The sequence below is a fragment of the Dermacentor albipictus genome, chromosome 9 (genome assembly GCF_038994185.2).
Source record: "Dermacentor albipictus isolate Rhodes 1998 colony chromosome 9, USDA_Dalb.pri_finalv2, whole genome shotgun sequence".
NCBI lineage: Eukaryota > Metazoa > Arthropoda > Arachnida > Ixodida > Ixodidae > Dermacentor > Dermacentor albipictus.
Genome location: NC_091829.1, coordinates 40,628,279 through 40,694,242, shown reverse-complemented (window position 1 = coordinate 40,694,242; position 65,964 = coordinate 40,628,279). Strand labels below are relative to the sequence as shown.

Here is a 65,964-nt window from a genome sequence, read left to right as displayed (position 1 = left end):
AAAAAAGAAATCGATGTAGCTATCATACCTTGGTAGCTGAGTAGGAGACTTCAGCAGGCACGGAAGGTGACAAACGCTGCTCCGCTGCCCTTACAACGATCGCAGAATGAAAAATGGCGTGGCGACGATGGCTAGAGCTTGGATTGGATTGGATGAGTGCAGCGTTCTGCTTTGCCAAGGTTCTAACACTTCCACGTGCATCTACGCAAACATAAATAGGTTTTTAAAATATTCTATTATTACACAGTGAAATATTTACTTATTCTGGGAATATTTGGTATCTGATTTTCGAGTTTTTAGTTTCTGCTAAGCTGTCGGCGCCAGAAAAACATAGCCTTTGAGATTACTGTCAATGCATGGCGGCTCTGACGCATTAGAGCTTTCGTAATCGCTTTCAACGCACGCAGCCACCAAAAGCGTAGCCTTTGAGATTTGTTTTTGTTACCTATAATGATATTATTGTATGCACAATTGAACACTGCAGACAACTTCCTGTTTTAAGAAGCCAGCCAAAAACAGGCGCACACAGGAAACATACGAGAAGACAGAAAAGAGGCTGGAAGAGGCCTGTCTTGTGTATGTTTCCTGTGTCCGTCTTTTTTTTTTTGCTGGTTTTTTCTTAATACAATGCACCAACTAGCCCAACGACGTTTTTTACTTTCTGTTTCAATGATAAACCTGAACCTACATAGCCTAAGTCCAAGTTACATGTTCGGAGGTCAGGACCAAAACTCTATGATCAGGAACTTTTCATAATGAGGGGTAACTTGAGTGCTTGGCTCTAGGTCGAATAAGTGGCTTCAAATGGGCGCTTATATATTCTGCTAGTCATCCACAAGCATTTTTTAAAGCAAACTACAAATTGTTTGTATGACCCACCGATAGAAAAAAAAAATCGTATTTTAATACTGCGATGTTAAAGTGGGCAGAATTTATATCAAGTTGGAAATATATTTATTTTGCTTTGAAAAAAGAATGAACTGTGTCCGATAGAGAACAAAAATAAACAAATATAATATGAGAAAACTAAAATTTCCGGCAATATATTTATGCTAGTTTATATATAACTCACTAGTGTATATCCTGGGCATGCCTATTTATGGACAGCCAGCGGACGTTCAAAATGGGATGTCCCATGGACATCCCGGTGGGATGTCCTTCGGACATCCAAACAGGATATGGACTTCTCCTGTACGTCCCACGGACGTCCATGTTGGATATCCGGATGGATGGACGTTGGGACTTATGGTGGACGTCCCACGGATATCCGTGGTTACTTGGGTTCCGTCATCAAGAGCTCGGCGCTTGTCGACACGTATAAGCCAGAGAGCAGTCTTCCGCCTTCGGAAGAGCGTCAAAAGCTTACGGACTACAGAATTTGAAAAAAAACAAAAGTTGATATTTGCGCACCCTATAGGCACGCAGCGTGACGTTCATATTTACTGCATGTAACCACCCGTTTTGCATAGCGTTACTGGCTACGTTGTTTGCAGAACCTCTGCCTCGTAAACTTTTGACGGTGGCTGTGCCTTTGAGCACCTGCATTTTTTCTTTCCTGCACGCACAAATCTTTTTAATGAATGGCTTTCCAGCCAACGCCATGCAGTATCGCAGCCTGGCTAATTTTCAGAACAGCGATCTCAGACATGATGTATGTAGTATAACTACTCAACCCGCATGTAGTACATCATTATTAGCGACACTGAGGTATCATAAATATGTATACGAATAAAGGATACTGAAATTGCCTGTGAAATTCTGCTTAAATGTCAGGACGACTTCGAAACCTGGCCTGCTCGCCTCGTGTGCCTACCTTAGCTTTCTACGAAATTCAAAGGCCAGTATACAAGGGAGAAATAGCCATTGCTTACAGCACTATTGCAAAAGAGGCAATTTGTATATAGCTCAGCGGGACCATATTAAAGCCTCGGCCGACATTCTCTACTAATTACGCACAACAAACGACATCATTAAGTTTTATTTAGAGACAGGAGAGAAAGCGACAAACGGGCTTCAGTGGGCCTTGGTACGATCATGACAAAACCACCGTACCGAGATGAAACGTAAGTGATTCTGATAAAGGAATATTTCTAACAAACCTTCACATTCCATTCCCAGGTTTCTTTAATTATTCAAACCATTTATAATAAGGGTCGAAGAAAAATTCACCGATGATTACGATGCTGCCTAGCGCGAAATTTGAGCGCAGCACTACGCGTGTTTTCATTTCGCGATATACGGAGGCAAGGAATTTAAGAGAGACATGTAGAGGAACCGGTAATCATCGAAAATTCTACTTGCGGGTCAAGCGCGTCGGCTTTTAAACACGACTTGTCGAAGGCTCCAGTGTAATTGCTGGTGCCGCTTGGCACCCAGAAATACTGCGCATAGACTCAGATCAGAAAACAACCGCGGACCATGACAATCGACACAAGTGCGAAAAAAAACCAAGCCAAGCAAACCAAACACGAGTAGAGGAAGGCACATAGAATAAAGAACCGAGAGCATGCGTAGACGATGATATATATATATATATATAAACAAGAAGAAAGGGGGTCACGTTCCCGTGACGCCTGCGGCAAAAAAGACGTTCCACGTCCGCCGCCAAGGTCTGTGAGTGGGGGCGCTGGCAAACACTCCCAGAGTTCTACTAGTACACATAAATACTCAAGAAAGTGGGTGAAGAAACGCCGCCGCGGTAGCTCAATTGGTAGAGCATCGCACGCGACATGCGAAGGTTGTGGGTTCGGTTCCCACCTGCGGCAAGTTGTTTTTTCATCCACTTTAATTTCCATTAATTTATCATTACTTTATTTCATTTATTAAGCACATGCAATTTCCCCTTGTTGTCCTTGGTGTCAGTGTTTGTTGGCTTTTCATTATATGACTATATATATATATATATATATATATATATATATATATATATATATATATATATATATATATATATATATAATATGAAACTTGCGGTCAGGCTGAGACCAGATACGAGTACGCATCTAGCCAAGACCAGTAGCGGTCGGGCAGGTCCGCATTATCCGCATGAAAGCAGATTTCCGCGTCCACGTCACCGAAGGGGCCGCTCTCATTGGTATCCCAAAGTTGTTCTTTATTCTATGGGTGTCCGCCGCAGACACAGTACTACGCAGGCAAACAGTACGGCAGAGCACTCAAGGTGAAGTGTTCAACGTTAGACCACCACTCTCGTGTTGTATTAAACGTTGAAGAAGTGAAACATGCACCGTCAACATCCCAGCTGATTATCGTCAATCAAAGCAAGTCACACAGAAAGCTTCGCTTACATCGATTCCCACAATGCATGGGAACTGCGTAATTTTTCTGGTACGTTTGAAACAGCATAAGAGTCGTACAAACATGCCTTTCCGGGGCCATATAGCTCCAGAGACAAAAAATATTGCATAATATTAACTTCATGAATCTTCGCCCTGGGAAAGGAACAAACATTCATAAAAAATAGTATCTGCGTTTGCTGCCTAAAATGGTTTATATCAGAATAGCCAAGAAAATTTCGCGAACACGTTCGCAGTTCATGAAACCAGCCAGCTATTTTATTTATTTATTTATTTATTTACTTATTTATTTATTTATTTATTTATTTATTTGCGAAAAAGTCGGGGCAGATAAAAAAAATAAAACAAGAACCACAATTAAGTGACCTGCATGTCGTAAAATGTAATCCGGAGCAAGACACCAAACTAAGTGGTGACAAAGACCTAAAAAAAAAAGGCCCCAACGGGCCTCGAACTTGCCAATCTACGCTCTTGTTATAAGCGATATTGATCTGCGGCTGTTCCAGACGGCTCCGCGCTTTTTTTTTTGTATTTGTTAGTCTCATGCAGTCCGATAAAGCAGTGGAAAACGCCCATGATGAACCGCAACGCCCAACCGGTTGTACCTATTTTATCCAGATGAATGTGCATCTAAGACTTGTTTATGATGACCTTGTTATTCAACCGGACTGGTACCACATTTTGCTGAGCGCCTATCCTTACCACCCTTCTACAGAGGAACCAACGTTTCCATACAAAGTATGAATGCCGCCTCTTCTGTGTATGCCTGTCATTCTGCCCCCATTTTATGCCTCTCTCTCTCTCTATATATATATATATATATATATATATATATTCTACCCGCGTGTAGTGCGTAGGCCCCGGAACATTTTTGAAAGCTGGCTTCTATGGTTGGCTATTCGCAAAAAAAAAACGAATATGTTTGCAGCAGCGACCGCTACAACGAATGTTTGGCCATGTCCCTAATTCCTTCTCTTCAGCTTCGATGCTACGACAGGTGTGCCTTGCAGCCCTCCGACATAAAGCTCCTAGTGAACAGCCCCTACACCAAATCCAGGGAGCTCAACCAGAGCCAGGGTGCAGAACGCCTAGAATCGGGAAGCGAAACCAGCGACGGAGAATTTCAACCCTCCTTATGTGGAAGCACGCCCCGAGCTTTTCTTTGCATAAAGGGGCGTTAACTGAAACGTGCTACGAACTAGTACCAACATTACGAATTTGACAACGCCAGGTTGTAAACAGCATAATTTAACGCCTGTGAAAGAACGAGGCCTTGTGGTCCGCCCAACGCGACATCTTTAGAATAAGCTTTCGTGAGTGAGCAGGGCCAAGTCCTAAAACTTTACTAATAGCCCAGTCACGCGGGGGCTTTGAATCGCGATTGCCTCATTTGCGCAAGCTGCGGTAGGGAGCCAATCGAAATTTAAATATTTGATGGCGTTTGAAATTGCCCTCTATGGCCGGGGGAACCAAGTGAACATTCATTCATATCTGGCGGGAGACGAGAAGCGAAACCAGGCTCCAGAACACTTTTTGTAACTTACGTCAGGCAGCAGCACCTCCTGAGCAACTACTGCTTATAAAAATATAAAAAGGCAGCCTGACGCAACTAAGCAAAACCCCTAAAGTGACAGCATCAGGCGCCAGGTCGTAAACGGCGTAATTGCACGCCTGTGACACAACAAAGCTTGCCCGTATTTCAACCATTTTAACGTAGCGACGCTGTACGGGAAGTTTTTGGGAGTAAAGAAGGCCAAGTGAACGGTAAGTACTTCTGATACGAACCGGAAAGCAAAACCAACATCGTGGCGCCATGGAAATACCACATCACGGAGGCTATATTACCATGGAAACATTATTTTCCTAAATTTACGTCAGGAGGCAGCACCTCCTCGACCGCTTCTCTTTACATAGGGCGCTTAAACTCAAACGTGCGGCTGTTTGGGTTGGCGTTGTTCGTTTCTTATTATTTCGCTTAGTTTGTGAGTTATAGAACTGAGTTATAACTGAGTTATAGAAACGCTGAGTTATAGAACTAGTGGCAACATCACAAATTTGAAAGCGCCTGGTTGTAAACAGGTTGTAAACTGTGCCAAAACGAGGCCTTCCGAACCGCCAAGCGCAGCATCTTCAGAATTTTGAAACGACAGAGGAATCGGATTCCGTGAATCATCAGAGGTAAGTCATAAAACATTGCTGCAGTGCATCTCACGGAGGAAATAAGGCGCACTTGGTCTCGAGCGCGCGGGCTGCGGGCACGTGCAAACAAAAAGTAAAGAACGTGTTCGGAGAGTCGGGGTTGGTTCACCGGGCACGGACCTTCCATGTCATGGCCTCCTGCATGCCATCAACATCGTTGCAGTATGTGCAGAGGGGGGTGTTCTGCTGATGAGCATTCACACTGTGATGAATGCTCATCTTGGTCGAGTACAAAGTATAGCGTAAATTTATGGCAGACCACGCAGCTTCCGTACAGCAAAATGTGCATCCAGCTATTGCAAGACCAAGGTGCTTATGTCACTGTTTCTCCATATGAATAGAATGGCAAATAATATGCCCACCGGCCGTGTTAATACTTCAAGAGTTGTACCATGGTGATATTTAATAGCTGTAAGGTGGTATTAATACTTACCTATGCCGTGCACCCTTGAACATAAGTAGCTGATGCAGCGCGCCTATAATATACTAAACGAAATATTTTTTAGACCATAACCGCACGATTGGCCAAGTAAGCACAACAATGTGGAAACTGAAGGGCAATCAACCTTCCGAATGAAAGCAAAAATAATCATGCGAACAAAATGCCGTTTATTGAAACACCACAAGAAAGGTACAAGATTTTATATACAATGGCAAGAGGTGTTCATTATAAAGGTATCACATGGTTTTATCACAGAAACTGTTGTTTGCTACAACACCACAATAAAGGTACAAGATTTTATGTACAATGCCAAGTTTTGGTCACTATAAAAGCATCACATGGTGTTATCACAGAAAATGCTGTTCACTCAAACACCACATGAAAAGGAACTGACGATTAGGTATTCACAGGTTATTTACATATTAACTAGCTATAGGTGCTGTCCATGACTTAGTCCACTTCCTCCACAGTGGGTCCCGTGTGGTGAGGTGTTGACCCGTGCTTTGGTCCTTGCGGTTGGTGCAGTTTGCTCATGATGGGCATGCAAGCCTGCTGAAGTTCCTTAAGACGATGCTCGTACTCTTCTTTCTCGGCCAGGTTGTTGCTGTCGATCCACGAGATGGTTTCACGACACCTGGATAGCACAGAGTCCTTCTCGGAGGATGTTAGCTTGTCCCCGGCTTCTTCGGCAGCCTGCTTGACGCCATAGATGTAAGACTCTAGGGAGTTCCTAGCAGCCACCCTCTCGCGCTGTGCATCGTCTTCCTGCTTGAACTTTTCGGCCTCAGCAAGCATGCGCTCGATATCCTCCTTGGAGAGTCGACCCTTGTCGTTGGTGATGCGGATGCTCTCCTGCTTGCCAGTGCTCTTGTCTCGGGCCGAGACCTGCAGGATGCCGTTGGCGTCCATGTCGAAAGTGACTTCTATCTGCGGAACTCCTCTAGGTGCTGGTGGAATGCCATTCAGGTTGAAAGTTCCCAACAGATGGTTGTCTTTAGTAAGAGCACGTTCACCTTCGTAAACCTGGATGGTGACCGCAGGTTGGTTGTCCGAGTACGTGGTGAACGTCTGGGACGTCTTGCAGGGAATGCGCGAGTTGCGCTCCACGATGCGGGTCATGACCCCGCCTGCTGTCTCGATTCCCAATGACAGCGGCGCCACGTCAACCAGCAGCACGTCGCGAATGGTGTCGCTCGAGTCTCCGCTCAGCACAGCTGCCTGCACCGCGGCACCGTACGCCACTGCTTCGTCCGGGTTGATCCCCATGGAGAGTTCCTTGCCTTTGAAGAAGTCCTTGAGCAGCTTCTGAACCTTGGGGATTCGAGTAGAACCGCCCACGAGCACGACGTCGTGGATCTGCGACTTGTCCATTTTAGCGTCGCGAAGGGCTCCCTCCACGGGTTCGAGTGTGCTGCGGAACAGGTCCATGCAGAGCTCCTCGAACCTGGCACGGGTGATCTTGCTGTAGAAGTCAATGCCTTCGAAGAGCGCGTCGATCTCGATGCTCGCTTCGGCAGAGCTCGACAGCGTCCTCTTGGCGCGCTCGCAGGCAGTGCGCAGTCTTCGAAGAGCTCGAGAGTTCACCCTGAGATCCTTGCGGTGCTTCCGCTTGAATTCCTGCACGAAGTGCTCCACCATCCGGTTGTCGAAATCTTCGCCTCCCAGGTGCGTGTCACCTGCCGTAGAGCGCACTTCGAACATGGAGCCCTCGTCGATGGTCAGCACGGAAACGTCGAAGGTGCCGCCACCCAGATCAAAGATGAGGACGTTCTTCTCGCCACGCAAGTTCTTATCGAGGCCATAGGCCAGCGCTGCTGCCGTGGGTTCGTTGATGATACGCAGCACGTTGAGACCAGCGATAGCACCAGCATCTTTCGTGGCCTGTCTCTGGGAATCGTTGAAGTAAGCTGGCACCGTGATGACGGCGTCGCTCACCTTTTTTCCCAGATACGCCTCGGCAGTCTCCTTCATCTTGGTCAAAACCATAGCGCTGATCTCCTCCGGGTTGAAACGCTTGCGTTCGCCTTTGAACTCGACGCTGATCTTCGGCTTGCCTCCGTCGTTTTCCACCTTGAAGGGCCAGTGCCGGATATCGTCTTGGATCTTGGGGTCGTCGTAGCGGCGCCCGATCAGCCTCTTGGCATCGAACACCGTGTTCTCGGGGTTCATGGCCGCCTGTGCCTTGGCTGCATCGCCGATCAACCGCTCCGTGTCCGTGAAGGCTACGTAGCTTGGCGTCGTGCGATTGCCCTGATCGTTGGCGATGATCTCGACGCGACCGTGTTGGAATACGCCCACGCAGGAATACGTGGTGCCCAGGTCGATGCCGATGGCTGGGACGTCTGATTGCATGCGGCTAGGCATGATGAGTGTTTTGTGACAGTTGCGTTCTGCTTCAGAACTATTGCTCTCGTGATTCAAGTCACAAGTCTGGCGGGAGCACCTTCGGCGCGCGATTTATACTGTTGGCGCGCTTTTCTAGAAACGCCCAGAAGCTTCGCGAGCCACTTCAACCAATGGGAGCAAAGTGCAGTGGTGACGTCATACTAGTCGTTCTGCGATTGGTCCACCGCACGTAGAAGCCTCGAGAAAGCTCTCGCGTCGTCTGCTACTGCTTACGAAAAAAAGTATAACCAGTTATTTGCCATTTTGAAAAAGCAACGGGTTTAACAGCTCAGTAGAACCAGACAGAACGTTTTTAGCTGTTTCATGCACAAAATTGGAATCGGGTAATATTCACTGAGATGAGTGATCCGTGATACAAGAACCTGTAGCAGACGACAGGAGCCTAGGCACCTAGGCGAATAACAAACACAACTGAATACGGCTAGTTGCCTCGAGGTTCGGTCATTAATGCCGCCGAGAATGTGCGTGGATGGCAAGTTTTATTTTCAGCGTGTTTTGTGGCGAGCAGTTCAAACCTACATATGTACACTTGAATTCCCAGCTTGCCGAAATGATCGGGACGATGCGAGAATATTCGAGAGCCTACGCGATCGTTTGGAGGTGGGAGAGAGGCCGTAAATGAGGCGGTGACAACTGACGTAGTAGTCCTCCTCTCTGCCATTCTCGAAGTTTCGCGTTCTTTCCGTTGCGTCGCCACCTCGCGTATAAATCGCGGCGTCGTCTGCTCGCCGTCAGATTGAGTTGTACGATCACAATCGAGTTGACGTACGATCGAGATCTGAACTTGCGTTCGCCTTGCTTGTACCAGTTCTTGCTTGGAATCCACTGAATATCTACGACGTTGCCGCTGCAAAGTACTACATCATGGTGCGCCTGATGCTGTACCCGCTCTTCAGCGATGTGGACGACCTGTTCTCTCCACTCGAGGTTCTGGACCAGCTAACTGGCGCGATGCGGTCCGCGGTGCGTCAGGCGGACAAGAAAACGAAGCAGACGACTTCGGATCGCAGTTCCAGCTGCCTGTGTCTCCGCGGCGCCGCGCTCCCCGGCAGCCCTCGGAAGCGTGCGCAGAGCCTCGCTGAAGACACGAGAAGCGATTCACCGTACGATTCCAAGTTCGTTTTGAACTGCAACGTTCGCGGCTACAAGCCTGAGGAAATCTCCGTCAAGGCGGTTGACGACTGCATCGAGGTGAGGGCGAAGCACGAGGAAGAGAGCGAGGACGGTTCTAGCTACGTGAAGCGCGAGTTCACCCGGCGGTTCACCCTCCCCGAAGGAGTGAAAGCCGAGACGGTCACCTGCGCCCTGCTGTCGTCCGGCGTGCTGGCCATCGAAGCGCCCAAGCCGGAGCCTCCCAAAAAGAAGCCGAGGACGATTCCCATCGTAGTTGAGTCGTCGAAGCCGATCGCGGCGGCGGCGGACCAGACTAATAAGGAGGCGGAAAAACCCAAAGAAGACACCGCCGAAGCTGCGCAGGCGTCGTGAAGAGAACATTCCTGCATTTTGTATTGTTGTCATCTTTAGGATCATGTCTTTCCGTTCGCAAAGTGCCTCGAATTGCGGCAACTTCACCATCAAGCGTAATGCAAAGTCTAATAAACGGGTATTTCATCCCAAATTGAGGTAGCGGCATATTGTTGTTTATTCCTGAGCCTGACCGTAAAGCTGTTGCTGGCGGACAGGCGTCTAATTACTGTACGCACTCAGCTGCAAACATTTGCGGAATGTGCAATTAGAGAAAAATAATCTAGCTTGTTGTAGCAAATGCATCCTCTTAATAATTTTGAACTGTCGACATATTTAAAAGTTGTCTGTCCCAGGCTGCATATTATCCTCCTTGAGCTGGCTTATCCGAAGCAGCAGAAATTACTAGCACGACAAACCGAAACACATATTCAACTTATTAACTGAGATCCAGTAATGAACTTCTTCAATAAATACTTTGCAGCAAATATTGCAATTTACTACTTGTAACCGGCGGGTTGGCAAGAAGTATCCACTTGAAATAAATTTCCAAGATGACTTTTCAAGATAGTATTTCCCAAAGCCCATTTCTATGAATAAGGAGATAGCAACCATGCAAAATAATATTATTCTTTGTCACCGTAATGTATCTATTTTAGGCACTTGTTTCACTGTCTGCCTTTAGAAACTGCATTTATATGGTGATTTGTACTTGTTTTAGTCCCATGTGATGGTCAAGCATGTGTATATAGCACAGACAGTTATATTAGTGTAATTACTACAGAGCATAATTGTAACCACAGAAAATTCCTAGGTTTGTACATTATATATCCCCTTCAGTACCAATTAATAATGTCCACTCAACATTTAGTTCCATATCATATTTGCTGTACATTCAGAATTGCAAAAATCATACAGCTTGAGAATGAATTATAAATTGTCAATACTTCGGTGAGCTTTTTCAGGTTTAAAGAAAGTGTACTTTATGTGAGAACTGTTTAAATGAATGTTGAAGACAATATAAACTATTTTGTGTCTAGTATACTTGGAAAGCACCTTAGATTTAGACACTTAAATATATCCCTGATGTAAAGAAATTGAAAACAATGAAAGAAGGGAGCTCACTACACGAAGACAAGCTGACACTGCAAGGGTAAACATCGAGCCCTCTACCTTCGAACTTATTTTACCAGAAGACTTCACATTTATTATTCAGACTTGCAGCACAAGTCCAATCAGAAGTGCTTCAAGATGTTTGCCACACATTTTAAATATACTTTTAATCATGGCTTTTGACTTTGATGCACTACCTTTGCATGCGCAATAGTGCACATAGCACTTAAAGGGTATATAAAGGAGAAAATTAGGGCTAAATGATAAAAAAATAGAAAGAAAAATGAGTGAAAAGCTTTACTGCTATGTTTTTATGCGGCCTAGTGCACATATCTAATCTAATCATCTAATCCTTTCGTCTTCGTTGTGCAGCTTTTCTTCGTCCTGCTGTGTTCCGTGGCAGGGGTGCGCACGGACCATCCTGACCACGCCAGCTTCGCGCAGGCCAACCAGACCGGCGCACGAGATATCATGGTCAAAAATATGCACCTTCAGGATGGTTTTCACGACTCACCATGGGACAGCAGGATACGTCACTCGACAGTGCCTGCGCAGCTGCACGGCCAACAAGCAGCGCCTCACCACAGCACCTATATAAAAGGCCTCCCTCGGCACAACGGCTTCATCGGGCACGGCAGCGCAGTTGCGATGGTGGCATCTAATCCTTTCGTCTTCGTTGTGCAGCTTTTCTTCGTCCTGCTGTGTTCCGTGGCAGGGGTGCGCACGGACCATCCTGACCACGCCAGCTTCGCGCAGGCCAACCAGACCGGCGCACGAGATATCATGGTCAAAAATATGCACCTTCAGGATGGTTTTCACGACTCACCATGGGACAGCAGGATACGTCACTCGACAGTGCCTGCGCAGCTGCACGGCCAACAAGCAGCGCAGTTGCGATGGTGGCATCTAATCCTTTCGTCTTCGTTGTGCAGCTTTTCTTCGTCCTGCTGTGTTCCGTGGCAGGGGTGCGCACGGACCATCCTGACCACGCCAGCTTCGCGCAGGCCAACCAGACCGGCGCACGAGATATCATGGTCAAAAATATGCACCTTCAGGATGGTTTTCGCGACTCACCATGGGACAGCAGGATACGTCACTCGACAGCGCCTGCGCAGCTGCACGGCCAACAAGCAGCGCCTCACCACAGCACCTATATAAAAGGCCTCCCTCGGCACAACGGCTTCATCGGGCACGGCAGCGCAGTTGCGATGGTGGCATCTAATCCTTTCGTCTTCGTTGTGCAGCTTTTCTTCGTCCTGCTGTGTTCCGTGGCAGGGGTGCGCACGGACCATCCTGACCACGCCAGCTTCGCGCAGGCCAACCAGACCGGCGCACGAGATATCATGGTCAAAAATATGCACCTTCAGGATGGTTTTCGCGACTCACCATGGGACAGCAGGATACGTCACTCGACAGCGCCTGCGCAGCTGCACGGCCAACAAGCAGCGCCTCACCACAGCACCTATATAAAAGGCCTCCCTCGGCACAACGGCTTCATCGGGCACGGCAGCGCAGTTGCGATGGTGGCATCTAATCCTTTCGTCTTCGTTGTGCAGCTTTTCTTCGTCCTGCTGTGTTCCGTGGCAGGGGTGCGCACGGACCATCCTGACCACGCCAGCTTCGCGCAGGCCAACCAGACCGGCGCACGAGATATCATGGTCAAAAATATGCACCTTCAGGATGGTTTTCGCGACTCACCATGGGACAGCAGGATACGTCACTCGACAGCGCCTGCGCAGCTGCACGGCCAACAAGCAGCGCCTCACCACAGCACCTATATAAAAGGCTTCCCTCGGCACAACGGCTTCGTCGGGCACGGCAGCGCAGTTGCGATGGTGGCATCTAATCCTTTCGTCTTCGTTGTGCAGCTTTTCTTCGTCCTGCTGTGTTCCGTGGCAGGGGTGCGCACGGACCATCCTGACCACGCCAGCTTCGCGCAGGCCAACCAGACCGGCGCACGAGATATCATGGTCAAAAATATGCACCTTCAGGATGGTTTTCGCGACTCACCATGGGACAGCAGGATACGTCACTCGACAGCGCCTGCGCAGCTGCACGGCCAACAAGCAGCGCCTCACCACAGCACCTATATAAAAGGCCTCCCTCGGCACAACGGCTTCATCGGGCACGGCAGCGCAGTTGCGATGGTGGCATCTAATCCTTTCGTCTTCGTTGTGCAGGTGAGACGATATGGTTTATGCTTTCGATCAAACGACCCATTTCTGCTATTGCTGCCGTGCCCACGGTCTCTCCTTTCCGCTGACTCGGTCGGTTGTATTTTGATTTGCATCGACATCACATTGTATTTGAGAGAACTGCTATTGTTGTGCGGTGATATAGAATCCAACCCGGGACCTGACATAAACCAGATTGCCAAACAACTTAAGGACATAGCCGCTGACATTAAAGATATTAAAGAGGGACGCCTTGTTCAGATGGATCAAAAGTTAGACGTATTAACAGCAATCGAGGCAAAGGTGTCATTCTTTGAATGTGAGATAACAGATATGAAGGTGCGCTTGCAAAGACTTGAAGAGAGAGCCGAAGACTTAGAAAATCGGAGCAGACGAGCAAACCTATTAGTATATGGCCTCCCTGAAACAGAGGGAGAAAGCAGTGAAAGCCTAGAAACGGCTGTGAACGACAACATAATTAAGAACACCCTTGGTCTGGAACCCGTTGGTATTGAGCGCATCCACCGTTTAGGTAGATATTCAAGAAATAAAACCAGACCAATCATATTCAGGCTTCTCGACACTAGACATAAGACTCAAATATTGCGAAAAGGCTACAAGCTCAAAGGCTCCAACCTGTCTATCGGAGAGGATTTCAGCCGCAAAATGCGGGAGACTAGAAAAAAACTCTGGGATAGTGCAAAACCCAATCGGGAAAAACACGAAAAGGTCTCTTTATCCTATGATAAGCTCTACATTAATGATCGCGTATTCGTTTGGGATCACGAAAAAAATGAAAGGGTGTCACTACAAAAAAACATAGAAAGAAATCGTCCATCAACCCGAAGTCAAACAAATTTAAGACCCTAACAAAGAAACTTGAGACCCTAACAGTGCTTAACATAAATGCGAGAAGCATAGTAAACAAGGTAGAACTCCTGGAAGGACTGTTACTTGAACACAATCCGGATATAGTGGCCATCACTGAAACCTGGCTATCCCCAGATATCTTCAATCACGAGATATCTCCACCAGGTTACTCTGTTATCCGTAAAGATAGGCTGTCTCGTGGTGGTGGCGTGGCCCTACTTCTTAAGAATGATATTCCATTCGTTCCACTCCCGGAAGTCTCCAACGCGGAGGCTGTATTTTGTAAAATATTGTACAATGATACTGGCATATTTACTGGTTGCGTCTATCGAAGCCCTACTAGTGGATCCGAAGGCGTGCTTGCTTTACAGGAGTATATGCAATTCCATGTTCGTACTAGTAGAGTGATCCTCATGGGGGACTTCAATTTACCTGATCTGAACTGGAGTACCATGCACTACACTTCAGCCACATCCGCAGCACTTACCGATTTAATGCTAAACTTCAACCTCAACCAGGTAGTCGACCAGCCAACTCGCTCACAAGGCTCTACGAATAGCATACTTGATCTCATACTCATAAGTAACCATTTCCCACTTCACGCAATTGAGATGTCAATAGTCGGTGGTATATCGGACCACGACATACCTAAATGTAAGCTCTCGCTTGAAGGCAACATAAAGAAGCTAAACCTGGAGCGTGCTGTACTTGATTTTCGCAGAGCAGCTCATGACTGTATCGTCACTCACCTGGCACACGAGTTTGATGCTTTTCTCCAAGCAGCTTCAGAACCGTGTTGTGACGTCAACACTTTGTGGCATCAATTTAAGTCAGTCGTGCTACACTGCACAACAAACTTCATCCCGATGAAGCGTTGCAAACCACAAAAGAAAAACCCATGGATATCGCGTGAGGTCCTTCAAGCGAAGCGTAAAGTAAAACGACTTAGACATACTATTAAAAGAAAAGGGCCGAATCAATCTCTGAAAGACAATCTGACCTCCGCTCTTGCTGACTTCAAAGGAAAGTTAAAAAATGCAAAACATCACTATTTCAGCACAACATTCCCCAACTTCATTACCAACACTCCACACAGGTTTTGGAAATACTTTCGCCCGTGTTTAGGTGTGTCACCCGAATGGTCTCTAGAAGAGAAAACAGCTCGAGCAAACACATTCAACAAATTTTTCTTCTCGGTTTTCACTTCAGACAATGGCTTACTTCCCTCCCTACCCTGCCCACCTAAAACCATCGATTCATTGAGCATTACGAATGCCGGTATTCTTAATCTGTTGCTTAATATCGATATCAAGAAAGCTAACGGGCCAGATGATATCCCGAACGAATTTTTAAAAACGTATGCAGAATGGTGTAGCCAATACCTTGCCATTATATACCGCAAATCACTCGAGTCCGCACAACTACCAGATGACTGGAAAAAAGCGAAGGTAATTCCAATACATAAATCCGGCGACAGCAACGAACCTTCCAACTACAGGCCAATCTCACTTATCAGCACATCTTGTAAAATATTGGAACATATTATCTTCAAACACATCACTACATTTCTCGAGCAAGAACACATATTAATACCTCAACAACACGGCTTTAGAAGTGGCCTCTCAACAGTAACACAACTAACCGAAGTGGTCCATGACCTTGCGCTCAGCCTAAACAACCGAAGCCAGACAGACATGATCCTCCTCGACTTCAGTAAAGCGTTTGATTGTGTAAGCCATGTAAAATTAGTTGCAAAACTGGAGGCTGCAATCGGAGGTGGTCAGATTACTGCATGGATAAAAAACTTCTTATCACATCGAACACAATATGTTATTATAGATAACACCCCTTCCAGGTCTGTAGCTGTCACCTCCCGTGTTCCCCAAGGGTCAGTACTGGGCCCATTGCTATTTTTGATCTTTATTAACGACATTGCTGCTAACATTGAATGTGACATTAAGCTCTTCGCGGACGATTGTATTATTTATAAAGAAATTCTCAGTTACGCAGACCACTTATTATTAAACAGAGCACTCGATTTGGTGTGCAATTGGTGTAAAGAGTGGCAAATGTCAATTAACACCACTAAATCTGTATGCATGTCCTTTACAACAAAAAAGAAGCCTTCAGAATTTTCTTACGCCCTCGGTGGCACTTGCCTGAATAAAGTAAATAACCACAAATACCTAGGTTTGACATTCTCTTCTACCCTTTCTTGGAACTTACATATTGATAATATTACCTCAGTCGCATTACGCAAGCTTTTTTTCCTTAGACGATGTTTACGCCTTGCACCGAAACACACCAGACTACTAGCCTATACAACTTTTGTTCGCCCCGTCTTAGAATACGCTAACATCATCTGGTTTCCACACACATCAACTAACATATCAAAACTAGAAAAGGTGCAAAGAAAAGCTGTGAGGTTCATTTTTAACAAATACAGTCCCTATGACTCCCCTACAAGCCTCTTAGCTGATGCAGGTCTTAAAACACTATCTGTTAGGGCCAGACACGCCCGCTTAAAATTCATCTACCAACTAATGCACGACAGTTATAAGATAGATCGAACTAAGTACGTTACTTTGTCTACATCACGCCTGTCGCGAAAAAATCACCCGTTTACACTAAACCAGTACAGTATTCGCAATGACACGTTCAAGTTTTCACTTTTCCCACGTGCGATCAGGGAATGGAATCTCCTCCACTCAGACATAGTTTCCTCTCCGTCGCTTTCATCATTCATCAACCTACTGGAGACATCAAACAGAGAAGACGCCACTTAACACACCCACATATCCTAATCTTAACCCACATATCTGTAATACTTATTTCTGTGCGTGGAATTTATGCATTTCAGACCCCAAACTCGCCGCTTCTGCGCGGTTGTCTGTTGGCTGTATAAGTTCTCTGATCTTACAAGTGTCATTCATTCGCTATTTTTTATATAAATTATAGTAATACAATATTGTTATATTGTTATACTAACTACATTGTTATATTGTTATGGCCATATTGTTATACCAACCAAAAGTATTGTACTAATGGTGATTTCTGCAGTAGTTAAGGAAGCGTTTTTCCTTTTTTTTTTCTTTTATGTACCATGTAACATGACCTGTTTGTTTCTTTCTGTAAAATTGTGCCCACCTGCTTTGGTCTGAACTGAGACTGGCAGTATTACAAATAAATAAATAAATAAATAAATATAGTAGTTTGGCAACATTTGCACAGTTTCGAAACCTATAACACAGCAGTGCATTAAAAGCCCCTCATGCAACACAGCTAGGTCAAGACCAGGGTCAAATAATGCTACCTTCTAAGACTGTACAGTTGTCCAGCTTGTCAAACAAGGTGGATGGCACTGTTGTTTACAATCAAAAAGGGCAACACTTGCAGTCTTGTGAAGCTTATCCTAGTAATCTCTCTGCGTCCATAAACATCGTGAACACGCGAGCGATTCCAATGAGAAAAAGAGTATGTGCATTCATGAAGACCGCTTTAAACAAATCAAGCAGTAGACAACGCACGAGACGCAAGAAGCGAAATGAAAGACAATGAGCTTGCAGGTAGAAATGCTGCGTAAACTGCGGGAGCAGTGCAGTGTGCAGCAAACTCATTGAACGATGGGTTATGGACAGGTTGAACTTAGGTGAGCTTAATTATTTGCACCCAAACAAGGTCCGGAATTATCCGGGTAATACATCATGTATTGAGAACCTGGAACTTTTTTTCTTTTCTTTTGTAGACATTTCTATATAGTGCGTATCAACATTCATTTGCAGTAAAGTATACTTATTCATCCAGCACTTAGAAATTGTAGCATATAACTTTGCTATTTCACCCACTGCAATGCATCAGTGTATTTGTGCTGCTAAGGCCACAGGTTTGATTCCAAGCTATCATGTCCACATTTTGATGAAGGTGGTTTGCGAGAATGCTTGTGTATGAGTGCGCAATAAATGCACAATTGTGCACGATAAATGAAGCCTCCAGGTTATCAGAACTAATATCCGGAGCGCTCCACTGTGAAATCTTGCCTAGCTTTGAGACGTTAAAACGGGGGATCAATCATTCATTGCCACTGCCTCATCTACTGTCAGTAGAGCATCTAGCACAATACTTAGAGCAACTCTTCCAGTTGTCTACAAGTGCTATATGTACACATGGAGTATACTGGCATCAATACATCAATAGATTCTGCTGAAATTGCTGCAAGCTGCATATGTATAGCTCTAATAAGCTAAGTGATACTTACTGTGACGTGAAATTGTTACAGTCTCAGAACAAGTGGCGAAGTTTTCTTTGCTTAGCCCACCAAGGTTTCACATCCTTCCATTTGTCGGTCACCATCTCGCCACATGTAGTTGTGGATTAGTATAAACATATGCTTACCAAATACGAGCCACAGCAAACCGGTCTATAAGATCACTGTTGACCTACAAAGTAGGGCCAGGGAGCACAGTTCTTTTGTGCATAACTAAGCAATAAATCATGACATAAAACATGCATATTTAATGTCACCTCATGGCTAGGTATGTCTAATGCACACAGACCTAATAATGAAATAATGCATAATATTGAACAGCTTCCTTGAATTGTTTTAATATTTGTCCTACTCCCCCTTGGGCCACTGCATCTGTTCCTGTTTCGAGCTGATTCCCTAGAATGGGTATGTGCCACTGTGATACAAAGAGTATAGATGCGTGAAATTGATGTTGATGTGTGTATTGTAAGAAAGCGGTATAACAACATATCTCTTGTTATAGCACACCAGGCATGTGCTCCCACCAAAATTTATCTGTTCATATACAGACCGCCCCTCCCACCCCCCGAAAAAATACTTATGCCACTGTGCTATGCCACTGTTCACTGTTCAAATACTATGCCACTGTTCATTACATCACCACACCGACATCTCACAGTGTACATCTATGTCCGCTGACGTTTGCATTTCAACATAAATTGTGAAAGGTGTACAGGGCATAAACATAAACATTGCATGGCATTAAAGTCATGAACTCCACAGTGCACAAACATTGAATCAAATTACAGATTGCATAAAATAAATTGACAATTGTACATGCCGCATTTAGTTGTATAGCTTTTAACTAAATGCTTCATGACCGCTTTCCTTCACATAGATTCCGTGACTGTTAGATCAGCATGATTTTTTACTCAGTCTGACGTTAGCAAACTTCTTTAAATAGGTATGGTAACACTTGGTTGTTCTACTCATGCAATGAGCAATATCAATGTATATATATGTATCTCAAGAATCATGGAATTCTCTGCAGCAGTTGACACACATCCGCTAGCTCTGTATTGACAAAGTTGGTGCATTCTGTATGTGTGGTAACGATCACCACAGAGTTTCTCGCTAGTGAGAAATTCTCTGACTACCACAGCGGCAAATTCCTGCGACACTCACCTTATTATAAAGAATGAGCTGGTGCAAGAAATACTCTCAGACTGCATAGCATGCTCTTCACAAGGTGTAGTGGAAACATATTTGATACTAGGGATTAACGGGAGGAGCAGGGGGTGTAAGGGCTACACTTATTTCTCTTCATATTGATTAAATGCCCCCCTTGTACGGAGGTGGGCCATATCAGTCTGGCCTTGCGCATTTCTTATGATCCTTTTGTGCCAAAATAATGAGTGCTATTGGTTTCATTGTGAATTTATTTCTTAATGCATGGACAACACACACACCTGTAGTACGCTTGTAGTCTTCAACACAATTGCTGTCACCGCTGTTTAGGCTCATTTCAGCAGCACCCTCATTCACGCAAATGACATGCTTTTGCAAAATTAAGACCTTATTTATATATTCAGCTGTTGTCAACACCCAAATATCATGCTTTGTAAGTCCACTACTCAATATTAATGTTTCAGCTTGCTATCGCACTATTGCTTCCTTGATGGCTGTAGTATCCCTTGTTATTGGCAGCTACCTAAAGAAGAACAGTGACAAAGAAGATTGCTACTTAGCAGAACTGCACTCTACTCATCCCTTAAGATCCATCTTTGCTTTTTAAGGTGGCTCTAAACTGTACTTTTTCAGTGTACCGGTGGTTTTATTGATGCGAAAGTGTCAAAGGCTGCTCACTGAGTGGAAAAGCTGGCATTTGGTGCCTGTAGCATCGAAACGGCACCTAAATTCCCATTGGCTGTGACACCACGGCACGAGCACACCTTGGCATAGCAGAGTGGGTGAAAGGGAACAATTGCTGCAGCAGTAGTGTGCCAGGTGTTGAATGAAGGGAAAGGGCATTGCCGTGACGCCAAATCACTCTCACTCTCGAAAGCCTGTGTTATCTGCATGTTCCTACATCCGTGAAAGCTTTCAGCTGCATTCAACTTCCGCCTCGGTAAGGCCAAATCAAAACGCGCCAAGCATATCAATGCGCTCTCTTGTCCGTGAGTTCATAACTTGAAGGATCGCTCAGTGGCACATGCAATTGGACATTAATGCTTTCGTAGTCAGAACTCATAAGAAGTGCTCATCATTAACAGAATTTTCAAAAAAATCACCCTTGCCAGGTAGCCCAATACTACTTCTTGAACTAGATTACTTTCTGAGGCTGACAATATTTGCATGAGAAATTAACATAAATATTTGAATAATTAACATGATTGTGCTAATTAACTGTTATACTAGGTACGTCGCACCACATATTGCAATTTACAAATTGTAGCCAGTGACTTCTAAAGTCTTATCCACTTAGAACAAATTCTGAGGAAGATACCAGATTCGAGATATGCATGCATTTGCAAAGTTTGCAACGAAATGCATTGGCGTCCGAATAACTTTTGAGGTTCACTGCATAAAACGGTGCTTGGATAAAACAGTAAATGGAACAACGGTGCATTTTTACCCCAAGTTCGACTGCACCTTTTTGAAAACTTGTGCTTGTTTCACAATTCGTTCCCAAGTAGATGTGCCTTGTGAAATTGCTGGCTTCAATTCGTGAATTGTGCAATGTGCACAAAGGTAATTAGTTTAAAATTGATTAGTGAAATTTTGTTAAATAGTCAGTTATGCATCTGATTTCCAGTGTATATATGTAGTGCTGGCCTCTTTGAGTAATCTAGCACAATAAGTAGATTTCTGCTATATGCCAAAGGCGATTTATAAAAATTCTGTCAATGTTAAAATAAAACACTTAGTGTATATAGTTATCCCTCCACCTATATTTACTTATGTCCTCCTATTTCCTTTAGATCTCCTTTATTGTAACCATGGAGTTTCTCACTGTATTACCTAGAGAGAAATCTGGTGCTGCTGCCCTGTGGTATGCATGGGAATGCCGGTATATTGTGACTTCGAATTAGCATCGTTCTCGGAGAAACCAAGACAATTTGAATACTTGCCTGACAAGCACCATTCCCTCTGTCACAATGATTCATTCTGTACTAAAAGAGCACTTAAAAAGCTGTTTAGCTTTATTATTACACAAAAGCATGTTCTGTTTGATTATGAGAACTTGGTATCAGTGGGCCGCTATTGTTGGAGGACAGACAAGATTTGCACTCAATTTGGAACAGTTTGTCATCTGTTCTTGCTTTTCTTCGCTTGGTTATGCATTGTAGGTGAGTAAACTTCATTGGAAGATGTAATATATGTGAATGAAAACGTTTTATGAAGATTTTACTCTAGGAATGCATTATTTGTGTAGCCATATCCACATTTTAGATGAAGCCGCTTACAACAATGGCCAACGCAAGCCTTGCAGACACATATACCATCATTCCCATGACAGCACAGCGCCCCTTTGGGAACTCCCGTAGATTGTGGCGCTAGATTTCCCTCTAGGTGTTCTAGTGGGAAACTCAATGATTGTAACTTTCCTCTCCCCTTTATATAATTTCTTACCTTTTATCTTTTTCATGGCCATGGGACAGTTCAAGTGCCCACTGATCATTGCTTGCCCCTCAAGACATCACCAGCCCCTTCTCTTGAAATATAAGTTTCAAAAGATACTTTGAAATATTGCCTGTCCCGTAGCTCAGTATTATGACTGAGTGGCTTGCAGTAACCATAGATGGAATATTATAGTTTGCATGTTCGTTCTTCCCAAAACTTATGTTTTTCAGTGACAGATCATAAGCACATGACAATCACATACAGCTTGCAACAATATTGCCAGAATTAATGTAAGCCAGCATGCTATGTGGATAAGCAGTAGCACCTCATTATAATGAGGCCATATCTGAGACAAAAGTACCTTCATTATAAGCATAAGATCCGTTACGTGCTTATATTGGAGACAAATACTTTAGATTTTCTTCCGTTATACCCATGTTCATTATACTCAGGTTTGATTGTATGTGGATCAAGAAAATTGCTGAAAACAGTACAGGATTTTATCGGATTCTGCACTGAACCAAGTAGTTAATTAGTATGTGACGTTGACTCACAAATTTTAACATTCCAAAGCAATAGGGGAGCTATGTCACAATATAGGAGAGTGCTTTGAATTAATTTTGACCACCTGAACATTCTTTATTATGCACTAAAAGTTTTACGCACAAGCTCTTTCACACCCCACCTCCATCAGAATGCAGCCATGGTTGCTTGGAATAAAAACTGTGACCTCTTTTCAGAATAACCCATAACTACTGTGCCATCACAGTTGCTGTATTAACAATGCTATATATTCATTTTCTGAGTGACAAATGAGTGACCATTCTTGTTAGGGCAAAAGACTATCCATCTACACTAGGTATGCGTACAGATAAAGAAAACCTCAAGCTTTAAAGACGGGAAACAGGTACGCCTCTAAAGGGGTGCGAGAGTGGGTGGCCAAGCCCTCAGTATTACCTCCTGTGCACCCCCATGGCCTCGGCGTCCCCGTCCAGCATCTAATGTGATAGGGTGCCATTGTGCCCACCCCCAGTGAAGAGAGAAACTCATGCATGTTCTGACCATCCTACAGATATAATGTACCTGGCACCTACCCTGGCAGGAAGGATTTCTCTAAGAATTCCGGTGCCTGTTTGGATGCAAGCAAACACATATCGAGAGATTCAAGCTAACCTTTTAAGCACTGTTCAGTGAGTTTGCTGTGTACTGCACTGAGCTCAACGTTTACACAGTATTCTATAACCACAGGTTTTTCTTTGACCTGGCCTGCCACAACCCAAAGATACCTTTGTGATGGGCTTCAGGAATGTGCATCTTTTTCTCACATTTTATTTATTTATTTATTTATTGGTACCTCAAATACCCCATTTCGGGTTTTACATGAGGGCTGGGCATATTTAGATCATATTTTCAATGAATGCCTTGAACGATGAATGACTGGAGTAGTGCACCGCTTCAGCAGGTAGATGATTCCAGTCTTTCGCTGTTTGAGTGAAGAAAGAGTTAAGATGGGTGGTGGTGCGAGCTGGGGGGGGATAAACAGCCTTTGAATGGCTATGACGGGATGAAGTGCGATGCGCAGGTGTGATCTCGGTCTGGTGAAGCAGTGAGTGATAAAATTTGTAAAAGAGGCACATTCTTGCTGTTTTACGGTGGTGCTCAAGGGTTGGAAGGTTCAGAGATGACTTAAGTTTAGTAACGCTAGTGAGGTAAGAGTATCAGAATGAATTAATCTTGCTGCGCGATTCTGTATGGCTTCTAGTGCTGTTGCCAGGTTAGATTGGTGTGGGTCCCACACTGAGCATGCGTATTCCAGTTTGGGTCAAACAATTGTTAAATATGCGAGTAGTTTTACTGAGGGTGGAACAAGACATAGATTACGGTGCAGGTAGCATAGTACACGATTGGCATCATTGCTAATGCTGCAAATGTGCGAAGACCAACCGAGGTTATTGTACAAATTAATACCTAAGTACTTATAAGAAGTCACAGCACATATTTCCTAACTGGTGAAAACGTAATTAGCTGAAATAAATGATTGGCGATGATGGAAAGTAAGTAGCAACGTTTTTGTGACGTTGAGGGACATTAGCCAATTATTACACCAAGCTTCAATGACATTAAGGTCGGACTGGAGAGTACGAGAATCAGCGTCGTTAGTAATAGTATGATAGATTACACAATCATCAGCAAATAAACGAATTTTGGAAGAACAACCTATCGGTAAGTAGTTAATGTATATTAAGAAGAGTAGTGGCCCCAGGACTGTGCCTTGTGGCACGCATGTGTAATGGTTACGTCTAAGGGTACAGAGAGATGATTGCATGTGCCTCTATACTATATATCGAAGAATTAATTATGTCCCAGCCAAATTACCTAGCTCAAATATATACTGCAAACACCTTTACAATGTAAACCACTACAACGAATTTACTTGTACAACAAAAGAAGCTAGGTGGCCCCTACAACAGATTTGTTCCTTTACCAAAAAAAAAAAACATGTACCAACACCAACACTTTTCTCCGCAGACAACTGAGTTGCGTTCTGCATTAGCACTAGCAATGTACTTGACAAGCATCCCGATGACAGTAAGTGTTTTGGTCCTGCTGCACTGCTCCGGGGATCGCTAAACTGGCACGCTGCTTGTTGTAACATAGAAGCGGGTACTGCGGCTGATGAACATGTTGCAGTTGATGACCACAATTGATAGTGTGTCAGAACTGAACTGACAACCAACCACATCTTCAAGGTGATCTAGGATGAAAAGGATATGAATGACCATGAAGGCAACATTGGTGAAGATCCTGTAAATGAGCCAATGAAATTTCATGGCAAGGGAAGGTGACAGCAGCATTTTAAGATGTGCAGCTTGAATTTGTGTAGTTCCCGCGTATGTGTCGCCACAGCGCATGCACTGCACTGCCGAGTGCCTCAGTGCACTAAGGTCGGTTCTGGTCATATATTCTGTGAGGTGCAAAAAAATGTGCATCTTATTTAGCTAAGTCTGTCGTGAATTCATGCTAAATAAAGATTTTCTTTTCCCTTGTTAAGCATGCTTTAGCCTGTTCAATTGCGAGCACTACGGTAGCGTGATGGTTACAACGAAGTCAGCTGTATATCAAAAGATTCTGGAGGTCCCAAACACTTCATTACGAACGCATTTGACCATATGTATTTAGTACGCTTTTCAGTACATAATTATTAACTTCTGTGCTGTGTGTAGTTATACCAATATAAGATTATGCATGCTTTATTCTTATGTACACAGGATGTCACTGAATGTAAGTTCACATAACTGAGATGTATATATACCTTGCGCATTTGCAGATCCTCGGTCACTATCCCATGTACCGCAAATGTGAACATGTGTAGGGCAGAACCCTCGCCACATATTTTCCAACCAGTTTTACCGCGCTGCCATGGATAGTCACGTCATATTAAAATCATGCACATTACTACCATAATGGACTTTGTGTGTGTATATTTATATATGTATACTCAGATTCTGCAGTCGCATATTTTTGCAGTTGAAGCCTTGCTATTTAAGTAAGGCTTCAGAGTCTGTCTGCAAGAGAGGCAACCTAATTGAAATACAGATCCATCTTCCAGGATCCTGGCTTTTGCGGCGCGCCGGGCCTGGTCGAGGGTCGCCAAATGGCTTCCCGAGTACGGCTGAGCAGCAACTTTGCGGTTTGGGGCAGAAATAAATAACGCCAGTACCTCGCTTTCGGATAAAATATATGTTTATTTTACTTTGCAATATATGCCTGATGGTGAAGTTGCGGTATGTGGAGGCGAACGGAAAGACATGATCCTAAAGATGACAACAATACAAAATGCAGGATTGTTCTTTTCACGACGCCTGCGCAGCTTCAGAGGATCCTTCTTCGGGTTTTTCCGTCTCCTTGTTAGTCTCGTCCGCCGCCGCCGCGATCGGCTTCGACGACTCGACTACGATGGGAATCGTCCTCGGCTTCTTCCTGGGAGGCTCCGGCTTGGGCGCTTCGATGGCCAGCACGCCGGACGACAACAGGGCGCAGGTGACCGTCTCGGCTTTCACTCCTTCTGGGAGGGTGAACCGCCGGGTGAACTCGCGCTTCACGTAGCTAGAACCGTCCTCGCTCTCTTCCTCGTGCTTCGCCCTCACCTCGATGCAGTCGTCGACCGCCTTGACAGAGATTTCCTCAGGCTTGTAGCCGCGAACGTTACAGTTCAAGACGAACTTGGAGTCGTCTGGTGAATCGCTTCTCGTGTCTTCTTCAGCGAGGCTCTGCGCACGCTTCCGAGGGCTGCCGGGGTGCGCGGCGCCACGGAGACACAGGTAGCTGGAACTGCGATCTGAAGTCGTCTGCTTCGTTTTCTTGTCCGCCTGACCAGTGGCCTGACGCACCGCGGACCGCATGGCGCCAGTTAGCTTGTCCAGAGCCCCGAGTGGAGAGAACAGGTCGTCCACATCGCTGAAGAGCGGGTACAGCATCAGGCGAACCATGATGTAGTGCTCTGCAGCGGCAACGTCGTAGAAATTCAGTAGATTCCAAGCAGGAACAGGCACAAGCAAAGCGAACGAAAGTTCAGAGCTCGACCGTACGTCAACTCGATTGTGATCGTACAACTCAATCTGAATGCGAGCAGACGACGCCGCGATTTATACCCGAGGTGGCGACGCAACGGAAAGAACGCGAAACTTCGAGAATAGCAGAGAGGAGGATACCTACGTCACATGTCGTCACCGCCTCATTTACGACCTCTCTCCCATCTCTAAACGATCGCGTAGACTCTCGAATATTCTCGCACCATCCCGATCATTTCGGCGAGCTGGGAATTGTAGTGTACAGTAGGTAGCTTTGAATTGCTTGCCACAAAACACGCTGAAAATAAAACTTGTCAATCCACGCACATTCTCGGCATCATTAATGACCGAACCTCAAGGCAACTAGCCGTATTAAGATGTGTTTGTTATTCGCCTCGGTGCCTAGACTCCTGTCGTCTGCTACACGTTCTTGTATCGCGGATCATTCGTCTCAATTCGTCTCAGTTCATTCCAATTTTGTACATGACACAGTTAAAAACGTGCTGCGAGATTCTACTAAGCCGTTAAACCCGTTTTCTTCTATAACATGGCAAATAACTGCTTTTTCTTTTTTTGTAAGCAGCAGCAGACGACGCGAGAGCTTTCTCGAGGCTTCTACGTGCGGTCGACCAATCGCAGAACGGCTGATATGACGTCACGTCGGGTGTGTGTGTGTGTGTGTGTGTGTGTGTGTGTGTGTGTGTGTGTGTGTGTGTGTGTGTGTGTGTGTGTGTGTGTGTGTGTGTGTAAGTGTGTGTGTTATGCGCCTCAGTGCCTAGGGTCCTGTCGTCTGCTACACGTTCTTGTATCGCGGATCATTCGTCTCAGTAAATATTTCCTGATTCCAATTTTGTACATGAAACAGCTAATAAAGTTCTCTCAGGGTCTACTGAGCATTTAAACTTGTTCTCTTTTTCGAAATGGCAAATAACTGCTTTTTTCTCTCCGTCTCTCTCTCCCTCTTTCTTTTTTTTTTGTAAGCACCAGCAGACGACGCGAGAGCTTTCTCGAGGCTTCTACGTGTGGTCGACCAATCACAGAACGGCTGGTATGACGTCAGGACTGCACTTTTCTCCCATTGGTTGAAGTGGCTCGCGAAGCTTCTGGGCGTTTCTAGAAAAGCGCGCCAACAGCATAAATCGCGCGCCGACGGTGCTCCCGCCAGACTTGTGACTTGAATCACGAAAGCAATAGTTCTGAAGCAGAACGCAACTGACACAAAACACTCATCATGCCTAGCCGCATGCAATCAGACGTCCCAGCCATCGGCATCGACCTGGGCACCACGTATTCCTGCGTGGGCGTCTTCCAACACGGTCGCGTCGAGATCATCGCCAACGATCAGGGCAATCGCACGACGCCAAGCTACGTAGCCTTCACGGACACGGAGCGGTTGATCGGCGATGCAGCCAAGGCACAGGCGGCCATGAACCCCGAGAACACGGTGTTCGATGCCAAGAGGCTGATCGGGCGCCGATACGACGACCCCAAGATCCAAGACGATATCCGGCACTGGCCCTTCAAGGTGGAGAACGACGGAGGCAAGCCGAAGATCAGCGTCGAGTTCAAAGGCGAGCGCAAGCGTTTCAACCCGGAGGAGATCAGCGCTATGGTTTTGACCAAGATGAAGGAGACTGCCGAGGCGTATCTGGGAAAAAAGGTGAGCGACGCCGTCATCACGGTGCCAGCTTACTTCAATGATTCCCAGAGGCAGGCCACGAAAGATGCTGGCGCCATCGCTGGTCTCAACGTGCTGCGTATTATCAACGAACCCACGGCAGCGGCACTGGCCTATGGTCTCGATAAGAACTTGCGTGGCGAGAAGAACGTCCTCATCTTTGATCTGGGTGGCGGCACCTTCGACGTTTCTGTGCTGACCATCGACGAGGGCTCCATGTTCGAAGTGCGCTCTACGGCAGGTGACACGCACCTGGGAGGCGAAGATTTCGACAACCGGATGGTGGAGCACTTCGTGCAGGAATTCAAGCGGAAGCACCGCAAGGATCTCAGGGTGAACCCTCGAGCTCTTCGAAGACTGCGCACCGCCTGCGAGCGCGCCAAGAGGACGCTGTCGAGCTCTGCCGAAGCCAGCATCGAGATCGACGCGCTCTTCGAAGGCATCGACTTCTACAGCAAGATCACCCGCGCCAGGTTCGAGGAGCTCTGCATGGACCTGTTCCGCAGCACACTCGAACCCGTGGAGCGAGCGCTTCGCGACGCCAAGATGGACAAGTCGCAGATTCACGACGTCGTGCTCGTGGGCGGTTCTACTCGAATCCCCAAGGTTCAGAAGCTGCTCAAGGACTTCTTCAACGGCAAGGAACTCTCCATGGCCATCAACCCGGACGAAGCAGTGGCGTACGGTGCCGCGGTGCAGGCAGCCGTGCTGAGCGGCGACTCGAGCGACACCATCCGCGACGTGCTGCTGGTTGACGTGGCGCCGCTGTCGTTGGGAATCGAGACGGCAGGCGGGGTCATGACCCGCATCGTGGAGCGCAACTCGCGCATTCCCTGCAAGACGTCCCAGACGTTCACCACCTACTCGGACAACCAACCTGCGGTCACCATCCAGGTTTACGAAGGTGAACGTGCCCTTACGAAAGACAACCATCTGTTGGGAACTTTCAACCTGAATGGCATTCCACCAGCACCTAGAGGAGTTCCGCAGATAGAAGTCACTTTCGACATGGACGCCAACGGCATCCTGCAGGTCTCGGCCCGAGACAAGAGCACTGGCAAGCAGGAGAGCATCCGCATCACTAACGACAAAGGTCGACTCTCCAAGGAGGATATCGAGCGCATGCTTGCCGAGGCCGAAAAGTTCAAGCAGGAAGACGACGCTCAGCGCGAGAGGGTGGCTGCCAGGAACTCCCTAGAGTCGTATGTCTATGGCGTCAAGCAGGCCGCAGAAGAAGCCGGAGACAAGCTTTCATCCTCCGAGAAGGACTCTGTGCTATCCAGGTGTCGTGAAACCATCTCGTGGATAGACAGCAACAGCTTGGCCGAGAAAGAAGAGTACGAGCATCGCCTCAAGGAGCTTCAACAGGCCTGCATGCCCATCATGAGTAAGCTGCACCAACCACAAGGACCAAAGCATGGGTCAACACCTCACCACGCCGGGCCCACTGTGGAGGAAGTGGACTGAGCGAAATGTAGGCTGTAAAATATCTGTAAAGTAACTGTAAAATACTCATCTTGTCATCTATTTATTGCCATGAAACATACTGTAAATAGTCGTTCATAATAAAGGGACATTTTTTAAAAAATTGTCTTCTGTGAATAATCAGGTGGTGCGACAGCTTCGCTGAATGTCTGTCGTTTCCTCACCTGTGCAATACTATTCTGTGTTATGAAATGCTGAATTTCTGCAATACGTAAACGGCAATGTTTCGCAGTGTAGGTTAATTCAAGGTAAGTATGCAGCATTCACCGTTAGTAATAACCCAATAAGAGGTTACCCTACCTACTAAACTACTTAAGAATTACTCTTAATAGTATACACAATACGTGAGATATATTGCAATGTTACGTACACTGAGTGTAATTCGTATCTTCTAATAGGTAGGCACCAGTTAACTGCCTATAATTGTTTACATAACTTTGGCCAACTTCACATGCCGGTGATTGGAGTGAAAATTTTAAGGCCTCAACAAGGCTCAGGTTTTGCTGATGACAGCAAGTTAAGCAAACTTAAGTAGTGGAAGAAAAGCCTGTTTCTGTGGCGCAGAGTGGTGAATGACCATGAGCAAAAATGGTAGATCAGGAAGTGTGTGCAGCAAAGAAGCGGCAGGGGGTTGGATTCAAAGTGGCATCTACAAGGGGGCACACTGTGGTAGAAAAATGTTACGTGAGCTTACACGTTGGTTAGGATGATGATGAAGGGAATTTCACATTTATCTTCATAGCATGAAGTTCACTGCTTCATGAAAGCTTCGCTTCAAAAATATGCACATGTCCATATAATCCAGTGCTATTTACTGGATGTTTTAAAGAAGTATTCAAGCTATTAGACTGGGAAAGCTTAGGAGTGGGGGTCAGGAATGAATATCTCGTCAACCTTTGTTTTGCTGGTGACATTGTCCTGTTTGTTCATCAACACTGGGGACGAATTACAACACCCGATTGAGGAGCTTAACCGAGAAAGTGAGTGGGGATGAAGATTAATATGCAGAAGACAAGCATAATGTTCAATAGCCTGGCAAGGGAACAAGAATTCAGGATTGCCAGTCAGCCTGTAACGTCTGTGAAGGAGTATGTTTGCCTCGGTCACTCACTCCACAGACGACCTTGATCATGAGAATGAAATTTACAGAAGAATAAAAATGAGTTGCAGTATATATTGACTGGGAGCTTAACACTGTCACTGAAAAGTGTACAATCAATGCGTCCTACCAGTTCTAACGTATCGGGCAGAAACTTGGAGGTTAATAAAGAAGCTCGAAAACAAGTTAAGGACTGCACAAAGAGCGATGGAATAAAAAATGCTAGGCATAATGTTAAGAGACAGGAAGAAAGCAGTGTGGTGCAGAGAGGAAACAGGGATAGTCAATATTCTGGTTGACTAAGAGAAAAAAATGCAGTGCACAGGTCATGTAATGCGTAGGGTGGGTAAACGATGCACCATTACAGTTACAGAATGGGTGCCAAGGGAAGGGAAGCGCAGTCAAAGATAGCAGAAAACTAGGTGGGGTGATAAAATTATGACATTTGCTGGTACAAGCTGGAATGAACTAGCACAATACGGGTAGTTGGAGATCACAGGGCGAGGCCTTTGCAATGGACATAAATATAGGTTGATGATGATTAAAGCTGCACACCTTTTTAAAGATCATTTTTTTCAGTAATCACTTTAATTTTCCGCATGACTCTATAAGGAGGATGCACATTCATAAAGACTTGCTCTTCATCCTCTGGATTAACGCATTGTCTTATGAAGTGGCTAGAAAGAACTTTCCAATTTGGAGTGAAACTTGTGGCCATATTCAGCTGGTCATTTGGAAGCATCCTGGCAGAGTCACTAAAGTGATGCAAGACAAGCTTAAAGCTCCTTTACACAAATAAATGGGTTGAATTGTGGCAGTGAGGTTTCATTATCGCTATCAGAGCCCACTTCCACTCACACTAAAGAGTAACTGATGCAGGCACGTACCCACGTGGGGGCCTGACTCCCTCCCCTGGAATTAAGCGGCATACCTTTCCCCCAATATTTGCCCACGCCACCACTCCTCACACACATTCCTTAGTTGTTTGTAATTTATTGCTTGACACAAAATGTTATTCAAGTGATGCTCAACCAAGCGATTAATTTAACTGTTCTAACATCTTAACTCATGTGTCCCTTCCTGCTTTTCATTTCTTATTGAACAGGCTTGAAAGCACTGAATCGCCAAAGAAAACCAAAGGAAAGAATGCTTGCTCACATTATGGTAAGAGTGTCTGCACCTCTATTTCAATAAGCGGACCATGCAGCGATTAATAGGAGTGATTAATCGAAGCAAGGGCTAGGCAATGAGAGCGCACACATTTGTTCTTGCGCGAGCAACTTCGAAATATTGAGTTCTAATGAACTTGCAATGTTGCAATTACCCACCGTCATGGCTTTCATGAACATAAAGTGTGCTTTTCATGCTGCAATAAAACATGTGGTCAACATTCAGAGCATCACTCATTTAGATTTAAGTTTTGTGAGATAGGAAGTACGGCAAACAGTATAAAATAAAAAATTTAACTAAATAATGGGATTAGGAGGCTAAGGTGAAATACTAAATCAGTTTAGACTGATAAAGTATCGTTTCGGAACTAGATTTTCTTTAATATTGTTAATATTTGTTGGCAATTATTAGAAAATACAATGAAAGTCGAAGTGCTGTTGTCTTTAATTTATTTCACTATGAAATCTCCACGGCAGTAAATCAGTGCGGTGTAACGTATTTCAACATATTTTCTCATATTTGCGCTAATGTGGCTCAGTAGAAGCTCTAGAAGTTTGCCAGGTTCATCTTTGGCTCCTTTTAGAGTACGATGTAGTTTACCTTTACAAATAAAAGGATTAACCGCGTCCGAGCGGGTACCCCGACATACACGACGTCACAGCGAGCTGGTGCGCGAACTTCAAGGAAGTGTCGTCACCTATCACTCGTATTTTAATCTTTCCTGGCTTATGAAACCCATGTTACAGTAACTGGCTTTTTGATACTGTAGAAAGGTACTTTACTAATGCAGCTGAAGTGATGTTTCTTCTCAGTGTTTCTTTACAGAACCAGATGATCACGCACACTACGAGAGACGCCGTAGCGAGGGGGCTAGGGATGAACTTTGGCTACATGTGGTTCTGTACCGCGCATCTACATCTACGTACATAAAGGTTCTTGCACTCTGCCCCCATTGGAACGTGGCTGCAGCAGCTGGGAAGTTAGCCTGCGACCTCCAATTCAGCAGCAGAACTGAGCCACTGTGATGTACATACAGCATGAAATGAATGTACTGTATACACAAACAGATCTTATGCTCTCGCGAGTGATGCTTCAGTTCGTGGCGTCTGTGCAGCGAGTGAGGGAAATTGTAATGAATAAGACAATGAGCAAGACGTGGTAAACTCCACACACTCTTGCATACAACTTTGCCAGTTTTGTTCTATGGCAAGTTCTGAGAAGGTAATATTTGAGTGGCTTAAAATCCTAGGGAGATTTGTGGCAAGTTTACCTTCCTGACATGCATAAAGTGCTTTTGACACTTTTGTTAGAATATCTACTTGGGGAAGAATGCTTGATTTCACTCAAGATAACCAGATGCCTTGCTTGAACATGCTTGCTGCACATTGATCGGTTAAAGCTTATGGAAGTGTATGTGTGGAAAGGAGTGGTACGCCACCCTGCCCCATACCACTGTTACTTTTATGTCACGTATTGCTCGAGTGCACTGACCAGATTGTCACTGCAGTGAGAAATCAGTTTGCACATTATGTAACACAACTTCAACACAAATAAAAGTAATTAAGAATATCAGTTCAGTCTGTACAGAGGTAAAACATACAGCCTGTACATAGCTCAAGGCACAGAACTGGCTCTGCAGCAAGTTGACGCTGTAGGGCCTGAGAAATTATGTGAAATCTTGCAGTGAACACCTACACTCATAACGAATAATTTTACATGTATAAGCCTTCAATTCTGAATGTTTTACCATAAAAAACCCACTAAGAAATTTCTTTAGAGCATGATATTTTTACCAATTTCAAACATGCAATGTGTACATAGTTTCCATTGGGTGTATTCACCTGCAACGAAAAAAAAAATTCCTCTGCAGCAACTGCAACCTATTCTGAAAAAAGAAAGGCCTTCATTCACTACACATGCTAGCTTCACTGTCAGTGTGTATATCATAATGAAATGAACGTATGGAACCCAATAAAGCCACATAAGCACCTAAATTCAACTGCACAACTTCAAGAGGGTGGATGAGTGGCTTGTTTTCGGTAAGCAAAGGGAAGGGTCAGCATGTTGTACGACTTGCCTTTAGCAATACTGACACAGATCTAGTATACAAGTATAGTTCAGGATTTATGGATAAAGGGTAACTCTAGCTGTATCATTAGGTATTTATGTTTTAACTTGCTTAGTCTAATTTCTGGCTTTGAATAATTTCTGTGCTTCATTAGATGGAAGGCTCAAACGTGCAATGAAACACATGTGAAACATCTGTACAATGAATTCTTAGCAAGCTGTAATAAAAGAACCAGTGTCGAAGAGCAGGTGCACAAGTGAACGAAAAGAAGCTGGGACACCGTACTCAACAGAAGTTTAATGAGTAAGACAGCACAAATATACATACATGAACACTTTGGAGATCAATCTTATGATGCATGAAGCAACAATCATAACCAGAATCAGCTATGTTCACTTTCCAGATGCAACCATTCATACATGAACGCCATATCTCACAATTATGGAATGCGTCGGTGACCACATTGGTAAGCAGTCACTCAATCGACCTAGCAAAGCTGTTCCATCAAACAGTGGTGAACAGTCCACAGATCTGACTGTGCTGTTAGAAATGTGAGTATGCATTACATTTAAAAGACCATTTAAACTTCAGACCACTCCAAGACACAAAGAGTAAGCCATTCCTGCAGTAGTTGTTTTATATGTGCCATTACACTCACACAGATTTGCTGTGATGCTGCACAATGACCGATGCGCGTTCCCTTGATTGCAAATGTGCTGATTGAGCAATTGCAACCAACTGCTACATTATGATATGAAGCCTAGAGAAGATAAAGCTAAGGGAAATGTAGGATAAATTAAATGAGATTTTTAATAATATATAGAATTAATAAGCAAAAAGGAAATGAAGGTCGGCTAAGAGATGCCTTGCTCTAGGTAGGAGCCTCACACTCATTCTCTGCATTACGAGTGGGATGCTTTACCATTTGGCCACCACGCTGCCTATCCTTAAGTCAATTTTCTTGGGTATTTGTGCATAAACAAAACTAGCCATTGAAGTGTGATCAGTGATATTCATGGCCATGGCAGTAGAAGGGATTCATCCTTAAAAATACAGGAATTACATGTGTAAATTTCATTGCAGGCAACTGGCCAATAACCTTCACATGTTACCTGAATGCAACAACGCTGCCAGAGTCAATAATGGAGTGAACGAGAAGAAGAGGAGCCGAGGCACTCAATTTTTATTAGTCACAACCTAGAAAAGCCTACAGATGATGTAGACTTTGTCTGTTCCCTTCACATGGTTGCGACTAAGATCAACATCCTTAGTTCCCTTTTTTCTCTTCGGCTGCTCAAACGACTCACCAGGGCAGAGGTTACTAGGTCCTTTGCTAGATGTGGCCATATGCTGCTCATCTCATGGGAAAAGTCCTTCTTTTATTGTTATTTGTGAGCCAGTTTCCGAAGACAACCTACTCACACCAATGTAAAGGAGGCAAAACATGATCAATAGCTGCATTATAGGGGAACAAGCAGTCCTGTAGACAGTGATGAAGCACACAAGTTCACGCATATCTGCAAGTCCGCACTCAACTGTACAACTTCAAATGAGTTTGTGAGCATGGTTCGTTTTTAGTAAGTTAAGCTAACCCATAAGTCCCACTTACAGGCAGTGTCAGTGAACAGGCATGCAGTGGTCTGCAAGTTAGATGTATCAGTTCCACTCATGGATATCAATTAACAATAAACAAGTACAAAGCACTTTTGTTTTTACATGATTGCTCTGATGGATGCATTTGGTAAACTACTTTGCATTGCAACACTGACAACAAAATTATCTGTGTGTCATGACATTGCAATGCAGCAGTGCTTCCTTTTTATGTCCACTGAAAGTGGCTCATTACCATCCTAGTACCGTGGCAGTACCCTCAGTGCCATCTTCAATTTGTACGTAGTCTAAATGTTGTGAAAGCTCTCTACAAAAAATATGACATTGGTTGGGTTCTCAGGATAAGGTGTAGTAGTTGTACGGAGGTCTGTGTGTGACAAGTGTGTCTCTTTATACAATTTATTTCACTAAACTCAGTAGCACCTTAGTGCTGTACATGTCATCAAACTTTGAAAATGCTAGTATTGAAAAAAAAAAGAAAAAGAAGAAATGCTAAGTTTCACACGAAAATGATATTGACATGGGTCAGAACACACACCACACCAATTGTGAAGTGTTTATTTCAGTTTATTTGTCGACACATATTTATACACACACGGGTTATCATAGCAACACGACTGTTAAAGTCGGATGCTATTATCAACCCATCTCTTACAGTAAGGAAAATTAGTTGCTTGATCACCATGTACGTGTAGTAATGGCCCATTTTTCTAGTTTGTCTAGATAAAGCCTCCTTCACTTGCCTAAATACATAGAGACAGTCTTAACATGACATGGCACTTCCTTGTCTTCAATTTTCACTCTGGATTACCACATCACTGGCATGTATTTAAACTGCACTTATACATTCTTCAACAGTAATGACTGAGTGGTACAGCTCACACAAAGTTTCAATTTTCTCAAAAAGAGGTGGCAACAATATCACTATACACTTGAAATATAGCGTCACCTGGATTTGAGCTTAATGTTATGCAAGAATATTTGACCTTATCATTTCCGGTTTAATTTTAGCAAGAATGAAAACTAGCCATTGTCCAAGAGCGTGGCAGACCAGTTGCATGTGCCTCAAATCTGCACAATCTGCACATGACATGTCACCTCTTAACAGCAACAAGCTGCTTCTTATTTAAATCTTGTAAGGAAAAACAAAGAACATGGGGTGAAGCTGTTCATGACTGTGAGAATTCATGCATGTAAATATCATATCAGGAAAAAAGTAGCAGTGTCACAGTTATCTGTACAAATATGCACAGCTGCTAGTGTAAATGTGTAAACGTAATGCCTCTATATAACACACATTTGCTTATTGATCAGAGAAATTAAGTTTGGTTTTCTGTCTACCTGTTAACGTGAGAAACAGGCAGGGTAAAGAGCGATATTTAACATCAAAGTGAAGTTCAAAAGAATCACCATTGGGCCACACTTGAAATATATGAATATAACATTTTCTATCAGGGGCGATTCATCTGCGTTACGCTGCAAAGCCAAGTTGTGAGAACCCGTCTATGTACACTCTGCGCCTTATCTGACCCGTCGAGCTCAGGTTTTGATAGTTCGTTTAGTACGGTTGATATCGTACGCTTTCGATTCCGTCACTCTCGCCGCTGATGTGAAGATACTGCTCCAGGAGAGCCGGCCCAGTGATGTTATTTGGAAGGTAGAGCTCCGTAATGCGCGAGAAAGATATAATCCGGCATGACTGACTCAGCACCACAAGCGCGAGAAAGCCTGTCCGACGTACTGCGCCCGTGCAAGGGTAATCATGTAACGCCAAAGAGGAATTTACCGTTACATATATACCGCTTGCGTCTACACTAGAATAGCGCGACGTCATTGGTCCCTGCCTTTCCTTCTCCACTATTTCCTTCCCTCCTTAAAGAAACGTGATACTGGAAATTTGTCTTAACCTCGTCGGTTTGTCAAGCATATTTAGAGTAAAACAGGGCATGCCAACAAACTTATTGCAGCTGCGAGAATGCTCCTCCAAGACGAAGTAGCGACGGTGAGGCTAAGGACATCAAATTACCTGTTCTGGCAATAACCAATTATGTAAACAAAGAACCTAGCTGATAAGCGCTTACTACAAGTTACGGATCCAAGTCTACGAGACAGACACGTAACAGTGAACGGCATGAACTGTTGCTGCTTCCTCCTGTCTCCAGCTGCACCTCAGCAGAACGCGAATTCTCTTGTGCATTCGCCCATGCATTCGACGAGACGTTCAACACTTTTGGCACAAGCTTCGTGCAGACCTTGCGCATTTGCAGATTCTCTATCACTATCCCATGTACCGCAAATGTGGACATGTGTAGGACAGAACTCCCGCCACATTTCCCAACCGGTTTTACTGCGCTGCCATGGATAGTCACGTTATAATAAAATCGTGCTCATTACTATGGACTTTGTGTGTGTATGCATATATATATATATATATATATATATATATATATATATATATTCAGATTCTGCAGTCACATATTATTGCAGTTGAGGGCCTTGCTAGCTAGTAAGGCTTCTGAGTCAGTCCGCCAGAGAGAGAAACAACTTTATTGAAATAAAGATTGTGCAATTGGTCCCGTCTTCCAGGGGCCTGGCTATTGCGGCGCGCCGGGCCTGCTCGAGGGTCGCCAGATGGCTTCCCGAGTACGGCTCAGCAACAACGGTTTGGGGCAAAAATAACAATGCCAGTATCGCTTTCGTATAAAATATATGTTTATTTTGCTTTGCAATATATGCCTGATGGTGAAGTTGCGAAATGCGCAAAAATGCAGGAATGTGCTCTTCACAACGCCTGCGCAGCTTCGGTGGATCCTTATTCTTCGCGTTTTTCTGTCTCCTTATTAGTCTGGTCCGCCACCGCCGCGACCGGCTTCGACGACTCAACTACGATGGGAATTGTCCTGGGCTTCTTCCTGGGAGGCTCCGGCTTGGGCGCTTCGATGGCCAGCACACCGGACGACAACAGTGTGCAGGTGACCGTCTCGGCTTTGACACCTTCGGGGAGGGTGAACCGCCGGGTGAAGTCGCGCTTCACGTAGCTAGAACTGTCCTCGTTCTCTTCCTCGTGCTTCGCGCTCACCTCGATGGAGTCGTCGACCGCTTTGATGGCGATTTCCTCAGGCTTGTAGCCGCGAACATTGGAGTTCAAAACGAACTTAATTGGAGTCGTCCGGTGAATCGCTTCTCGTGTCTTCTTCACCGATGCTCTGAGCACGCTTCCGAGGACTGCCGGGGTGCGCGGCGCCACGGAAACGCAGGCAGCTGGAACTACGATCCGAAGTCGTGTGCTTTGTTTTCTTGTCCGCCTTACACACCGCGGACCGCATTGCGTCAGTTGGCTGGTCCAGAGCCTCGAGCCTCGGAGAGAACAGGTCGTTCACATCGCTGAAGAGCGGGTACAGCATCAGGCGCACCATGATGTAGTGCTTTGCAGCGGCAAGGTCGTAGAAATTCAGTAGATTCCAAGCAAGAACTGGCACAAGCAACGCGAACGCAAGTTCACAGCTCGATCGTACGTCAACTCGATTGTGATCGTACAACTCAATCTGACGGCGAGCAGACGACGCCGCGATTTACACGCGCGGTGGCTTCGCAACGGAAAGAGCGCGAAAGTTCGAGAATGGCAGAGAGGAGAATAAGTACGTCACTTGTCGTCATCGCCTCATTTACGGCCTCTCTACTGTCTAGCCACTGTAGCCTCTCTGCCCCCTCTAAACGATCGCGTAGGTTCTCGAATATTCTCGCATCATCCCGATCGTTTCGGCAAGCTAGGAATTCAAATGTACATACGTAGCTTTGAACTGCTTGGCAGAAAACACGCTGAAAACTTGTCATCCACGCACATTCTCGGCAGCATTAATGACCGAACCTCAAGGCAACTAGCCGTATTCACGTGTGTTTGTTATTCGCCTAGGTGCCTAGGCTCCTGTCGTCTGCTACACGTTCTTGTATCGCGGATCATTCGTCTCAGTAAATATTCCCCGATTCCAAATTTGTACATGAAACAGCTAAAAAAGTTCTGTCAGGTTCTGCTGAGCCGTTAAACCCGTTCTCTTTTTCGCAATGGCAAATAACTCGTTATTCTTTTTTTTTTTTTCCGTAAGCAGCAGCAGACGACGCGAGAGTTTTCTCGAGGCTTCTACGTGCAGTGGACCAATCGCAGAACGACTGGTATGACGTCACCGCTGTGCTTTGCTCCCATTGGTTGAAGTGGTTCGCGAAGCTTCTCGGCGTTCGTAGAAAAGCGCGCGAACCGTATAAATCGCGCGCCGACGATGCTCTCGCCAGACTTGTGACTTGATCACACGAGAGAAATAGTTCTGAAACAGAACGCAACTGACACAAAAACACACATCATGCCTAGCCGCATGCAATCAGACGTCCCAGCCATCGGCATCGACCTGGGCACCACGTATTCCTGCGTGGGCGTCTTCCAACACGGTCGCGTCGAGATCATCGCCAACGATCAGGGCAATCGCACGACGCCGAGCTACGTAGCCTTCACGGACACGGAGCGGCTGATCGGCGATGCAGCCAAGGCACAGGCGGCCATGAACCCCGAGAACACGGTGTTCGATGCCAAGAGGCTGATCGGGCGCCGATACGACGACCCCAAGATCCAAGACGATATTCGGCACTGGCCCTTCAAGGTGGAGAACGACGGAGGCAAGCCGAAGATCAGCGTCGAGTTCAAAGGCGAGCGCAAGCGTTTCAACCCGGAGGAGATCAGCGCTATGGTTTTGACCAAGATGAAAGAGACTGCCGAGGCGTATCTGGGAAAAAAGGTGAGCGACGCCGTCATCACAGTGCCAGCTTACTTCAATGATTCCCAGAGGCAGGCCACGAAAGATGCTGGCGCTATCGCTGGTCTCAACGTGCTGCGTATCATCAACGAACCCACGGCAGCAGCGCTGGCCTATGGCCTCGATAAGAACTTGCGTGGCGAGAAGAACGTCCTCATCTTCGATCTGGGTGGCGGCACCTTCGACGTTTCCGTGCTGACCATCGACGAGGGCTCCATGTTCGAAGTGCGCTCCACGGCAGGCGACACGCACCTGGGAGGCGAAGATTTCGACAACCGGATGGTGGAGCACTTCGTGCAGGAATTCAAGCGGAAGCACCGCAAGGATCTCAGGGTGAACCCTCGAGCTCTTCGAAGACTGCGCACCGCCTGCGAGCGCGCCAAGAGGACGCTGTCGAGCTCTGCCGAAGCCAGCATCGAGATCGACGCGCTCTTCGAAGGCATCGACTTCTACAGCAAGATCACCCGCGCCAGGTTCGAGGAGCTCTGCATGGACCTGTTCCGCAGCACACTCGAACCCGTGGAGCGAGCGCTTCGCGACGCCAAGATGGACAAGTCGCAGATTCACGACGTCGTGCTCGTGGGCGGTTCTACTCGAATCCCCAAGGTTCAGAAGCTGCTCAAGGACTTCTTCAACGGCAAGGAACTCTCCATGGGCATCAACCCGGACGAAGCAGTGGCGTACGGTGCCGCGGTGCAGGCAGCCGTGCTGAGCGGCGACTCGAGCGACACCATCCGCGACGTGCTGCTGGTTGACGTGGCGCCGCTGTCGTTGGGAATCGAGACGGCAGGCGGGGTCATGACCCGCATCGTGGAGCGCAACTCGCGCATTCCCTGCAAGACGTCCCAGACGTTCACCACCTACTCGGACAACCAACCTGCGGTCACCATCCAGGTTTACGAAGGTGAACGTGCCCTCACGAAAGACAACCATCTGTTGGGAACTTTCAACCTGAACGGCATTCCACCAGCACCTAGAGGAGTTCCACAGATAGAAGTCACTTTCGACATGGACGCCAACGGCATCCTGCAGGTCTCGGCCCGAGACAAGAGCACTGGCAAGCAGGAGAGCATCCGCATCACCAACGACAAGGGTCGACTCTCCAAGGAGGATATCGAGCGCATGCTTGCCGAGGCCGAAAAGTTCAAGCAGGAAGACGACGCTCAGCGCGAGAGGGTGGCTGCCAGGAACTCCCTAGAGTCGTATGTCTATGGCGTCAAGCAGGCCGCAGAAGAAGCCGGAGACAAGCTTTCATCCTCGGAAAAGGACTCGGTGCTGTCCAAGTGTTGCGAAACCATTTCGTGGATAGACAGCAACAGCTTGGCTGAAAAGGAAGAGTACGAGCATCGCCTCAAGGAGCTTCAACAGGTCTGCATGCCCATCATGAGCAAACTGCACCAACCACAGGGACCAAAGCATGGGTCAACACCTCACCAAGCTGGGCCCACTGTGGAGGAAGTAGACTGAGTCATGAACTGCACTTAGCTACTTAATATGTAAATAACATGTGAATACCTAGTCATCAGTTCCTTTTCATGTGGTGTTTGAGTAAACAGCATTATCTGTGATAAAACCATGTGATACCTTTGTAATGAACACCTCTTGCCATTGTATATAAAATCTTGTACTTTTTTGTGGTGTTTCAATAAACAGCCTTTTCTTCGCATGATTTTTGCTTTGTTTCAGAAGATTGAGGCCCTGTGCTTGTGTTTCCACAAGGTTGGGCTTATTTTGCTAATCTAGAAAATTGTTGCATAGTAAATTCTAGATGCACTGCATCGGCTACTAATGTTCGGGGCGGCAAAGGTAAGCATCAATAGCACCCACAGCTATAAAAATCACCATTATGTAACTCTATAAGTTGTATGGATTAGCACAGCAGGTGGTCATATTAATTGCCATTCTATTCGTATGGTGAAATAGACCAAAGCCTTGGTTATGCAATAGTTGGATGTGCAAGGAAATTGCGTGTTCTGCCATAAATCTGCGCTATACTTAAAACTCGGCCAAGATGAGCATTCACCACAGCATGAATTCTGCTTGTCATGTAAAAAGAGGAAAACATTTCAACTTCAGATGCTTTCCTGCGTTATGCCCATGTTTTCCAAGGCATTTTCCTTGGCAGCAAATACACAATTGCTAGAGACTTCAGTAGTTCAATTCCTGACTCCCTCTGTTGCAGAGCCAGGTCACGCCGCCTTGATTTAATTATTTGGGCAATTCTTCCATAATTGTGTGAGAATGTTCTTCAACCCTTCTTTTAAAGGGTTTGAACACTTGAAGAAATATTGGAAAGGAATGTGAAGTTTTGCTAGAAATATTCCTTTATTAGAATCACTTATGTCCCATATTGGTACGGTGGTTTTGTCATGAGCACGCCAGTGCCCACTGAAGGCCATTAATAGTTGTTGCTACCATCTGTAAACAAAACTGAATGAAGTTTGTTGGGAGAGAGTAGCACAATGGCAACTTAGCCTTTAATAAGGTTCCACTAAGCTACAAGTTGCCTCTTCCGTCATAGTGCTATAAGACATGACTATTTTGCCCTTGAATTAAGCGGAAAACTTAGGTGGGTACACCAGGTGAGTAGGCTGAATTTTGCAGTTGTCCTGACATTTAAGTGAAATTTCACAGGCAATTTCAATATCATTTATTTTTTAAGTATTTATTATACCTAAGTTGCACTAATAATCATGTATTACATTGGAGTTGAGCAGCTATACTTCATACATCATGTCTGTAATGGCTGTTCTCCAAATTAGACAGGCTGAGGTAGTGCACTGCATTGATTGAAAGGCCATGCATTAAAAAAAATGCGTGCGAAATAAAAGATGCAGATGGTCAATGGCACAGTCTCCGTCAAAAGCTTAGGCGGCCTGGTGTCCAAAAGTTACCTGGCCACTCCGTTCTTACAGGAACTCCAAGGACACATTTGTATAGAATTGCTGAACGAATGTGCTTTTATGATCGACAAGGCAAACTTCGATAGAACATTTCTATGTTGTTGCTTTTAAGATCATAAAGACAAATTTCTAAAGAACATTTCTATGGTGTTCCTTTAATGAAGCTGAAGACAAATTTCTGTAGAGCATTTTATGCAGTTGTTTTTGATACCTTAAATACAAATGTCTTTAGAACCTTACTATGGAGTTGCTTTACAGACCCTAAAGACAAATTTCTGCAGAAGATTTCTATGCAGTTGCTCTGGAGACTCTACAGGCAAATCTCTACAGGAGCTATGTTGATGGGTAACGTGCTTGCAATTTACAGAGGTTCTAGAGAACTGTGCTGTAGGCATTAAGGACTGCAGTAAATGCAGGGGCAAAAAAATTGCCGATACAACCACAAAGTACTCCATTTTAAATATTTATTGCACTTCAGACTAGATACATGCTTCATATGTTACGTACACACTGCAGACTAAAAATTTCAACACACAAACTAGCTGCCAACGTGATTCACAGGTCAAGCTGGTGGTGGTAACATAGAAAACATGAGGGAAAAAAACCAGTGGCAGGCTTGACTGGAGTTTACACCTTACAATAACAGGCTCAATGCACATTAAGTGGTTGGATAATAAAGCCCAGAAATAGATCCATATGAATGTGCACAAAATATATGTATATACTGCAATGTTATGTGCTTCACTGCAACGCAGCAGCCATGCCGGTTTTTGTCCCATGCTCTTGTGTCCAGCTGTACATGCTCCTCGCAATCGCAGCAGTCGCAGTGTCAGTGCGTGTTCTGTGCCGCTGCCACTGGCCCATTCTCTCTCCGTGCCTGCGGTGACGTGTGTGCACGCAACGGCGGTCTGCGCCGTTTCTTTGTGTGCGGTGGTTAGGGGTGTTGCAGCTAGTGTGGTATTCTCCTTTTTTGTGAACTGTGCAGAAGTGCCAGCGTGCAAAGGTGCCAAAGTATAAGACTAACGCTGCAGCAGAAGTTCTGCTTGATCCAAGAAGCGGGTAGGAACATGTGTTACAAGACAGAGTTGGCTAAAAGGTACAGCGTGCCCCTCTTGACGTTGTCCACAATATTGAAGAACAAGTCAAAGGTACTGCAGGCCTACAGCAAGACGAAGCGGTTGTGAGTACAGGCGCCCACGTACCAAGATGGGGAATCAACTTTACTTCGCTGGCTGCAGAAAGCAAACGCAGCCCACCTTCCCGTCAATGGAATGATACTGCAGGAGAAGGCCAACGACTTGGCTCTACAACCTGGGCACAAGGAGTTCAAGTGTAGCGATGGATGGTTCAGCTGTTTCAAAGAGTGCAATAATTTGACCTTCGTAGCCGTCTGTGGCGAGAGCGGCAGCGCAAACAAGAGCGTCGTCGATGGCTGGAAGAAACACATGTTGGCTCTGTTGCTTAGCGAGTACGGTGCAGACAATGTGTACAACATTGAAGAGGCAGCCCTTTTTTACAAGATGCTGCCCACAAAAACGTTCGCAGTTAAGGACACCGCAGTCAAGGGTCAAAAGCAGGGCAAGGAAAGAATTACCGTTCTGTTCGGCTCAAACATGTGCGGTAAACACAAGCTGCCACTACTCGTAGTTGGAAAGAGTGGGAGGCCTTGTGGCTTTAAAAATGCACTGCTGCCACCAAGGGATGAGCTTATCAACCGGCACAACAAGAAAGCCTGAGTCACAGGCACAATATCTGAGGATTATTACGTTCGGCACCTTGACCGCAAGTTTATGGCAAGAGGCACGAATATACTCTTCGTCGTTGATAATTGCCCGGCGCATGGTGACATCCTACACCTGAAAGCTATCAGAATGGTATTTCTTCCTCTGAACACCATGTTGATCTTGCAGCCAATGTACCAAGGCGTCACTCACCACACGAGCAAGATTTACCGCCACCATCTGCTCAAGCACATGTTCCTTTGCTACAACAACGCCAAGGAGTTCTCCATCGACCTTCTCGGGCCCACATGTCTTATTATGTACGCATGGAAGCAAGAGGAACCCACTTTGATCATGAGGTGTTCGGAACATGCTGGCTTCTCGAAGGAAAGCACCGTCAATGCTGATGCTCACTATTCATGTGCACTTGATGCAGAAGGAGCCGAGTATTGTGACCGCATCAATATCAATGCACTCTGCACAGAGGATAGCGAATCCAGTGTAGTCGGCTGCGCTGAGTATGTGAACTTTGAAAATGATCAACAAACGTGCTACTCAGACTTGGAGAGTGAAGCTACCGCTGATGCGACCATGTGCAATGACAGTGACGCCGACAACGCTAACGAGCCCTCCCAAGCACCCGTTCTCAGGGAAGTTTTTGGATCGCTGACCGTTATCCGCAGTTTTATTGAGTGCCACGGTGGAAATTCTCAAATGCTGCATGTAGTTGGCCAACTATAAAACATGACCCGTGGAGCGTCGAACTACAGGATGCGGCATACCAGCATCTCTGATTACTTTAAGTAATGCAAAGATCACCGAATAAAGGTAGCGCATTCCTGCAGTGAAATTTTTCGCCTAAGTTGCATTTTTTTTTTGTGTTCGGTCAATTCGAAAACCCGCTTATTTTGAAGATTTTTTGTAGTCCCGATAACTTCTGATTAATGAGGTTTTACTGTAGCAACGTGCACGCGGCAAAAAGCATAGGAAGGTGCAGGGCTGATTTATGCATTGACGGTGTTTTGCCAAAGGACATACCTATCCTTGTAGTTCCAGATGAAGCTCAATCTGTCGGTTTATTGGTAGCAATGACATTCACAAAGTTGCCTTACATTGTGTATGCAAGAATCGGAGGTTCTCTGTGGTTTTGGCATTGTAGTGACTCTCCATTTGCGCATCTGGAACCCTATGAAAGTTACCAAAGACTGCAGCAGAGAGCCAAGGAGGAATGCATACTCTAGAGAGATACCATAAGATGGATCACATTGTCTACGGAGCAAAGGATCACAACCCCCGTCGTGTGCAGACACGGTGGTCCAGATGTCCTGCTTTACATGACACTCGGAGAAGTCCCTGTTCCCATGTACCTAGTGGGTGGTGGAAAGGCTTTCATACAAAAGAGTCAACCCCTTGGATGAGCAACACCAGTAGAGGTACTAAAAGTTTCTGCTGGAAGCTCCATTTTTGATGACACTGAGTAGGGAAGGAAAACAATGAAAGAGGCACCTATGCCAACTGAGCAACAATCGATACAGCGCTGTGAAGTGTACGTTGGACCCTCTGTGACAAAGTAGCAGCATTCAGAGCTGGTGAATGTTTCGAAAAAATTCCACGAGTGTTTTGCAATGACTTTAGCAGAATTGGCTTGCATGACAATGCTCGAGATGGAGATTGTAGAGGCTCTGGGTAGCACCCCTGTTGCATTGCGTCCACATCAGACAAACGCAGAAGGGCAAGAAACAATCAGAAGAATTGTCAAGGAATGGAAGGACCTAGGCATAGTGAGCAAGACGAGTTCTGATTATGCCAGCCCTGTGCTCGTAGTAGATAAGAAGAATGGTGGAAAGTGCCTTGTTATTGACTAACATGCAAAACGTGAACAAGTATCCCCTTCCAAACATAGATGATCAGTTCGGAGGCCTCGCAGTAGCTACCTACTACATAGTTCTGGATTGGGCCGAAGGCTACTTGCAAGTGTCCTTGACAAAAGAAGCCAAGAATAAAACAGTGTTCATCACTCCAGACGAAATTGGTCAATTCGAACGAGTGATTTTTGGTCTTACAAATGCACCTGCAGTGTTTCAACGGCTTATGAACAGAGTGATCAGACCACTAAGGGGTGAAATCGTGAGGTGCTGTCTAGATGAAATCCTCATACCAGCAAAAGATTAAAGTTAAATGGTTGTGCAATTGTGTCAAGTCCTACGGGCATTCAGGGATGCAGGTTTGACACTGAGGCTCAGCAAATGCTCATTTGTAAATGACAGTGTGGGCTTCCCAAGGTTCCGTATGATGAGGGGACAGGTACAGCCAGGCGGGGTCAAAACAAAGGCAACATCCGAGTTTTCAACCCCAAGGAATGTGCATTAGGTAAGGCGCTTCCTTGGATTGAGTGGTTTCTTCGGGAAACTCATTCAGAAGTACACATTGGTTGCTGAACTACTCACTAGACTAACCAAGAAGGAAGCAATATTTTAATGGCAGTCAGAAAAGGGGAGCAGTTTCCAAGATCTGAGGAGGAAACTTATGTCAAAGCCAGTGCTGCAGCTTTTTGATCCTAAGGCAGAAAATGAACTGCAGACTGATGCCGGTTTGAAAGGGCTAACAGGGATGTTGCTGCAGGAAAGGGTAACAATTGGCACCTTGTGTACTGTGTAAGCAAGAAGACAATTGAAACAGAAAGCAGATACCATTCTATGAGACTGGAACTGATGGCCACTGTGTGGTGTGTGGATCGACTGCGGTTCCTACTCTTGGGTATACATTTCCCGGTAGTTACAGACTGCCAAGCACTCATCTATCTGAATGCACAGCGTACACAGAAACGACGGATTGCTTGCTGGCATGATCTCATCCAGGAATTTGACTTTACAGTAAGCCATTGACTGGGTACACAGATGGAGCATGTCGACTCGTTCAGTCGAGAACCAGTGGAGTGTCCGAATGATACTATGGATGATCTTTTGGAGAGACGCTTCAAGGTGTACCTGACCTGTAGTCCGGAAGAACAGATAGTCACCACTCAAAGAGGAGATGCAGAACTATGACAACTTATACGGATACTTGAACAGCCGGAACACAACTACTCAACAGACGACCAGAACAAAACAAAAGACTATGTAATCAAGGATGGTCGGCTTATGTGAATCGTTGACTCTGACAAGGAGACTGTAATGAAGTTTGTGCTACCAAAGTGCATGAGGAAGACAGTCGTGGTGTGATGTCATGATCTGTAGGTCATTTTTCGATGGACTGAACTTTGGCAAAGATCCGGGATACTTTCTGGTTCCCTCGATGCACAACTATGTGTGAAAGCACATCCCACAGTGCTTTGAATGCATCTTCAACAAAGTCCCCCATGGGAAAGAAGGAAGGGCTTCTCAACACCATTTCACCTGGTAAGCGCCCTTCTGAGACAGTGCACCTGGACCACATGGATCCATTCATCTCAAGCAAGAAACGGAGCCAACACCTTCTAGTAATCATCAACAATTTGACTAAGTTTGTGCGTCTCTTTCCTACTCGCGATACTTCAACAAACCACGTACAGCGCAATCGAAGAATTCATCATCGGGAGAGGTCTTCCTCAGACCATAATTACGGATCGAGGCAGTTGCTTCACTTCAAGAGCCTACAAGGAGTTCTGTGCAACGCAGGCAGTTCGACACCTTGTCATGTCACCCTCAAGCTAACGACAAGTCGAATGAGTGAGTCGTACTGTGTGTCTTGTCATCACCACAGCAATGAATGACCCAGAGCACCGCGATCGAGTTGCTAACCACAGGTATGTTGAGTGCAGCTTAAGGGGGGACGAGGCACTAAAAAAACTACTTTTTTTTAACAATTTGAATTAAATTTTCACAGTTAACTTATTTTTATAAGCAGATTTTAAAAAATGCAATTTTTTTTCTATGATATATATATTGTTTATGATATCCAAAACGGGATATTCTTTGTTTGGGGCCTAATGAGCTAATTAACATCAATTTGCATGGTAACGTACAGCACACAGAATCATTGTGAGTGTCCATAGTGTGTCATAAGCTATAAATCCTTGTTTTAGACCATATTGAAGTAAAGTTAGAAACTGGCGACGAGGATCATCTAATTTTAAAAAGCCCACACGGCACCAGAAGAGGTTAAGAAACAAATCAGCGGACGCCAATCAAGAAAAAAAAAAAGCCACGCAAGGTGGAAGCCATGCTGCCCGCCTTCCCGCCATTCGACCCGTAATCGAAACCGACGTTGCTCGCCCCTCGGTGGATGAAATGGCAAGCCCGTTTTGACAACTTTCTACTAGCAGCAAACATACAAAATGCAGCCCGCAAATGCACTATGCTGCTACACTACGCAGGAGATGCGGTGCACAACCTTTTTCTGACGCTTCCGGATCGAGGCACGGACTATGAAACGGCAGTCACGAAGCTGAATGCACATTTCGCACCAAGAAAGAACAGGGTCTACAAAAGGCATGTTTTTCGTCAAGCAAAGTAAAGCTCCGAAGAAACAGTGGACTAATTTTAAGTCAGACTCAGAAAGTTGGTTGCAACATGCGAGTTTGCGTATGAAGAACAAGAAATCGTATCGCAAACGATGGAAGGCACCAATTCAGCTAAGCTGTGCCGCAGTGCACTACGAGAGCGCGATGTCACGCTGGAGAAACTCATGGAAACAGGCCGCAGCCTCGAAACAGCAGAATTTCAAGCAATCAGCATGGAAGGCTGTGAGTGCATCGAACTTGTGCAGAAAGTCACAAAGAAGAAGCAGTGGCATCGCAATGCGTCTTCGAGCAACCAGTCAGAACACAAGCTGTCGAGCAATTGTCCACAGAACAAGCAAGCTGAGAAGTGCAGCCGTTGTGGAGGAGCGTGGCCTCACAAAGGAGGGCAATTGAGCTGTCCAGCATGGGGAGCTACTTGCCATAAGAGTCAAAAGAAAAAACCACTTCGCCAAATTCTGCAGACAAAGACAGACAAAGACCTACTGTACACTCCATTGACGTCACGGGCACCCCCGCAAGCACACAACAGGACACAAGCATGGAGGATTACGTTTTTCACGTGCAGAGTCACAGGCAAGAATTACCAGTGGTAACAGTCAAAATCAACGACACACCACTTGAGTTTTGTGTAGACTCTGGAACAGGTGTCAACGTTATCAGAGAGACGTGGCAAAAGCACCTACAGACGATGCAGCTAGAGCACACAACCACAAAGCTGGTACCATATGGAGTCACCCAAGAAATCCCAGTCATAGGAAAGTTCTCTGCAACGTTCCGTGCTATAGACCACGTCATCAAAGCAACAGTACACGTCATAAAAGGAACACATCAATCGCTTCTGAGCTACAAGACAGCTTCTGATCTCAAGCTCATCACAATACTTCAGCTGGTTACCGAACACAGTAGTGTCGACGCAAAGAAAGAGTTTCCAAAGCTGTTTGGCAAGGTCGGTCAGCCCAAGAACTTTCAAGTCAAGCTGAACATCTCACAAGACGTTCAACCAGTCATGCGACAACACCGTCGCATTCCTTTCCAGATGAGAAAAGCGCTGGAGACCGAGCTGACACGCCTGGAGGAGCTAGACATCATAGATAAAGTAACCGGACCAACACCTTGGGTGTCACCGATCGTCATTGTTCCCAAACGCCATGATCCCAACGCAGTCAGAATGTGTGTCGACATGCGAGAAGCCAACGTGGCCATTGCTAGAGAAAGAGACGTCATGCCCACAGTAGAAGATGCTATCAGCATTCTGAATGGAGCTGCCTACTTCTCAAAGTTGGACCTGAAAGAGGGCTACCATCAGCTTGAGCTTGCTGAAGAATCCAGGTTGATAACGACGTTCTCTACCCACAGTGGTCTGAGGAGATACAAAAGACTATTGTTTGGTGCCAATGCCGCCGCAGAGATTTTTCAAGACACCATAAGGCAAGTACTTCCGTATGAGGACGGAATCATCAATGTCAGTGACGACTTCCTCATCTCTGGATGCACCATAACAGAGCAAGACCGCGTATGGTGTTGAAGCACCTGGAAGATGCCGGGCTGCCTCTGAATGAAAACAAGTGTGTCCTAGGCACTAACAAGCTGAAATTCTTTGGACACGTGTTTTCATCTGCAGGAGTCAGTGTGGACCCAAAAAAGGTTAAAGCAGTACCCAGAATGACAGTACCAGAAACCCCAACCGAGGTTAGAAGTCTCCTCGGCATGGTAAACTATTGCTCTCGATTCATTCCTTGCTTAGCCCAGATGGTGGATCCATTGAGGAAGCTCACACATGCCAGTACAGAATTCTGCTGGAACGAAGAGCACCAGAAGGCCCTAGACGACATGAAGAAAGAAATATCTCGAATGTGCACCCTAGCATACTTCGACAACACAAAAGAGACCCATGTCATCACTGACGCTGGACCAGAAGGCATAGTGGGAGTGCTGGCTCAAGAAGATCCAAGCGATAAAAGCTGCAGCATTCTGGCGTACTTCAGCAGAGCATTGACACCAACGGAGAGAAGATATCCCCACATTGACCGTGAAATGTTGGCCATAGTGGCAGCTATTGAACATTTTTACATCTGCCTCACAGGAGGAAAGTTTATGGTGAAGACAGACCACCTGCCTTTGGTGTCTGTCATTTGGAAGCCCAACACAAAGCTCTCAGCAAGGCTTGAATGCTTGAGCCTGAGGTTACAGCATTACAGCTTCGAAATTGAACACATTGGAGGGAAGAACAACCCTGCAGACTACCTGTCAAGGCATGCAGCACCTGCCGACAGTGTCGTTCACAGTGAAGAAGCAAGTGCGATAGAAGATTTTTTTTTGCTCTTTCTGAGCTGCGCTACAAGCCTAAAACAGTCATGACATACCAACTAGCCCAAACTGCCACGCTTTTGCGATAGAAGAGTATGTCTCCATCGTGGAATCAGCTGTTCCAAAGGCACTGACCTTGCAAGAAATCAAGAAAACGTACGCAGAAGATGCTTAGATGCAGCTTTTGATCAAGGCTCTGCGAATGAACAACCCAAAGACTTGTAACATGTGGAAAAGTGACAGGCTGAAACCATTTGCTCAAATCAAGGACAAGCTCACAGTTGCCAAAAATGACATTGTGCTAAGAGGGACGAGACTGATAATTCCTGAACATTCGTCTAGCACACAGAGGTCACCAAGGAATGGTGAAGGCCAAACAATCGATTAGAGAGAAAGTGTGGTTTCCGGAGATTGATAAGAAAGTAGAAACAGCGATAAAAGACTGTGAAACGTGCCAGAAAACCGTGGTTGAAAACAAGACATCACCACTAATCATGACACCACTTCCAAATGGACCATAGCAGTCTGTGGCAGCAGACTTTGCCGGCCCCCTACCTGGAAACAAGTACATTCTAGTGGTTGTCAACGAGCACTCACATTCTCCTCTGACAGCAGCACTCTCCTTGCTAAGTTCAAAATCTGTGACAGAGAAACTAAGCAAAATGTTCAGAGTGCACGGAATGCCACAGACACTAAAGACAGACAATGGACCTCCCTTCTTCGGGAAGGAGTTTGCAGAGTTCATGAAATCTTGTGGAATTCACCATCATCGCGTCACTCCTCTGTGGCCTCAAGCCAATCGAGAGGTCGGAAGATTCATGAGAAATGTTAAAACGCTGGTGAAGAGTGCTGGTGCTGAGCAGAGAGACTGGCAAGCGGAGCTAAATGAATTCCTTCTAAACTACAGGGTGACACCTCACTCAACAACCGGTTTCACGCATGCTGAACTGCTGTTTGGACGAAAGATCAAAACAAAGTTTCCTGAAGTTCCCGAGAAGCGCATGCATGCAAAGCTGGCAGAAACAGACCTAAAGCAACAAATGAAGGACTACGCTAATGACAGAAAAAACGTGGTGCCACACACAATTCAAATGCGAGATGCAGTACTCCTTAAGCTACACTCGCCTCTCTCCCATGAGACGGCCTACGAGCCTGTCCCCTACAGGGTGACAGGAATTCAAGGGACAGCTGTAACTGCTGAGCGAGATGGCAGGAGAGCTTTAAGAATTGCGTCGTTCTTCAAACGTATCAAAGTAGGTCAGCAACATAGTCCAGCACTCGAAGACTGGGATGACTGCATCACTCCGACAGGTGATACAGGGCAACACACAGGGTGACACTCCCAGGGTGACAACATAGGGTCAATATCCTTTTCACTTGGAAACAACGAACCATCTCAACCGAATGCCCGGCGAAACCCGGACCATCAAGCCCGCAAGACCCAGCCAAAGGTTTTTTCAGATTTCATCGTCGGCCAAGTGCAGACTGAATAAAAGCATGGGGAATGTAGCATTGCCAAGAAAAGCCAACATACAAGCAGCGTTCCCTACGCACATTACGGAAAAATCCCGGGGCGACAACTGGGCTGGAAAGAGGAGGGCGACAGGAAGCGCAGGGCTCGACGGAGAGCGAAATAAACATTCCTTTCAGTTTTATCTGAGGCTAGTTTTCTTATCTTGAACAGAGATAACTCCCATGCCAGGAGCAGACATTACATTATCCACCTATACATTTGCACTACATTCTTTTAAGTGCTGCATGCCAGGCACCAACTGAGCCATAAATTAGTTCTTTGATATATTAGTATACTATTACTAATCAATTTGTTCGCTCATGCTAGCATTCATTTCTTGGCACAGTTGTGCTTATTGCTTTTTAATTCAGAAGCATTTGCATCAAAACTTTATTATTGTTGAAACATTTGTTAACTGGTCGATGTACCATGTCATTTGCTTTGAGGTTCCTGAACACAGCTATGCTTTAATGGAGACACCACGCACACTGCAGAAGGAGCTAGATTGTTGCTCAGCATAAGCAGCCACTGAGAGAAAAAGACTGAAGCTCAGCCAGCAATGAGAGCATCGTCTCAAAATTAAAGTGCAAACATTCAACGAGATCATCAACGACCTGTTGTTTCTTCTTTCTTTCAAACTTTTTTCTGAGGACGCTTCTGTTATGCTTGAAAAGTGCTTTGCAGCTGTTCCTCTAGAAGTCACGAAGAGTTTACTGAATAAAACACCAACTGGACCCAGCGGGTCTGAGAAGTTGAGCAGAGAGAACTTTTCACCAGTATTGCATATGTTCGCCCTGAGCCTATAATTATATTTCAGGCAAAGCCTATGCCTACGTTAGAGAAACTTTTGGTTGCTCGTTGCCTCATAAATCAACATTAACAAAGTGGCACAGTGCCCTAAATAGGGATCCTAGTTTTTACAGGAGAAGCAATGGATGCCATTGAAGCAAAGTCTAAAGAAGCTAGGTTACAAGGCAAGGAACTTCCTTGCAGCCTCTTTGTTGATGAGATGGCCATAAGGAAGCAGGTTGAATGGGACGGCAAAACTTTCCGGGGATATGTCAACATAAAGACCAACATGGATGATGACAGCAACTATGTAGCAACAGGAGCCATTGTCTTCATGGTTGTATCCCTTGACTCCCACTGGAAAATTCCTTGCAGCTATTTTCTGATTGATAGCCTTTCTGGGAAGGAACGTGCTAACATTGTGAAGTTTTGCCTGAACAAGCTGCACGATGCAGGAGTGTGTGCAGCATCACTATGTGATGGACTGCGAAGTAATTTCGCCATGTTTGCAGAATTGGGCACATCGATTTAAAATGGTTGTGCGAGAAACCTGTCATTTCCTCATCCAGCTACTTAGGAAATGTGCACCACTTGCTCGATGCCTGCCACATTATGAAATCGGTACAAAACATCTGGTCGCACTTAAATGCCTGAAAGAGACATCTGGGTCACTAATAGCATGGAATTAGATTTGCCTGTTGCATAAGCTGCATGGGATGGAAGCCCTTCGTGTTCCTAACAAAGCTGCCTGCTGTTTATATAGACTGGCAGAAGCAAAAAATGGAGGTGAACCTTGCTGCCCAAATGCTAAGCTCCAGCGTGGCCGATGCCATTGATTTCTGCCGTGAAGACCTTTAGCTTTTTCAGTTCAGAGGATCGGAAGCGACAGTGATTTTTATCAGATTATTTGATCGGTTGTTCGAATGTCTCAACTCTCGCAAGCATATTTCTAAGGGGTTCAAAGCACTGCTCCGCCCTGGCAGTAAAGGCATACAAACTGGTTTGAGAAGGCAAAAGACTACATCAGTGGCCTTACTGACGCATTAGAAAAACTTATTTGCGAGACAAATTGGAAAATTGCTTTCTTTGGATTCCTAGTGACCACTGAGAGTACCACGCGTCTTGCACGTTCACTCCTCCTTGGAGAAGCTCCGCCCTTGCGCTATTGTACATATATACAAGCTCTCTCAAGATCACATTAAACTCTTTTTTAATGCTATGCATTCCAAAGGGGGCTTCAACAACCCCACAGTATCACATTTTGTAGCAGCCTGTAAGTGCTTTGTTGTACATAATCATGTAAAGGGTGGTCGAGGGAATTGCACATGCCTTGATGACTCACGAATTTCATATATAAGCAGTCAGATCAGTGCTCCAGATGAACTTGATGTCACAACAGAGAAAACAAATGGCACCAATGATTCCCTAGAAATCGTCGACTTTTCAAAGGAAAGTGAACGGAATGTCTTCCATCTTCATCTATACATGTGGCCAATACTACTGGCTATAGTGCTGGCTTGGTATGTTGAATGGTACAGTGAAAAATAACTTACTCGCCATGCCAGCTCGCTAGTTTCAGAAACGTGCTCAATAGCACTTTTGAACATAAAAAACAATCTTGGTCTCATGAAGCCGTTGTAATCCACTTCTTACAGGTGTCAGCTCACAGAGAAGGGAATTCGACAAAGAAAAGCTGGTTGGGAAAAAGCTTCCTAAAAACAGATACATTTCTGCAGTCGTTACAGTGAATGTAATGAGTCATCTTTCAGGACAGCTTGAGAAACTCTGCTCAGAACTCCACGAACACATGCTCGAGTCAGCAGCAGACTCAAACCACTTTGTGCTCCTTGTGAAGTGTGTTACTGTATGCTATGTAAAGGTACGGATGCACTACATGGCAGAGAATACAACTGAGAAACTGTCCAGATTCAACGTTCAAGAACGGCTGACCAAGCTCTTTCTTTTTACCAAGAAGCAGTAGTCGGCATTAAGTTAGTGCACAAAGAAAGCTGCCAGCATTTTTTTCTTGTATAATATAGAAGATGTTTCCTGCATTAACCTATATCCTTTGTACTACTTCCTTGCACAACTGATAGAGTTACCACATGAACTGAAATAAATCCAAGAGTTTACTTAGCCAAACTTTTCGTTATTCACCACTGCATTTTTGCTATGTGTTAGAGAAAGGACATCAGTGAGGAGTTATAACACAGTTTACTGTAAACTGTCTATGGCAGTCAAGAGCATGGTTAGCTTTAACCCCCTCAAAGCGTAAAGCAGCAGACACCTCCTCCTTCGACAAACCGGCTGGCGTCTCCTAACTTCTGGTGACTTCACTTGCATCCGCTGTAGGTAGCGGCGATGTGGCATCAAGCAAAACTATAGTGGAGATCAGTCAGTTATCTACATAAAAAATCTTTCATCATGCTACTGTGCCATGCAAATGATGATTTTTTGAATAAAATGTTTACTTTGACGTAACAATACTTCTCCATTTTACGCAACTTCTTCCTGAGAGCCTGTAAAGTATTCACGAGATATAAATACATGAATGAGTAAACAAATAAATATTGTGGTTTGCCTTAGCATTCCAGCTTCCACCAGCAGCATGACCTCTATAGAGGTTTGATTACTGCTCACATGCTGCAAGTTCATTCTGACATGATTGACCGCTATTCCACTTCCTGGGAAAGCAGCAAAGAAAGGCTAGTTTTTAGCCTCATTGGTTCCGCCTGGTAGTCGGCGACAGTGGAGCCTGCAAAATACAAGTGAAATTGACTTTCAGAAGGTGTAATGAACATTCAGCCATAATGTTTTGAAAAGAAATCTGTACTTGTAGCAAGCTGTGGTTGGCTTACATTTTTTCCCTCACAACTGTTCGTAAACCGTGAACCTCGTAAGCAGAGATTATGCACAATCTTGAAGCACTTATAAGCGAGGATACTTCACTAAGAAAGAATCGGTGAAAAGGCAGATGCGTCGTTACTATGCAACTTCGGCAGAAATGCGGCAGCTCACGCACAGGCGCACAAGATGAACACGATTATTTCCGAAAGTAATCTTTTTTTTTTATCAGGATTATCAATTATACACTGTGGTGATAAATTCGGTAACTAAATTCTGACAACCAGCGCAGACCAAGCATCGGCACAGGTATCACTGTTGCCGTGGGTGTTCTACTTCCTATGTTTGCAAGGCACTCTATGCACACACGAGAAGCACGCACAACACGCGCGCATGTGCGTGCTTTCAGCAAGCACGATTGCTTACATTTTTAACAGTACGACGAGGTCGAAAGGCGGTCTCCAAATTGCCAGTGCTGCGTCGACGATGTTACTTCCAGCAGAAACGGCGTTGAGTGGTGGACGAGCTGAGGCACGCTAATAATACGCATAATTTCTTTGCGACGTTCACCAAACTTTCCACAACCAGAGACAAGGGGAACGCACTCCACGGCATGAAAATCGTTGGTCCGCATTTGGCTGGTGCGCCACGCATACAGTGCGCTTGCGGCGAGACGCAAGCTACCTTCTGGCACTTTTGTGCACGCGAATAACGTCACATTTCATTACAGGAAACCTAAAACACACGATCAAGCAAACACATCCAAGGAGTTCACACTACGAGGTGGGAATGTTGTTAAGTGCAGACTTCGGATTGCCTTCGATCTTCTGACTAGTGGCGCTTGCTTTCGGCGCAGTAAACAAAGATAAATTAAAATATTTCCGCGTAAAAGCGCATTTTCTCAAGCAGTATTGTATAAAATGTACAATAGGTTGCATGACTTTAAGGTTGAAATGATTTACCGCCGGAGCACACCAGGGTATGCATTGTTCTTCAATTCTGCTCCAAATTTAGCAGCAGTGCATAATTATTTATTTATTTTTTCATAAGCAATAACAAGCGTGCATGTATAGTTATACCAAAATACTCACCAAATATTTATGGAAGTGAAAATTTTGTATTCTGAGAAAAGTGTTGCGCCTTTGAGAGAAATGCTAAAGTGTCGTCTGCTACAATGCTTGCTCATTGCGAACGCGATATTTTTCTCGCAGACGGTAGGCACTTGCGAAATCCCTCGCTCTTTCGAGAGGCTTCGTCGGCTCTCACGATTGCTTAAAGTTTTCAAGTACTTCAAGCACATCTGCTGCAGTGCTAGATGGGACGCTTGTGGCCTCTTACGAGTATGCTTAATTACATCTTATGTTGACGTATCGCTTCTTCTGACGCGCGAGCCAGGAGCTGCTATGGCGTGGCTTACCCGTTTTGCGACCGCAGACTACAGCCAGGAAGCAGCAACCTTTCCTACCACAAGTAAGTTTACGTTCTCCAATGTCCTGAAACACACATTTCGATGAGCACATAAACGAGCAATGTGTAATGCCCTCAGTCAAATGTGATTGTCAAGCCACTAGAATTACAACTGACTGCGCAGTAAACAAAATATCTTATGCAAGCAGTGAGCCGTCTGTCCATTCCACTCTCAATCACTTTAGTAGAAAAAAATTTCTGGTAGGTTATTAAAAACCCAGTACATGTGTGCAGCTAAACTTTAAATGTTTAAGGCTCGAAGTGCTAATATAAGCATGTACAAGAAGATAAACTGCTGTAGCAAAGCAGTAAGTTGCATCTACATACTGACCACGCAAAGAGTGACTGAACAAAATGTTTTACGTGCGTACGGTAGGAGGAGAGAGCAGTGTGGATCAGAGAGCAAACGGGGAAACCCAATAGTCTATTTGACATTAAGAGAAAATAATGGAGCTGTGCGGGCCATGTAATGCGTAAGGCATATAACTGGTGGACCTGTAAACGCCGGCCCGATTAGTCATCCCGCAAGATAGCGTCAGTCGATGCAGAAATGCGACGCATTTGAATGAAATCCCCACAAGCTAGCAGCTCTAGCCTGATCAGCCGCCTGTTTGACTTTACGCGCCTTCTGCAAAGAGAAGAGGTCCAGGTGGTGCTGCCGCCTGACGTAAATTTATGAAAATAATGTTCTCACGTTTGTTATAGCCTCCGTGATTTGACCACGGCTTTGGCCTCCGTGGCCACGGGAGCACATTTGTTTCCATTTCAGGCTCCCTTTCATTAGAATATGGATCATTCCTTTGGGCTTCGTTGCTTCCGAAAGCTTCCAGTATTGCGTCATTACATAGAAATGGTTGAAGTGATGGCAAACTACATTCTGTCACAGATGTGCAATTATGCAGTTTTCGACCTGACGCCCGAACATCCAGTTCGCGTCAACTTACTTTTTTACTTATTTATTTTTTCCATAAACAGCTGCCAAGGAGGTGCTGCCATCTGACGTAAGTTATAAAAAGTGTTCGGGCGCTCATTTTGTTTCTCAGCTCCCGCCAGATATGAATGCTCACTTCGTCCCCCGGCCACAAACGGCGATTTCTAACGCCATCTAATTGTTCGCTTTCCAATGGCTCCCCACTGCAGCTTGCGCACATTAGACAATCGCGTTCGAAAAGGTCCCGTATAAGTGGATCATTAGTAATCTTTCATGACATGGTCCTGCTAACTCATGAAAGCCGATTCCCGTCTCTTTTCTAAATATGTTGGGGTCGGCGGTTTGGAAGGCCTCGTTTTTTTACAGGTGTTAAACTATGCTCTTTACGAGCTGGCGCTGCCAAATTCGTGACGTTGGCACTATGTAGTTCCTTGCACGTTTCAGTTAACGTGCCTTTCGTGAAAGAAAAGTTGACAGCTATGTGCTGCCACAAAAGGCGAGTTGAAATGCTCTGTCGCTGGTTTGGCTTCGTGACTGTACGTGTTCTCTGCCTTGGCTCTGGCTAAACTCCCAGGATTATGTGTAGGGGCCAGGAATTTCTTTCGGGGGCGGCACCCACGTGACTGGGTGCGGAGAGGGGGAGGATGGCTGGGAACCCCGCATACTGACGAAGAAATTTCGGGTGTAGGGAGGGCGGTAGGGACGTGGCCGGTTTCCCATCCTCCTGCTACGCCACTGATTACGCCCGGATCTATATTCCAGTACTGTGTAGTGTACCTCTTTACCTGTGCAGGGCTCGTGTCTACGGCTGGGCTGCAAACGATTTGGGAGATACAGTAAATGCAAGAGCTATTTTGCACGTTACAAATTACAGAAGAGAGTATAGCGAATGAGGAATAAATGCAATATTAAAAATTGTTTACTTGTGGGTGGGAACATCCAATGCACACATTTAAAGGAAGAAGTGTTGACGGCGGAAGCAATTAATTACATTCGTTCAGTGTCTTTGATGTATTTGAGCTTGCAGTAACGTGCAGAATGAGCGAGGATAGCTGCCAAAAGAGTCAGAAACTAGCAGCACTAACTGCACGTTTGAATTTACACGCATTTTGTAATGAGAAGTGAACTAGGAGGTGATGTGAGTGACATGAAATACAAAAAAAGAATGTTTTGTCGCTATTATAGCCTGCGTCATCTGGCACTGCCATATGCGCCACGACGCAGGTTTCGCTTTGCAGTTCCTCCTGCCAGACCTGAGTTTTCGTTGGATCGAAAGTTTTGATGAAGAAACTGATGCAACACCCCCACCCGTCAACTGCTCCACCGCCCCATGAAAACTTTCCGCGTATTCATTCGTTCTCTGTCTTTGATGCACTCGAGCCCAAAATAGCGGACAAAATAAGTGAGAATAGCCGACATAAGAATTAGAAACTAGAAGCAGACAAGCACAACAAAGGAAGTTGGATGTTTGAGTTTACGCGCCTTTTGTATTTAGAAGTGGTCCTGGAGGCGCTGCTCATAGAGTAATAAATACCCTAGAGGGAAATGGGGCGCTAGTGTCTACGGGGGTTGTCTTGTGCGTTTCCTCAACCTTTATGGAGATGATGGCAAATAGAGGCTTTGGATTGCCTTCGATCTTTAGACTAGTGGCGCTTTCTTTCAGCGCCGTCAACAAAGCTATATTAAAACATTTTCGCGTAAAATCTAATTTTACTTTGAAGAGTTTTATACAACGCACAAGACATTCCATAAGATATGTACAACTTTGAGATCGAAACACGGGTTACCACCAGGGCACACAGAGGTACGCTTTGTACTGCTATTCTGTTCCTGATTAAATGCCAGTCAATAATTAATTATTTATTTTTACGAAAGCAATAACAACCGTCCATGAACTTGTACAAAAATACTCATCAAATACTTATGGAAGTGAACATTTTCTTTTCTGAGAAAAGTGTTGCGCCTTTGAGAGAAATGCTAAAGTGTCGTCTGCTACAATGCCTGCTCGTTGCGAACGCGATATTTTTCTCGCAGACGGTAGGCACTCGCGAACTCTCTCGTTCTTTCGAGAGGCTTCGTCGGCTCTCACGATTGCTTAAAGTACGTGTTCAAGTACTTCAAGCACATCTGCTGCAGTGCTAGATATGGGACGCTTGTGGCCTCTTACGAGTATGCTTAATTACATCCTACGTTGACGTATCGCTTCTTCTGAAGCGCGAGCCAGCAGCTGTTATGGCGTGGCTTACCCGTTTTGCGACCGCAGACTACAGCCAGGAAGTAGCAACCTTTCCTACCACAAGTAAGTTTGCGTTCTCCAATGTTCTGAAACACACATTTCGATGAGCACATAAACGAGCAATGTGTAATGAAGCCCGCAGTCAAATTTGATTGTCAAGCCACTAGAATATATGTAGTAAACAAGATGCCTTATGCAAGCAGTCAGCCGTCTTTCTATTGCACTCTCAATCACTATAGTAGAACAAAGCTTCTGGTATGTTAATTATTAAAAACCCAGCACATATGGGCAGCTAACCTCTAAACGTTTAAGGCTCGCAGTGCAAATATAAGCATGTACAAGTAGAAAAACTGCTGTAGCAAAGCAGTTAGTTGCATCTACATACTGACCACGCAAAGAGCGACTGAACGAAATATTTTACGTGCGTGCGGTAAGAGAAGAGAGCAGTGTGGATCAGAGAGCAAACGGGGATCGAAACCCAATATTAGAAAATAATGGAGCTGTGCAGGCCATGTAATGCGTAAGGCATATAACTGGTGGACCTGTAAACGCCGGCCCGATTAGTCATCCCGCAATAAAGCGTCAGTCGATGCAGAATATATCGCTATGCATTTTTATGAAAGCCCCACAAGCTAGCAGCTCTAGCCCCATAAGCTGCCCGTTTGACTTTACGCGCCTTTTGCAAAGAGAAGCGTTCCAGGTGGTGCTGCCACCTGACGTAAGTTTAGGAAAATAATGTTTTAACGTTTGTTATAGCCTCCGTGATTTGACATTGCCACGGGCGCACGATATTTCTTTCCCTTTCAGGCTGCTTTCGTTAGAACTGATCGTTCGCTTGGGCTTCGTTGCTCCCGAAAGCTTCCAGTACTGCGTCATTACATTGAAATGCTGGCAAACTTCGTTGTCTCACAGGTGTGCAAGTATGCAGTTTCCGACCTGGCGCCAGATACATCAATGTCGCGGCAACTTACTTTTTTATTTTTTTTTTTCCAAGCAAAAGTTGCCCAGGAGGTGCTGCCATCTGACGTAACTTGTAAAAAGTGTTCGGGCGCTCATTTCGCTTCTCAGCTCGCGCCAGATATGAATGCTCACTTGGTTCCCCGGCCACAAACGGCAATTTCTAACGCCATTCAATTGCCCGCTTACCGATGGCTCCCCACCGCAGCTTGCGCTCATTAGACAATCGCGTTCGAAAAGGCCCCGTGGATCATTGGTAATCTTTCATGACATGGTCGTGCTACATGAAAGCCGATTCCCGTCTCTTTTCTAAATATGTTGGGCTCGGCGGATTGGAAGGCCTCGTTTTTTTTTTTTTTTTACTGGTGTTAAACTATGTTGTTTACGAGCTGGCGCTGCCAAATTCCTGACGTTGGCACTATGTAGTTGTACATAGTGCCAACGTCAGGAATTGTACAGTGCCACTAGATGTACAACTGCCTATGTAATAAACAAAATGCCTTATGCAAGCAGTTAGCCGCCTTTCCATTTTTCTCTGCAGAAAAAAAAATATTGTTAATGCAGCACATGGGCGCAGCTAAATTTTGGAGCTTTAATGCTCGCAGTGCAAATATAAGCATGTACAAGGAGCTCAACTGCTGTAGGAAAGGAGCAAGTTGCATCTACATACTGACCACATAAATAGCGACTGAAAGAATGGTTTTGCGTGCAACGGTAAGAGAAGAGGAACGTGTGGATTGGAGAACAAACGGGAAAACCCGATATTCTATTTGACATTAAAATTAAATATTGGAGCTGTGGAGGCCATGTAATGCGTAGGGCGTATAACCGGTGGACCGGTAAACGCCGGCCTGATTAGTCATCCCTCAAGAAAGCGTCAGTAGATGCAGAATCGCGACGCATTTTAATGAAAGCCGCACACGCTAGCAACTCTAGCTTGATCAGCTGTCCGTTTGACTTCGCGAACCTCTTGCAAAGAGGAGCGGTCCAAGCAGTGCTGCCACCTGACGCCCATTTAGGAAAATAATGTTTTCACGTTTGTCATAGCCTCCGTGATTTGCCATTGCCATGAGGCCACAACGTTGGTTTCGCTCGTCTCGGAAGTAATTGTTTACTTCTAAAAGCTTCCAGTAGAGTGTCATTACGTTCAAATGGATGAAATTCTGCCAAGCTTCATTGTGTGACCGGTGCGCAATTATGCAGTTTATGGCCTAGCGCCTGATACTGCTATTTTAGTAGCTTTAATTCGCGTCTAGGTTTTTTTTTTTTGCACGCATATGTTGTTTAGGAGGTGCTGCCATCTGACGTAAGTTCCAAGAAGTGTTCCGGCGTTAAGAGGAAGCTTAGCACGGGCCCAACTCCGACGTGGCAATTCTGGGCGAATTGCAGTGCACTGCATATGTTCTATATCGCTGAAAGTTCCCTCTTAATTCGATACGTCGCACTCCTTATTTCTTATTCTTATTTTGGCCTGTCTTGCGCCAGCCGATTTCTCAGCATTCGGAAGAGGTAGGCGGTGTTTCTTGGGATGTCGTCAAGGCCGTGGTTGAAGAGCTTAATAATGCTGTATATGTGAATAGGCTGACCGGAATTTTTACATTGAGTCACGGTGGAAATTGCAGATCTCATTATAGTACGTAATAAAGTGTTCTGAGAGGGTCTCGAAAAAGAAGTTCGAAGTTTCATAATATTACGACCTATTAGCCTTCTGTTACGCTATTGGGAAAAACAATGTGTGGGAAGTTATGCTGTGTGTCGCTTAAAAAAAAGAAAGTGACTGCATAACTCCGTCTTGGACCTGGTTACTTTCACCTGTGTACCACCGCCTGAGTCAGGACCTTTCGGTCTTTAAATATGCTCCCATGTCGTATGTTATGTCGCAGAAAAACAATCCCGTTTCTAAAATAAGAACCATCACATCTTCAGTGCAATGCCCGGTACGTTGGCGTGAGTCGTCATCTGTGATAAAGATAAGAGCAGCAGGCCGTCGCTTCAAAGGAACACGTCACTCCCCTGTTTTTCTTTTTCTTTCCTCAATGCGGCTAAACCGTAGACGGGTAATCCTGACCTTGACGCGATTCTTGACGCGATTCTTGCCGCGTTTCGGTGGCGGACCGAGCGCGTTATTTGTGTCTATTTCTACCGCATGATATCAGAATGCTTAAGGGGGTATGGTAGGGTGCATGAACTATCTTGGTTTCAGCTTTGTATCTCAACGACTGTTCTATATATTACCGTGAAATTCTGCACGCTCAATAGCAATAGTTTTGGCCTTAATTGGTGTAATTTTTTACTGCAGGCCTTTTTTATTTTTTGTGTATTTGAGAACCAAACTTTAAGCTATGATGTAAAATAAAATGTACCTTTCCTCAGAAACAATAAACAGCATGACCGTGAAATTTCGCACAATAATTCTGTATAATAGTGGGTTTAACTGGAACCTTTAAAAAATGCTTTGCTGCATTTACGTCACAAGAAAAAAAATATTGCCGTCACGCGTCTCGTACCGTGGAGGGTCTTTCTAATAATCTTTTCTTCTTTTTTTAGTTATACCTGAGTGATCTTTTCACACATTTAGGTTCAGATTACTTGCAAGGGATCTGAGTATATTCTGGGAACATTTCAGCGTGATGGGCTGTATAGTTTTCCAGAAAAGGTACATCAAGTTCCGAAAATTTTGAAAAAAGTGATTTCGAGAAAAACGCATTTTTATGTTTGCACCTTCACTACAACCGTTCAACATGCACCAGCAGAGTACAGAAACTTTCTGGCTTTTTTGATGTCTTCCCCAAAGCCTTTCTTCATGTTTACGTTTACGTAAACATGAAGTAAACATAATTACGTAAACACTGAAAAAATGACGGAAAACAACATGTAAACAAACCCTCGCCTCTGTCACGTTTAAATACCAGGCGGCGCGCTTTTTGGCGCCATTTTTAAGTGGCTTAGAGCGCTCCTACGCGCTCGCCGCTGCACTGTTGTGCCCCCCACAGTGTGTATTATTTTTTATTGATGAAATCAAAAAATCAGTTTTTTGGTCGATGTGCCCTACTATACCCCCTTAAACCCTTAGACAGCGAAAATTTTTATTCGCAATCACTTCGGTGGCTGCACAAAAGACGCAGACTGTCAGGTCGCTTTCAGCACACGCGCTTTCAATCAAGAAACATATTTACGAGAAACGAGCTCCCGTATTAAACGTGGCGAGAAAATCATCCACAAATGGACTCTTACTATCCCGATGTGTTGATGAGCCGCCCTCCGCGACTTGTGTTCCGGATTATGACAAAAACGATAGTTAGCGCAGTGTCAGTAGCCTATGCGGAAATTGAGGAAATTGAAGTCAGAGTCACATCAACTGTCATAACCTGCAATTAAGAAACGTGAAACCGCACTTAATAATACTCGCAATGCAAGCACCAATGCATGCGATTGATTTCAATTTCGCACAAGCTCAAGGGT

General features: G+C 45.2%; 6 protein-coding genes across 11 annotated transcripts; 4 read left to right on the top strand and 2 right to left on the bottom strand.

Annotated features, from left to right (window-relative positions):
* Positions 1 to 5,405: 5,405 nt before the first annotated feature.
* On the top strand, positions 5,406 to 29,668 carry LOC135916509 (heat shock protein 68-like). 6 transcript variants are annotated; one of them, XM_065449900.2, is made up of 2 exons: positions 5,406 to 5,492; positions 27,402 to 29,668. In XM_065449900.2, the coding sequence occupies exon 2, from the start codon at positions 27,652 to 27,654 to the stop codon at positions 29,563 to 29,565; it is 1,914 nt and encodes a 637-aa protein (XP_065305972.2). In that variant the 5' UTR covers positions 5,406 to 5,492; positions 27,402 to 27,651; the 3' UTR covers positions 29,566 to 29,668. The 6 variants fall into 6 exon arrangements, with proteins under 6 accessions (XP_065305972.2, XP_070381454.1, XP_070381453.1 ...); XM_070525353.1 differs by lacking the exon at positions 5,406 to 5,492 and adding an exon at positions 12,756 to 13,118 and having other exon boundaries at positions 27,408 to 29,668; XM_070525352.1 differs by lacking the exon at positions 5,406 to 5,492 and adding an exon at positions 12,756 to 13,118.
* LOC139049661 (heat shock protein 68-like) lies at positions 6,103 to 8,461 on the bottom strand. The gene has a single exon (XM_070525348.1). The coding sequence runs from the start codon at positions 8,317 to 8,319 to the stop codon at positions 6,406 to 6,408; it is 1,914 nt and encodes a 637-aa protein (XP_070381449.1). The 5' UTR covers positions 8,320 to 8,461; the 3' UTR covers positions 6,103 to 6,405.
* On the top strand, positions 9,226 to 9,846 carry LOC139049827 (alpha-crystallin A chain-like). Its single transcript, XM_070525645.1, has one exon. It carries the CDS (start codon positions 9,226 to 9,228, stop codon positions 9,844 to 9,846), a length of 621 nt encoding a protein of 206 aa, XP_070381746.1.
* LOC139049826 (alpha-crystallin A chain-like) lies at positions 25,704 to 26,339 on the bottom strand. The gene has a single exon (XM_070525644.1). The coding sequence runs from the start codon at positions 26,337 to 26,339 to the stop codon at positions 25,704 to 25,706; it is 636 nt and encodes a 211-aa protein (XP_070381745.1).
* A 10,004-nt stretch (positions 29,669 to 39,672) lies between the features above and the next one.
* On the top strand, positions 39,673 to 41,999 carry LOC139049662 (heat shock protein 68-like). Its single transcript, XM_070525354.1, has one exon. The coding sequence runs from the start codon at positions 39,887 to 39,889 to the stop codon at positions 41,798 to 41,800; it is 1,914 nt and encodes a 637-aa protein (XP_070381455.1). The 5' UTR covers positions 39,673 to 39,886; the 3' UTR covers positions 41,801 to 41,999.
* Positions 42,000 to 44,507: 2,508 nt separating this feature from the next.
* On the top strand, positions 44,508 to 44,972 carry LOC139049825 (tigger transposable element-derived protein 4-like). The gene has a single exon (XM_070525643.1). It carries the CDS (start codon positions 44,508 to 44,510, stop codon positions 44,970 to 44,972), a length of 465 nt encoding a protein of 154 aa, XP_070381744.1.
* Positions 44,973 to 65,964: the final 20,992 nt, after the last annotated feature.

Bases quoted from the DNA above. Each gene is read 5' to 3' on its own strand.
- LOC139049661 (XM_070525348.1), bottom strand. From the start codon at position 8,319: ATGCCTAGCCGCATGCAATCAGACGTCCCAGCCATCGGCATCGACCTG.
- LOC139049827 (XM_070525645.1), top strand. From the start codon at position 9,226: ATGGTGCGCCTGATGCTGTACCCGCTCTTCAGCGATGTGGACGACCTG.
- LOC139049826 (XM_070525644.1), bottom strand. From the start codon at position 26,339: ATGGTTCGCCTGATGCTGTACCCGCTCTTCAGCGATGTGGACGACCTG.
- LOC135916509 (XM_065449900.2), top strand. From the start codon at position 27,652: ATGCCTAGCCGCATGCAATCAGACGTCCCAGCCATCGGCATCGACCTG.
- LOC139049662 (XM_070525354.1), top strand. From the start codon at position 39,887: ATGCCTAGCCGCATGCAATCAGACGTCCCAGCCATCGGCATCGACCTG.
- LOC139049825 (XM_070525643.1), top strand. From the start codon at position 44,508: ATGATACTGCAGGAGAAGGCCAACGACTTGGCTCTACAACCTGGGCAC.